A 61,193-nucleotide genomic window follows, 5' to 3' on the forward strand; every position below is an offset into this window, starting at 1 on the left:
TTAACTTTCTGTCTCATTGATCTGTCTAATGTTGACAGTGGAGTGTTAAAGTCTCCCATTATTATTGTGTGGGAGTCTAAGTCTCTTTGTAGGTCACTCAGGACTTGCTTTATGAATCTGGGTGCTCCTGTATTGGGTGCATATATATTTAGGATAGTTAGCTCTTCTTGTTGAATTGATCCCTTTACCATTATGTAATGGCCTTCTTTGTCTCTTTTGATCTTTGTTGGTTTAAAGTCTGTTTGATCAGAGACTAGGATTGCAACCCCTGCCTTTTTTTGTTTTCCATTTGCTTGGTAGATCTTCCTCCATCCTTTTATTTTGAGCCTGTGTGTGTCTCTGCACGTGAGATGGGTTTCCTGAATACAGCACACTGATGTGTCTTGACTCTTTATCCAATCTGCCAGTCTGTGTCCTTTAATTGGAGCATTTAGTCCATTTACATTTAAAGTTAATATTGTTAAGTGAACTTGATCCTGTCATTATGATATTAGCTGGTTATTTTGCTCATTAGTTGATGCAGTTTCTTCGTAGTCTCGATGGTCTTTACATTTTGGCATGATTTTGCAGTGGCTGGTACCAGTTGTGCCTTTCCATGTTTAGCGCTTCCTTCAGGAGCTCTTTTAGGGCAGGCCTGGTGGTGACAAAAACTCTCAGCATTTGCTTGTCTGTAAAGTATTTTATTTCTCCTTCACTTATGAAGCTTAGTTTGGCTGGATATGAAATTCTGGGTTGAAAATTCTTTTCTTTAAGAATGTTGAATATTGGCCCCCACTCTCTTCTGGCTTGTAGAGTTTCTGCCGAGAGATCCGCTGTTAGTCTGATGGGCTTCCCTTTGTGGGTAACCCGACCTTTCTCTCTGGCTGCCCTTAACATTTTTTCCTTCATTTCAACTTTGGTGAATCTGACAATTATGTGTCTTGGAGTTGCTCTTCTCAAGGAGCATCTTTGTGGCGTTCTCTGTATTTCCTGAATCTGAATGTTGGCCTGCCTTGCTAGATTGGGGAAGTTCTCCTGGATAATATCCTGCAGAGTGTTTTCCAACTTGGTTGCATTCTCCCCGTCACTTTCAGGTACACCAATCAGACGCAGATTTGGTCTTTTCACCTAGTCCCATATTTCCTGGAGGCTTTGTTCATTTCTTTTTTCTCTAAACTTCCCTTCTTGCTTCATTTCATTCATTTCATCTTCCATCACTGATACCCTTTCTTCCAGTTGGTCACATCGGCTCCTGAGGCTTCTGCATTCTTCACGTAGTTCTCGAGCCTTGGCTTTCAGCTCCATCAGCTCCTTTAAGCACTTCTCTGTATTGGTTATTCTAGTTATACATTTGTCTAAAGATTTTTCAAAGTTTTCAACTTCTTTGCCTTTGGTTTGAATTTCCTCCTGTAGCTCAGAGTAGTTTGATCGTCTGAAGCCTTCTTCTCTCAACTCGTCATAGTCATTCTCTGTCCAGCTTTGTTCCGTTGCTGGTGAGGAACTGCATTCCTTTGGAGGAGGAGAGGTGCTCTGCTTTTTAGAGTTTCCAGTTTTTCTGCTCTGTTTTTTCCCCATCTTTGTGGTTTTATCTACTTTTGGTCTTTGATGATGGTGTTGTACAGATGGGTTTTTGGTGTGGATGTCCTTTGTGTTTGTTAGTTTTCCTTCTAACAGACAGGACCCTCAGCTGCAGATCTGGTTGGAGTTTGCTAGAGGTCCACTCCAGACCCTGTTTTCCTGGGTATCAGCAGCAGTGGCTGCAGAACCATGGATTTTCGTGATCTGCGAATGCTGCTGTCTGATTGTTCCTCTGGAGGTTTTGTCTCAGAGGAGTACCCGGCCGTGTGAGGTGTCAGTCTGCCCCTACCGGGGGGTGCCTCCCAGTTAGGCTGCTCAGTGGTTAGGGGTCAGGGACCCACTTGAGGAGGCAGTCTGCCCATTCTCAGATCTCCAGCTGCGTGCTGGGAGAACCACTGCTCTCCTCAAAGCTGTCATACAGGGACATTTAAGTCTGCAGAGTTTACTGCTGTCTTTTTGTTTGTCTGTGCCCTGCCCCCAGAGGTGGAGCCTACAGAGGCAGGCAGGCCTCCTTGAGCTGTGGTGGGCTCCACCCAGTTCGAGCTTCCCAGCTGCTTTGTTTACCTAAGCGAGCCTGGGCAATGGCGGGCGCCCCTCCCCTAGCCTTGCTGCCGCCTTGCAGTTTGATCTCAGACTGCTGTGCTAGCAATCAGGGAGACTCTGTGGGCGTAGGACCCTCCGAGCCAGGTGCGGGATATAATCTCCTGGTGCGCTGTTTCCTAAGCCTGTCTGAAAAGCGCAGTATTCGGGTGGGAGTGGCCTGATTTTCCAGGTACCATCTGTCATCCCTTTCCTTGACCAGGAAAGGGAACCCCCGACCCCTTGCACTTCCCGAGTGAGGTAATGCCTCGCCCTGCTTCGGCTGGCGCACGGTGCACTGCACCCACTGTCCTGCGCCCACTGTCTGGCACTCCCTAGTGAGATGAACCTGGCACCTCAGATGGAAATGCAGAAATCACCCGTCTTCTGCGTGGCTCATGCTGGGAGCTATAGACCGGAGCTATTCCTATTCGGCCATCTTGGCTCCTCCTCTATTTTTTTTTTTTTTTTTTTTTGAGACGGAGTCTCGCTCTATCGCCCAGGCTGGAGTGCAGTGGCACAATCTCGGCTCACTGCAAGCTCCGCTTCCCGGGTTCACGCCATTCTCCTGCCTCAGCCTCCTGAGTGTCTGGGACTACAGGTGCCCGCCACTGTGCCTGGCTAATTTTTTGTATTTTTAGTAGAGATGGGGTTTCACCGTGTTAGCCAGGATGGTCTCTATCTCCTGAACTCGTGATCCGCCCGCCTCGGCCTCCCAAAGTGCTGGGATTACAGGCATGAGCCACCGTGCCTGGCGAAAATAATTTTTAAAATAATAGTAATTCATTCCCTTTTTCTTAGAAAAAATGGAGGCACTCAGATGCAGGATTTTTTTTTTCTTCTTTTTTTGAGACGGAGTCTCACTCTGTCACCCAGGCTGGAGTGCAGTGGCACAATCTCGGCTTATTGCAAACTTCGCCTCCTGGGTTCAAGTGATTCTCCTGCCTCAGTCTCCTTAGTACCTGGGATTACAGGCATGCACCACCCGGCTAATTTTTGTATTTTTAGTGGGGACGGGATTTCACCATGTTGGCCAGGCTGGTCTCGAACTCCTGACCTCAGATGATTCGCCCGCCTTGGCCTCCCAAAGTGCTGGGATTACAGGTGTGAGCCACCATGCCCAGGCTTGGATACAGGATTTTTGAACAACCTTTTATATGAGGTGGTCACATCTCCTTTACCTGAGTATATTATTGGGATAGATATTATGTCTGACTGGGGATTTTTTCCCCTACCTAATATTTGTTTTTTTCTTTTGTTTTGCTTTGAAATAGGGTCTAGCTCTGTCACCCAGGCTGGAGTACAGTGGCACAATCATGGCTCACTGCAGCCTCGACCTCCTGGGCTCAAGTCATGGATCACCTCAGCCTCCTGAGTAGCTGGGACCACAAGCGTGTGCCACCACACCTGGCTAATTTTTTTTTTTTTTTTTTTTTTGTAGAGACAAAGGTCTCCCTATGTTACCCAGGCTAGTCTTGAGCTCCTGGCCTCAAGTGATCATCCCATCTTGGCCTCCCAATGTTCTGGGATTACAGGAGTGAACCACAGCACCCAGCCTCTACCTAATATTATAAAAACAGAACGCATGTAAGTCATACCGACAGGAGGCAGCCAAATGCCTAGGCAGATGGGGTGGGTCCCCAGTGAAACCCAACCTCCAAACTGAAGACAGTCTAAAACCTGAAAGCCAAGCTACAAGTTAAATCTATGAACTGTATTGAGAACTTGTTTTTCCATTTGGTGCACTTTCCTCTGATTAATCCTCACCCTTCACCTATTTTACATATACCTGCCCTTTCCTAATTGGCTTTCCACACTGTCATGCCCACCTTTGAGTGGTGTCTTCGCTTTAATCTTTTTTCCACACTCATAAACCAATCAGCACGCCTTCCCCCTTCTGAGTCCATAAAAGGCCCCAGACCCAGCCGCATGGGGAGAAAAACCACCTGACTGTGGGGGTGGGGGACTGCCCCCTTCCCCCACATCCCCGCTCCACTGAGAGCTGTTCCATCACTCAATAAAACTCCCCGCCTTGCTCACTCTTCGATTGTCAGTGCATCCTCATTCTTCTTGGCATGGGACATGAACTCAGGAACTGGTGCACAAGCCAGACTCGGCCAAGGTGGGACAAGTAGGCTGGCCATCTCCTGCAGCAGGTAGTGTAGCCAAGTGAGGCCCGAGTAGCTTGCAAAGTGACCGAGAAAAAATCCTGTGTCATAAGTCAACCTTCAGGCCAGTCTCGATTAGGCATGCTAAATGGGAACCACTGAAACTGCCTGAACCCACACCAGTGGTTAATTTAAAACAATATAGGCCGGGTGCGGTGGCTCATGCCTGTAATCCCAGCACTTTGGGAGGCCGAGGTGGGTGGATCACGAGGTCAGGAGATCGAGACCATCCTAGCTAACACAGTGAAACCCTGTCTCTACTAAAAATACAAAAAATTAGCTGGGCGCAGTGGCAGGCACCTGTACTCCCAGCTACTTGGGAGGCTGAGGCAGGAGAATGGCGTGAAAACCTGGGAGGCGGAGCTTGCAGTGAGCTGAGATTGCACCTTTGCACTCCAGCCTGGGCAACAGAGCAAGACTCCGTCTCAAAAAATATATGTATATATACACGTGTATATATACGTATATATATACGTGTATATACGTATATATACACGTATATATATATGTGTATATATATATATAGAATAGCTGCTGGGCAGAAAGAGATTACTCTATAATCAATGACATGCTAGAAGATTATACCAACAAACTCTGTATGGTAGCCCTGCAAGGCCCATGAAAATGGTGGATGGTTCATGGAGACTAACAGTAGGCTATCCAGGCTTAAACAAAGTTGTACCACCCATCGACTCAGCAGTCCTGGACATAATTTTGACCATACAGAAAATACAACAGGCTAAAGGAGAACAGCACTCAGAGGTTGATCTTGCGAATGTCCTTCTTCTCTATCTCAATTTCAGAAAAGAGACAACTGCAGTTTGCCTTCATGTAGGAAGGATCAGTTTATATTTACTGTGCTCCCACAGGGTTACCTGAATTCACCAACTTACTCTCATAATTTCATCAGGAGGGATTTGGACTTGATGTTGGTCTCAAGTGTAATAATACACTATATTGAGGATGCTATGATAATATCAGAAAATGAAGAGCAGTCTAGGACTGGTTTGAATGCAATGGTGGCTCACATGACCAACCAAGGCTGGTTAATAAATCCAGCAAAGATTTAAGGGCCTTCCCAAACTGTAAAATTCTTAGGAATAACCTGAACAGGAGCTATCCAGGATATTCCACAAGTAACTAAAAATAAGTTGATGTTGCTCCCCACCCCTAGGACGAAACAAGAAGCCTGGCATTTGGTTGATTTGCTTGGATTTTGGAGAATGCATATACAACATCTGGTAATATTGCCAGCTCCTATCTATAAGACCATCTGAAGGAAAGCCCTGTTTGAATCGGGACCTGAACAAGAGCAGGTCATGACTAAATGACAAAAAGCAGTAGCCCTCTCAGCACTTTGGGGCCCATATAATCCTCACTGAGATATGATTTTGCAAGTGTCTGCCATCCACACTCATGTGGACTAGAGCTTGTGGCAAAAGCCCATGAACGCCCCTCAGCCTCAACCATTGGGATTTTGGACCAGAAAATTTCCAGATGCTCCCACCAGGTACATACATATCTTTTGAGAAACAAGTACTAGCTTATTATTGGGCATTTATTAAGAGTGCCTCAATGACTGAAGGACATGATCATGAAAACTAATACCTGTAATGTTTTGGGTGATAAGAGAGACATTCAAATAAGGAAGGCAGTGCCCAGAAGAGTTCCATAATAAAATGGAAATGGTTTATATTGGAGCATGCAACCAGAGAAATGCAAGGAAGCCCCCACAGTATCCGTGAGCTGGTAGCCTCTTTTCTTTTAGGACCGACTTTAGAACCAACTGAGGAGCTACTGGAACCAATTGCCCTATGGGCAGTGCCCTATGAACAGCTCTCAATTGACCAACAAGGAGCTGCTTGGTTTACAGATGGCAGTTCCCAGGGGAATGGAAACTGCCTTGTTTGGAAAGCTGCTGCATTAAAACCAGGACATGGAAAGATGGATTGAAGAAGGTAAGAATAAATCAGCTCAATGGGCTGAGTTGCATGCTGTTTTCCTATCAGTTAGCAGTGATAAAAGCCACTGTGTTTGAGCTGGGTGCAGTGGCTCATGCCTGTATTCCCAGAACTTTGGAAGGCCGAGGTGGGAGGATTGCTTGAGCCCGTGAGTTTGAGGCTGCAGTGAGCTATGATCACACCACTGCACACCAACCTGGGCAACAGGGTGAGACCCTGTCTCTAAAAAATAAACATTAAAATAGCCACTGTATTCAGGTTTTTACTATTTATGGGTAGTAGCCAATAGCCTGGTATTATGGTCAGTTAGACGGACAATGGAGAACTGGACTATTAAAGGAATGTCTGTATGGGGCACAGCCCACTAGGAAATCACTCTAGGAATTTAAGGGGCACATTAAAGTAGGACGTGTCAATGCCTATCAGAAGAACCCTCTTCCAGGCTCAGAAGGTGATTAGAACTATAAAGTGGACTTTTTGGTGAGCTCCTTTGAGGTGGCCACCTGGGTCCATGAAATGAGTGAACCTTTAAGTCAGAATTCCTAAGGGCCTGATAGGGTGGGTTGTACTTTCACCCCATACGGCAAAGTTAAGGCTAACAGTATGTGCCATTATGTTACCCAGTGGTTGAGGTAGCCCACTAGTTCTGTACCTATGTAATCCTACCTTATGTGAATGGGAATAGACTGAGTTAGATTGATATTGCTGCCAGCAATCTGGACCAGCACAGTGGCCAAACCTAATGTCCCTTCCAAAGGTAAAAAAGTTTGGGTAAAAATAAATGCAAATGGATCTCAGCACTTTGGGAGGCCAGGCGGGAGGATCGCTTGAGACCAGGAGTTCTAGACCAATCTGGGCAACATTGCAAAGACCCCATCTCTACCAAAAGAAAGAATTTTTTTTAATTACTCGGGCATGGTGGTGCATGCCTGTAGTCCTAGCTACTCGGGAGGCTGAAGCAGGAGGATCACTTGAGCTGAGGAGTTCAAGGCTACAGTGAACTATGATCACACCACTGCACTCTAGCCTAGATGACAAAGCAAGACCCTGTCTCTAAAAAAACTTTTTTTTAAATGACAAATGGAGAGAAGGAGAAATAATACCTGAGGGTAGAAGAATGAGTAAGTAGATTATGCAATGAGGGAAATCCAATACTGTATTAATACATCAAGAGAGGCTCAGAGCAAGAGAATAATGTTATCTCTTAGCACAACAATTACCAGATGCCCAGAAATGTGAAGCTATATGTTTTCCAAGACCACTCCTGCTTTTGGAAACTGACCAGGTTGAATGGCAACCTGCAAACTTGAGTGACAGTTTCCTGGGGATGTTCTGGGAGATGTTGATTAACTGGACCAAATGTTAATGACTAAATGAAACACTTGTAATGTGCTGGCATCTTTTGAATTCTACTTTTCAGGCAACCCCTTCTACAAAGAATATAATTTGAGAATGAATTTCCAAGAACTGTTTTCCTACTTCAAACTGTGTGGTGTATGTACGCCTTCCAGCAGACTGGTCACTGTGTACCTGTAAACCTTGATGATTGAATGCTTACAAAGGCCCTTGATTAAAAAGGACAAAGTGTAGTGTAGCCCAACATGTCACAATGTGCTGTGGACAAGCACAAATTGCCCTTGTTCTTGTGGATGGAAAGCTATTAAGCATAACAGGAACAAACAGTGGGTTCCTGATGGCATTAAAGCAGTGAGCATCATTTGGCGGATCCAGAGTCCCTCAGGGAATGGGCCCACCCTGAGACAAAGGAGGATTTGTGAGGCCTTACGGCACACTCAAACTAAATTACATCTAGGTGTGGTCACCACTCTTGTAACCCTAGTATGGGGACCCAATTTTTTTGGGTGCAAAACATGTATCCCAACTGTACTCAGGCCATTAGTACACAGTGGCAAAAACTTGCATGGTGGATTAAACAACACTGGCCCACCAGACAGAAAAGGGGCAAAGGGGAGATAGGTGCAGGTCCGGGAATCCTGGAACAAGCTGAGTTTGCTTTCAATGAGGAACAATGTTCAGAGGACAAAGATTTATTAACTAGAATAGGCAAGTTAGACAGAATTCTCTTCTAGGAGGAAGGCCAAGGATGGGAGTTAGCCTGGAAAGATGATAAGGCTTTAGCAAAATGGGTCAGGCAAACTCAACAAATGATGCTGTATGATGCTAAAACCCAGTGTAGGGGAAAGGGCCTGCACCCGGACCCAACAGGGCCTCTTGACAATTTTAATACAAATAGAGGCTAAAGTGTCCATGAGGCAGTGGCCCTCTGTCCTGGCTGCTCAGGCTCGAGGGGCACACCTGTGGGAATTTTATGGCCCTCCAAACTCACCGAAGTTCTGTGGGGCACTTGTACTTTACATCGATGTAATATGACTGCCCTCTCCCTCAGAACAGGCCAAAATAAAACATATGCTATGGTACAGTAAGTAGGAATATGAGCTATTCTAAATACCACATATGTCCTCCCTGTAGGAGGGAGGTGGGCCCTGCTATATAATAACACACAGTGGGCCAGGCAAGGTGGTTCATGCCTATAATCCCAGTACTTTGGGAGGCTGAGGTGGGAGGATCACTTGAGCCCAGGAGTTCCAGACTAGCCTGGGCAACATAGCAAGACCCCATCTCTACATTACAAAAAATAGCAGGGCATGGTGGCATGTGCCTATAGTCCCACCTACTTGGGGGTCTAAGGCAGGAGGATTGCTTGAGCCTGGGAGATTGAGGCTGCAGTGAGCCATGATTGTGCTACTGCACTCCAGCCTAGGAGACAGAGTGAGACCCTGTCTTAAAAAATAAAAACAACACACAGTGGAAACCAGTCAAGACTGTGAGATGAGACACGGTGATTGGCTTTGTCCCCATCTAACTTGGAATTCAGAAGTAACCAAGTCATGGTCCGTTATAACAACACCTGTCCTTAATAATATGTGGTATATGGACAAGGGTAGATTCTATTGGGAAGACAAAGCAAATACCTCCATAATTCTTACTGATCTCTTCTGTAATGAAACTGAATCATACCATGATCATATTGCAATATGATGAAATACTGGTGTTGTTGGTAAGATTCAACTCCCTCATGTATGTAAATAAGTCTTTTTTTTTTTTTTTTTTTTGAGACAGGTTCTCACTCTGTCTCTCAGATTGGAGTGCAGCCTTGACCTCTGGGCTGAAGCGATACTCCCACCTCAGCCTCCCAAGCGGCTGAGACTACAGGTGCATACCACCACTCTCAGTTAATTTTTAAAATGTTTATTATTTATTTGAGCAGGTGTGGTGGCTCACGCCTGTAATCCCAACACTTTGGGAAGCTCAGGTGGGTGGATCACTTGAGGTCAGGAGTTTGAGACCAGCCTGGCCAACATGCTGAAATCCCATGTCTACTAAAAATACAAAAATTAGTCAGGTGCGGGGGCGCACGCCTATGGTCCCAGCTACTCAGGAGGCTGAGGCAGGGGAATTGCTTTAACCCAGAAGGCGGAGGTTGCAGTGAGCTGAGATTGCGCCACTGCACTCGAGCCTGGGCGACAGAACAAGACTCTGTTAAAAAAAAAGAAAAAAAAAGGGAAGGTTGTTATTTCCTAAGTGATTAGAGCAATAAAAATATCTTGTGTTAAAGTATTTGGCCTTTTGTCTTTGGTTACTGAAGTAGCACCTGAGCTTAAAAGTGAAAGACAATCTTTTGTTATTTGCAGCAAGCCCTTCAAACACACCTGGGTTTATGTTAATGAGGTAATTTTTGGGAAGCCTTTGGATACCATAGGATGGGGTGGGGGGGTTGGTTGCCAGGAAAACCAGCCAGATGCTCAGAGCGTTGGAACTTTCAGTCTCAACCCCCAACATTCGGGGAGGGCAGAGGGGCTAAAGGTTAAGTTGATGCCAATGGCTAGCGGTTTAATCAATCATGCCTATGTCATGAAGCTTCTATAAAAATCCAAAAGGGACACGGTTCAGAGAACTTGCAGATAGACGAACACTTTGGGGCACCCCAACTCCAAGGGGACAGAAGCTCCTGCACTCAGGATCCTTCCAGACTTTGCCCTATGTATCTCTTCATCTGGCTGTTTATTTGTGTCTTTTAAAATATCCTTTGTAGTAAACTGGTAAACGTAAGTAAATGTTTCCCTGAGTTCTGTGAGCCACTCTCGCAAATTAATCAAACCCAAGGAGTGGAGGCTGCGATTTATAGCCAGTTGATCAGAAGCACAGGTAAAATAACCCGGGGACTCAGTTTTGTGGGATTGCATCCTCATCCTGTGTGATCTGATGCTAGCTCCAGGTAGATACTGTCAGAATGGAATTGAATTAGAGAACACCCAGCTGGTGTCCACTGCAAAATTGATTGCTTGCTTGCTGGCGAGAGAAATCCCCATACGTCTGGCATCAGGAGCATGCTGTGAGAGTGTGGTGGGAGAAACTGAGTTTGTTTTTCCTACTCAATTATGGACAGTATTATGCCTGTAAATTTGACAACTTAGATGAAATGCACATATTCTTTGAAATATGTTATCTACCAAAGCTCACTCAAAAAGAAAGAAAGAATCTGAACGGATGTATAGCAATTAAATAAATTGAATTTGTATTTAAAACCCTCCCATAATGAAAACTTTAGTCCAGTTGGATTCACTAATGAATTCTACCAAATATTTAAGGAAAAAAAATATCATTTCTACATAATCCCTTTGGGAAAACTGACAAGGAAAGAACATTGCAAAGCCCATTCTATGAGGCCAGAAGTAAACCAATAACAAAATTGGAAAAAGAATTTACAAGTAAAGAAAGCTATAAACCAATAGACCAATATCTCCCATGAACATATACACAAAAAGTTTTAATGATGATTTAGCAACTAAAATTCAAAAACATATAACTAGATCCTTTAAAAACAAGTGAAGTTTTACCCCAGGAGTGTAAGTTTGGTTTACTATTTCAAAATCAACATAAATTCACCATAGTAGCAGAATTAAAAAAGACAACCTATATGACCACGTCAATAGAGGCAGAAAACCACTTGAAAAAAATTAAATGCCATTTATGCTGAAAACTCACCAAATTAGGTGAATAAAATTTTCTCAATCTGATAATGAGCATCTATGAACAACCTACAGCTAACACTCATTGGGGGAAAGACTGAGTGCTGCTTCTTTTAAAATAAGCAACAAGGCAAGGATGTCTGATCTCTCCGCCCACTTCTATTCAACATTATACTGGAGGTTCTAGCCCTTGAAATATGGTAAGAAAATGAAATGAAATGTACTCAGATTGTAAAGGAAGAAGTAAAGTTGTCTTTTTCACATATGACATTATTGTCTATAGAAAATCCTAAGAAATGGCCGGGCATGATGGCTCACACCTGTAATCCCAGCACTTTGGGAGGCTGAGGCAGTTGGATCACGAAGTCAAGAGATGGAGACCATCCTGGCCAACATGGTGAAACCCCATCTCTACTAAAAATACAAAAATTGGCTGGGCATGGTGGCACACGCCTGTAGTCCCAGCTACTAGGGAGGCTGAGGCAGGAGAATTGCTTGAACCCGGGAGGCAGAGGTTGCAGTGACCTGAAATCACGCCACTGCACTCCAGCCTGAGCGACAGAATGAGACTCCATTTGAAAAAAAAGAAAAAAAATCCTAAGAAATCTACAAAAGAATCTATCAAATGAGTGTAGCAAGGTTGCAAGATAAAAGGTCAACATACAAAATCAACTGTATTATTATATACTGGCAATTAATGATCAGAATTTGAAATTTAAAATACTATTTACAACAGCATCACGATATATAAAATAGTTAGAGATAAATTTGACAAAAGATGTGCAAGACCTGTATACTGAAAATTATAAAGCATTGTTGAGAGCAGTTAAAGAAAATATCCTAGCCAGACGTGGTGGCTCATGCCTGTAATCTCAACACTTTGGGAGGCCAAGGTGGGCGCATCACTTGATGTCAAGAGTTTGAGACCAGCCTGGCCAACGTGGTGGAACTCTATCACTACTAAAAACACAAAAATTAGCCAGGTGTAGTGGCATATGCCTGTAGTCCCAGCTACTCTGGAGGCTGAAGCACAAAAATCACCTGAACCTGGGAGGAGGAGGTTGCAGTGAGCCAAGATTGTGCCACTGCACTCCAGCCTGGGCAGCAGAGTGAGGCTCCATCAAAGAGAGAAAAAGAGAAAGAGAGAAAGAAAGAAAGAAAGAGAGAGAGAGAGAAAGAGAGAAAGAGAGAGAGAAAGAGAGAAAGAGAGAGAGAGAGAAAGAAAGAAAGAAAAAGAAAGAAAGAAAGAAAGAAAGAAAGAAAGAAAGAAAGAGGAGGGAGGGAGGGAGGGAAGGAAGGAAGGAAAGAAGGAAGGAAGGAAGATCCTATATTCACAGAACAGAAGAGTCAATATTGTGAAGATTCATAAGTGACAAGCTGATTCTAAAATTTATATGGAAATAAGAAGGACCTAGAACCAAAACAATTTTGAAAAAGAACAAAGTTAGAGACTTACACTACCCAATTTTTATCTACAGTAATCAACATGGTGAGATGTTGGTGTAAAGATGAATGAAAAAGAAGAGAGTCAAGAAATAGGCCTACACATATATGATCAGTTGATTTTCAACAAAGGTTTAAATGCCACTCAATGGGGGAAAGAATGTTTTCAATAAATGGTGCTGGAACAATTGAATAGCCATATTAAAAAAAGATTTAACTTTGACAGTTACCCAGTTACCTCACAACATATACAAAAATTACTGCAAGATGAATCATAGACCTAAATGCAAAACCTAAAACTATGAAAAAAAATTACTGAAGAAAACATAGGAGGAAATCTTATTCACCTTCAGTCTGGCAAAGATTTCCTAAGGGGGATACAAAAGCATGGATATAAAAGAAACATTAGCCAGGCTCATGCCTGTAATCCCAGCGCTTTAGGAGACTGAGATGGGAGGGTTGCTTGAGGCCAGGAGTTCCAGACCAGCCTGAGCAACATAGCAAGACCCTGTCTCTACAAAATAAAAATTAAAAAATTAGCTGATCATGGTGATGCATCCCTGTGGTCCCAGGTACTCAGGAAGCTAAGGTGGGAGGATCTCTTGAGCCCAAGAATTTGAGGCTGCAGTGAGCTATAATCATGCCACTGTACTCCAGCCTGAGCAATAGAGCGAGACTCTGTCACAAAAAAATAATGGTAAAGGCCGGGCGTGGTGGCTCATGCCTGTAATCCCAGAACTTTAGGAGGCCGAGGCAGGCAGATCACGAGGTCAGGAGTTCGAGACCAGCCTGACCAACAGGATGAAACCCCGTCTCTACCAAAAATATGTAAAAAATTAGCCAGGTGTGGTGGCACGCACCTGTAATCCCAGCTACTCAGGAGGCTGAGGTAGGAGAATTGCTTGAACCTGGGAGTTGGAGGTTGCAGTGAGCCGAGGTCACACCACTGCACTCCAGCCTGGGCAACAGAGCGAGACTCCATCTCAAATAATAATGATAATAATAACAGGAAAAAAAGAATAAGAATATGGCCTGAGCAACCAAAAGAATGGAGTAACCAACATGATAGAGAAAGACTGTGGGAGGAGTGAGCTTTAGGGGTAAGGCTGGAGTTCAGTTTTGGAAGTGCAGATTTGAAAATGCCTATGAGACATACAAGTGGGGATGTTGCGTAGAAAGCTGGACATGAGAGCCTGGAGATCAGGAGAGAGAACTGGGCTGGAGACACAAATTTGGGAGCCTGACTCCAAGACTTTCACTCAACCCCCAATATTTATCACTCCTGAATGTTACTGTGGTTTCCTTACAGGTCTCCATGCCTCCTGTTTTTACCCCTCCAGTTCATCTTCCCTGCTTTCCCTGCTGGAGAGATCCTTCTGAACTGTAAAATAAGTCACATGATGCTTTAAAAATAAAAAGAAGGAAGAGGAGGGAAACAATCTCAGTAGTGCCCCAATCTCTTAAGCGATAAAGTCCCATCTTCTTAATCCAGTACCTTAGAATTTTTTTGACATATCCTTTGTCTCACCAACCTACCCTGCAACCTCAATTCTCCCCTCCACCTCGAAATGCAGCTCTCTCTGATCCAGTCTTCCCAAAATGCTAGCAGTTCCTCATGTTCTTCCTCTGTCTGGAATCTCTCTCTCCCTCACCCATATCCTCCTAGAGATATCCTATCTTCTCATCCTTTAAAACTGAGCCCATGACTCCACATGTATAACTCTCATGGTGAACTTATTTTGCAACTTTCTGCCTCATCTGTCTGTCTCACCTGTGGGACTATGATCTTCAGGTTACTTTTTCCTTCTTTTGCAAGTTATGTATGTAGGACTCAGGCTCCCAACAATGCCAGTGATAATGGATACAAAATTGTGGTAAAGTCAGACAACAGAATGCTCTTCAACAAGAACAGTGAACTACCTGTTCAGTCAACAGAGTGGATCTCACAAACATAAAATTAATCAAAAGAAGTATATACTTTTAGTTTTCCATTCATATAAAGTACAAACCCAGGCAAAACTAAACCATGCCCTTAGAAGTCAGAAAAATGGCTACCCTGGACAGCGACTGGGAGGGGACACAGGTGGGCCTTCCGGTCAGGATGGGTTTCTTTACTTGGTCAGGATCTGTTTCTTTACTTGGATATGTTCAGTTTGTGAAAATTCAAGTTTTCCATAATTTTAGTGCACTTTCATGTGTGTGTGTTATACTCGAATAAAGGCAAAAGTAAACTAAGTTGGTAGACCATCAAAAGAAGCAAGCAAGGAAATAAATACCATATGATTCAGGATGATGGTTACCTCTGGAGGAGAGAGAGAGAGATATGATTGACAGAAGTCAGTAGGGTACTGACAATGTTCCATTTTTTAACCTGTTTAGTGGTTATACAGGTGTTTGATTTATATGTTCATATTATTTAAAAGTGAATATATGGTTTATATACTTTTATATATGTATGTTATATTTTACCATAAAAATCTTTTTATGGCCAGGTGCAGTGGCTCACGCCTGTAATCCCAGCACTTTGGGAGGCCGAGGCGGGCGGATCACGAGGTCAGGAGATAGAGACCATCCTGCCCAACATGGTGAAACCCCATCTCTACTAAAAATACAAAAATCAGCTGGTTGTGGTGGCGCACGCCTGTAGTCCCAGCTACTCGGGAGGCTGAGGCAGGAGAATTACTTGAACCCGGGGGGCAGAGGTTGTAGTGAGCCAAGATCGTGCCACTGCACTCCAGCCTGGGTGACAGAGAGAGACTCTGTCTCAAAAAAAACAAAAAATCAAAAATCTTTTTATAAAGATTTTTGCATGCATTTCCAGGATACAGTTGTAAAGCAAATAGTGCAAAAGAAAAAGCAAAGTGCGATAGAATATCTCAGTATACTGTCTTGTGTGAAAGAAAGAGAACCGAGAAATATATATTGTTCATTTGTGCAAAAACCAAACAAACAAACAAAAAACAAGAAGAGTATACCAGAAACTAGTGAGATTTATTACCTACAGGGGTTGTGTAGGAATGAGGTGAAAAGGATGAGAGGAGGGCCAGATGTAGTGGTTCACGCCTGTAATCCCAGCACTTTGGGAGGCTGAGGCAGGTGGATCATGAGGTCAGGAGTTTGAGACCAGCCTGGCCAATATGGTGAAATCCCCTCTCTACTAAAAATACAAAAATTAGCCGAGTGTGGTGGCACGCACCTGTAGTCCCAGCTACTCAGGAGGCTGAGGCAGGAGAATCGCTTGAACCCTGGAGGCAGAGGTTGCAGTGAGCCAAGATCGCACCATTGACTCCAGCCTGGGTGACAGAGCAAGACTCTGTCTAAAAGAAAAAGAGAGAGAGAGAGAGAGGGAGAGAGAGAGAGAGAGAGAAAGAAGAAAGGAAGGAAGGAAGGAAGAGAAAGAAAGAAAAAGAAAGAAAAGAAGGATGAGAGGATAGAATGGGGTACAGGGGATGGGAAGTGACACTTCTCTGGGTATAATTTTTTGCATAGTCTTGACTTTAAAAGTCACATTAACGTTTCACATCGTCAATCAATTAACAATGATGGTGGTGGAGGATGGAATACAAACAGCAACAGATGAGCCTATTTCAGTGGAATAAAGTGACTATACTAAAAGGGGGAAAACAAAAAGAATTGTAAACTAATATTAAACCTTAATCAGTAGCTTTATTTTTCACAGTGCGGGTTGACAATTCTGAAACTACTGAATGTGTATCCTAGGATTGAACAAACAAGTAAATATTGTGAATGATGGGAAGTGAGGTTCTCACTGTTAGATAAGGGAGTTAGAAATATGGAAAGTAGAAAGGCTGGAATGAACTCTGTGGCCTGGGATTGGGGTTAGAGTATCAGTATGAGCTTATGGTTTTTTTGAGACAGCATCTCACTCTGTTCCCCAGGCTGGAGGGCAGTGACACGATCATGGCTCACTGTAGCCTTGAACTCCTGGGCTCAAGTGATTTTTCCCACCTCAGCCTCCTGAGTAGCTGAGACCACAGGCATACTCCACCACGCCCAGCTAATTTAAAAAAAATTTTTTATAGAGACAAGGTCTCACTCTGTTGCCCAGGCTGGTCTCAAACTCCTGAGCTAAAGCAATCCTCCCACCTTGGCCTCCCAAGATGCTGGAATTACAGGCATGAGCCACCATGCCTGGCCTGCTCCTGGTTTTTAAGATGATACAGAGATTAGATAGATAGATTAGATTAGATTAAATTAGACAGACAAATGATAGATAGATAGATAGATAGATAATAGAGATAAATAGATTAGATAGGTAGATGATAGATAGATAGATAGATGATAGATAGATAGATAGATAGATAGATAGATAGATAGATAGATAGATAGATAGATGTATTCCTACACATATGTATACATATGTATCCTAGCTCTGTCCACTAAGGTGGCCTAGAAACAATGATCCCCTAGTAGCAAGAACACACCTTATGCCCATAACTTGTTATCTCTATCAAAAGGAATGAAGCCTGGATTCTTGGAGAGCTGGTTCCAGGGCTGTGTCAGGAAAAGTACCAGATGAGCCGGGAGCATCTTGCTCTTCCAGGAAGTGAGGAAATCCTCAAAGAATGATGGAGCATGAGAAGGACACAGAAACAAGGATACAAATCAAAATGACACAAAAAACAAGCTTAAAAAGGCTCCCCTGTCAAATTCTGGAACAATTTGGGCATCAAAATTAATAATAAATGTAGCAGTTTATAACCCATTGAATAAACTGAGAATCCGCAAAGCCATGATAAAACTAGCTAACTGAATGAATAAATAAATGGAGGCAAAAGTAAATTTTTCCTTATTGTAGAATGTGAACCAATAAATGTAGAATGAATAGTGGAATTAGAAAATCACCATCTGGCAACCACCAAGGTAATAATTGTTTCAAGCAAGTGCAGTGAGATTGGGTGAGGGCGAGGGAAAATCATGGCTTTTTCTTCCATACACTCCTGTGTTGTTCAAGCATCTCACGATGTGCATGTTCTCATGCATTACTTTTGTAATTAAAAATATGTATATTCTTTTGACATGCCGAGGGACAAGTGCTTGTCACTGCCAGTGCTCTCTGCAAGATAGTGGAGATAAATAAGTTGTACTGAAGAGGCACCCGGGAGCACTGTCTTCTGAGAGACAGAGATAAGAGCAGCAGCCCTAATTAACTGTAATACTGAAAAATACACTGGAACATGGTGATAAGCAGGATCACTCTTGCCTGACTACCTCAGTACAGTGCTGGGAACATAATAAGGACTCAATAGATGCTTGCAGAAGGTGTAAAACAGTGAATCCAGTCTGCCACCTTTGCATGAGAAAGAAGGGAAAAAGCAAAGTGTAAGTATCATACATAAGTACATATAGATGTATATATATAAGTATTATATATAGATACTTGTATTTGCAAAAAGGAACACTAGAAGGATAAACTAAAAATTAATAAAAAAAGAGTAACCTACAAGGGAGGGGGTGTAACAGGGTATAGGGACATGATGGAAGTGAGATTTCTCTGAATAAGCCTTGTTACAGAGTTAAGACTTTGGAAACATAAAAACATTTTACATATTCAAAATGAAAATTCAATTAAAAATTTAAAAATCAATCTTTAAAAATAGAAAACAAACTGGAATGAATAAACCTAACTATATCACATTGGTAACATAGCTTCCAAAGATAATATACTATTTCCAGCAACTTTAGAACACAGTTTTTGAATGCATATCCTTACTGGAATATATTCCAAGAACAAATAGAACTACTAAGAAATCCTAGACTTCTTTCAGGAGTCTAATTGATTGTAGAAATATTGGTTTGATTAGTTTAATGCAGGGACGCAAATATATACATGTTGTTAGGAGCCAAGATTTTCAGTATAAAAATGCCATCTATGAAGTATAAACTTTATTTATTTATTTATTTATTTATTTATTTATTTATTATTTATTTTTGAGATGGAGTTTCGCTTGTCGCCCAGGCTAGAGTGCAATGGCGTGATCTCGACTCACTGCAACCTCCACCTCCCGGGTTCAAGTGATTCTCCTACCTCAACCTCCCGAGTAGCTGGGATTACAGGCATGTGCCACCATCCCAGCTAATTTTGTATTTTTAGTAGAGACGGGGGTTTCTCCATGTTGGTCAGGCTGGTCTTGAACTCCCGACCTCAGGTGATCCGCCCACCTCGGCCTCCCAAAGTGCTGGAATTACAGGAATGAGCCACCATGCCTGGCCTGAAGTATAAACTTTTTAAAAAGTACATAAACACCTTGGAATATTAACTTTGAACTGGAAATATCAATATGATACAACGACATTTTTGCTTCTTTCAAAAAAATTTTTTCCAACAAGCAATGGGGAAAGGATTCCCTATTTAATAAACGGAGCTGGGAAAACTGGCTAGCCATATGTAGAAAGCTGAAACTGGATCCCTTCCTTACACCTTATACAAAAATTAATTCAAGATGGATTAAAGACTTAAATGTTAGACCTAAAACCGTACAAACCCTAGAAGAAAACCTAGGCAATACCATTCAGGACATAGGCATGGGCAAGGACTTCATGTCTAAAACACCAAAAGCAATGGCAACAAAAGCCAAAATTGACAAATGGGATCTAATTAAACTCAAGAGCTTCTGCACAGCAAAAGAAACTACCATCAGAGTGAACAGGCAACCTACAGAATGGGAGAAAATTTTCGCAACCTACTCATCTGACAAAGGGCTAATATCCAGAATCTACAATGAACTCAAACAAATTTACAAGAAAAAAACAAACAACCCCATCAAAAAGTGGGCAAAGGATATGAACAGACACTTCTGAAAAGAAGACATTTATGCAGCCAAAAAACACATGAAAAAATGCTCATCATCACTGGCCATCAGAGAAATGCAAATCAAAACCACAATGAGATACCATCTCACACCAGTTAGAATGGCGATCATTAAAAAGTCAGGAAACAACAGGTGCTGGAGAGGATGTGGAGAAGTAGGAACACTTTTACACTGTTGGTGGGACTGGAAACTAGTTCAACCATTGTGGAAGTCGGTGTGGTGATTCCTCAGGGATCTAGAACTAGAAATACCATTTGACCCAGCCATCCCATTAGTGGGTATATACCCAAAGGATTATAAATCATGCTGCTATAAAGACACATGTACACGTATGTTTATTGTGGCACTATTCACAATAGCAAAGACTTGGAACCAACCTAAATGTCCAACAATGATAGACTGTATTAAGAAAATGTGGCACATATACACCATGGAATACTATGCAGCCATAAAAAATGATGAGTTCACGTCCTTTGTAGGGACATGGATGAAACTGGAAACCATCATTCTCAGCAAACTATGGCAAGGACAAAAAACCAAACACCGCATGTTCTCACTCATAGATGGGAACTGAACAATGAGAACACATGGACACAGGAAGGGGAACATCACACACCGGGGACTGTTGTGGGGTGGGGGGCGCGGGGAGGGATAGCATTAGGAGATATACCTAATGCTAAATGACGAGTTAATGGGTGCAGCACACCAACATGGCACATGTATACATATGTAACAAACCTGCACGTTGTGCATATGTACCCTAAAACCTAAAGTATAATGATAATAAAATTTTTTTTAAAAAAGAGTATAAAATTGCAGTTATAAGATGAACAATTCTGGGCGTCTAATGTACAATCTGGTGATGGATGCATTAATTAATTTGATTGTGGTAATCATTACATAATATATACACAAGTCATGTTGTACACCTTGAATATTTAATTTTTATCAATTAAATAATTAAAAATAAGAAATAAAATTAGTATCATTTACCTATTAAAAATTAAAAAAAAATTTTCCCTGCCTTGTTCATTGGAAATACCCAGAAGCAGTGACACCTGGTATCAATGAACATGCCTAGCACCTGTATCTTGGTATCTGAATACATCCCAACTAAAAGGAACCAGGGCTCCTTGGAGAAATGGCTGATTTCAGGTCTGGAGCAGGAAATGTCCAACATGAGCCTGAGACATCTTTTCCTACCAGAAACCAAGAAAACTATCAAAGACTACTAGTGTCATGTTAAAAAGGCACAGAAACAAACTTGAAAGGGCTCCCATTGGCCAAATATGGGGTAATTTGAACATCAAACAGAATGATAATTGCAGTGGATTGAAACACACTGAATATTTTTTAAAATGAGTTCATAATGGCACTAAAAACAAGCAGCAAAAACAAAAAACATAAAAACCTCATTTGAACCATTGGAAATAACTAGGACATCAAGTCCTTCCTCTGAAAACTGGCATTTATAATGACAAAATTATATATTTATTTTGTCTTTCCTATGTAAATTCTATCTTGGGGTAACTCCAATGGCCCAAGTTGATGAAGGGAAGTTTTTGTTTTTGTATTTTTCTGAGACAGAATCTCCTTCTGTTGCTTGAGCTAGAATGCAGTGGTACGATCATAACTCATTGCAGCCTCAAATTCCTGGGCTCACGCCATCCTCCAACTTCACCCTTCCAAGTAGCTGGGATTATAGGCACATGCCACTGGGCCCCCTTAATGTTTTAATGTTTGTAGAGATAGGGTGTCACTATTTTGCCCAGGCTGGTCTCAAATTCCTGGCTTCAAGCGATCCTACCTCTTTGGTTTACCAAAGTGTTTAGATTACAGGCATGAGCCACCATGCCTGGCCAGAAATATTTTACTTATAGAAGAAGGCTGGTTAATAAATGTAGAAAAATGACAGAATTAGAAAGATCACCACTTGCAAGTCCTAATAAAACAACTGATTCAGGCAACAATCATCAATAGATGAAACCATTAGATGAAAGGTTGATGGGGAAATTTACCGTGGAGAGATGAGGCTTTTACCACCTTAACCCACTGATAAATCTTAACATCACTAACAGCAGGACCACCAGACATTATATGCCACTTGATGTGTTGAAATAGAAATCTCACAGCACCACCTCTAAAGTGTTGCAAATAATAATAATAGTAATAGTTATAGTAATAATAATAATAAATAATAATGATAAATAACCTGAAAGCAACAGAGTCTTAAGAGCTAACTTCCAACTCCAGGAAAAAATAGAGTCAGTGGGGGGCAGATAAAGAACATGTTAAATGACACCACAAGGGAGCAAACAGAGAAATCCAAAAGATAGGTCCTTCTACAGGACAACTGCAACAAGTCAGTGGCATGAAATGAAAAGTGGGAAGGCAGGACCTGCTCTAGGATTAAGGGACCCTCAAGAGACATGTCAAATCATTCAGTGTGTTCTGGTTTGAACAAGCTGGGTGTAAAATGACATTTGATTATGAAGACAATTGGGTAACTGTGGGCTTGCTATTATGACACATCACCAAGGAATTGTTACTATCCTTCAGTGTAATAATGGTATAGTGGTTTTAAGATATTCCTGTTTTTTAGAATTGCATACTGAAGTATATAGGGATGTGATACAATGTCTGAGATTTGATTTGAAATACTTCAACAAAAGAAAAAATAGAGTAGATGAAATAAATACAGTAGAATCTTATTCATTGTCCAATCTGAGTAGTGCGTGTATGTGTATTCATGGTAGTATCCTCTGCATGTTTGAAATGTTCATAATTTTAGAAATTAAAGTTTTTTGAGACAATGAAAGGGGATCTTGACTCTAAGAAAATGTTCACAGTAAGTTGCAAAGGAGCATTTTTATTCAAGGCTTGTTTAGATTCAGTAACTAGGCCAGTTTAAATGGGTGAGAAATGAATCAAACCATTCCCAGCTATTTATACACTATGTAAAAAAAATTCCTTATGATAGGAATGTGTTTTTATTTTTTAAAATAAAATAATCATTAATGCTGGAGGCTTCTGGATACCATTAATGTTCTATTTCTTGAGCTGAGCAGTGGTTAAGTGAGTGTTCATTTTATAACTACTTCTTCATCTACAAGACTTATGCACATTTCTATATGTTGTATTTCACAACTTAAAAAGTTGAATTTTTGAAAAGTATAATTGAAATAGTAGAACACGACACTTTTTCTCCCAATTCAGTGTAGCCTCACTGACTGGTTAAGGAGACCGTCGCAGCCCCATGAAGGTGCTTTCACCCACCAGATGGTGGAGTACTGTCATTTTAGAGATAGAAACAAGAGCAAATATGGAAGGAGTTCTTAAATCTTCCAAAACCTACTTATCTCCCTGCCTGCTCAGTGTGATAAACAGAGGGGCACAGGCAGAAAGGAATCAGGTCTCTTCCATTCCTGCAGTGTTGGAGTTGATTCAAAATGGGGGACTGTGGGCCGGGCGCAGTGGCTCACGCCTTTAATCCCAGCACTTTGGGAGGCCGAGATGGGCGGATCACCTGAGGTCAGGAGTTCGAGATCAGCCTGGCCAACATGGCGAAACCCCGTCTCTACTAAAAATACAAAAATTAGCTGGGTGTGGTGGCAGGAGCCTGTAATCGCAGCTACTCGGGAGGCTGAGGCAGGAGAATCGCTCGAACCCAGGAGGCGGAGTTTGCAGTGAGCCAAGATCACGCCACTGCACTCCAGCCCAGGTGACAGAGTGAGATTCTGTCTCAAAAAAAGAAAAGCAGGGGGACTGTGGCTACAAGTGCATGACTCAGTTTCCCCGTTCCCCCGTCTTCTCTCCCTACAACTCTGCCTGATGATTTCTGTGTGCTCATCTCATAAAGACAGGTCTTTCTGGAGAACCCTCTCCTCCCACTGCAAAGGGAGGAAAGCTGCTTCAGAGTGGATAGTGAGTGCGTGGGGGGTGGGGGGCGTTCAGTCCAGCTGGCCCCTCCCACCCTCCTTCACAAGGCATTCCTTCCCCATCACTGTTCCTCACCATCGCCAACAACAGAACAATCCTTTCTCTTGACGGCCTTGGAAGGTCATGAGTGAAGGCTAACTGAGGGCAAACTAAGATAGCAGGAGTCCAGGTCAAGATCCCTGTCTTGAGATAAAGTCTGAGATCCTTAGGCTAGCATTCAGGGTCTCATCCCTGCCTCCTGAGCATCCCTCATCAGGCCACACCAAATTGCTTCCAGCATGCCCCAAACACACTACCCTCTGGGACCCCCCCAAGCCTTTGTACAGGCTGTTTCACTCACCTAGTCACCTTTTTAAATGGAATTAAGAGGTACATGGTACTGATTATGTCTTGACGCTGTTCTGAACACTTTACAGATATTACCTCATTTATCCTCACAACCCTATTGTAAGCACTATTATCACCCCATTTAACAGATAAGGAACTTGAGGCACAAGGAGGGTAAGAGGGATGGATTCAAACCCAAGCAGTCTGGTGCCCGAGTCAGTGCTCTTAGCCACTGCACTATGCTGCCTCTTAAACTTCTGACTCACTTCCACTTCTTCCACACTGACCTTGGGTGTCAACACTTCTCCCCACCCCGCCCCTGACATTTTCGAGCTCCCACAGCTCTCAGTTCCCACCTTCGCTTCACACTGTAATGAAACAATCTGATTGCCTCTTTTACTTTTTCATTTTTAAAAACTTTGTATTGAAGTAGTATAACACATAAAGTACTCATTCTCTCTCTCCTGTCACCATGTGAAGAAGGTCCTTGCTTCCCCTTCATCTTCCGCCACGCTTATAAGTTTCCTGAGGCCTCCCCAGCCATGCAGAACTTTACAGGGCTTTGACACCTGGGTACACGTATCTCATCTAAAGAAGGCACTGACTCCTGCCAGTATCTGACACCAAACTCAAGCTAACCAAAGCCTCATCTTTAGGCCCGGGCAAAGTTTATATCTTCCAGGTTACAGCAGTTCCATGTAAAGATGATGATCTTGCAAGGATTCCAGCCAATTCTTGTCTTGGAATCGGACTCACCTGCTGATGCACCCTGGGGACCCTTAGACCAGGCAGCTGGAGATTTCCAATCCCTGGACAGGCAAGGCCAGCACCCTTAAATTGGCAAGAAGAAGACACAGATGACTGGCCTCCTCCCTAATCAACCCTTAAGAATAAGGGATGGAAATCTCTGAAGGGTGAATGAATTAGGAAGAGCACTGGGTGATTACAGGAGGATGAAAAAACTCAAACAACAGCTAAAACAAGAACTAGGCAAAGAAACCATGGGATAACAGAAAATCCAAAATAAGGGAGAGAAAATGGCCAGAATCCCAGCCAGGATGGGTCCATGACTCTTCTGGGAAAATCCAAATAAGGGAGAAACTGGGTGGTAACCAGAGTGGGGGAGCTGAAATCCCCTCCTTTTCTAGAACATCTAATGATTATTCCACCCCCTAATTAAAGAAACACCCATAAAATTAGAAACCCAAACTCCCTTCTGTGCAACTCGTTCTCACAAACACGCCCGCACTTCTCTCTCTTAAGTGTTTACTTTCGCCTTGCAATAAAAGCTTCTTGCCTTTCCCTTCAAAAAAGAAGAGAAAAGTACTTGAAGTTGGGTGCAGTGGCTCATGCCTGTAATCCCAACACTTTGGGAGGCAGGAGGACTGCTTGAGCCCAGGAGTTCAAGACCAGCCTGAGCAACACAGTGGGTCTCTGTCTCAATAAAAAGAAACAAAATAAAAGAAAAGCACTCGAGACATATAAATGCACACTCCCGATGAACTGTTACTAAGCCACCTGGGTAATCAGCTCCAAAATCAAGAACCAGAACATTCCCAGCACCCTAAAAAGTCTCTTTGGCCTGGCGCGGTGGCTCATGCCTGTAATCCCAGCACTTTGGAAGGCAGAGGCGGGCAGATCACCCAAGATCAGGAGTTTGAATCCAGCCTGGCCAACATGGTGAAACTCCGCCTCTACTAAAAATACAAAAATTAGCCAGGCGTGGTGGTGGCCACCTGTAATCCCAGCTATTCGGGAGGCTGAGGCAGGAGAATTGCTTGAATCCGGGAAACAGAGGTTGCAGTGAGCCCAGATCGTGCCTCTGCACTCCACCCTGGGTGACAGAGTGAGACTCTATCTCAAAAAAAAAATAATAAAAATAAAGAAAAGAAAAAAGAAAGAAAGAAATTCTCTTTGGGCCTCCTACTCAGACCCCAATGGTAATCACTATTCTGACTTCTATCACAATACATTGGTTTTGCCTGGTTTTGAGCTTTATATGTATGGAATCATACAGTATTCTTTTGTCTGGTTTATTCTGCTCAGTGTAATGTTTGTGGGATTCATCCATATTGTAGTTGTGAGTCATTTCTTCTCATTGATGTATACTATTCCAATGTGCAAATATACCACAATTTATTTTTCATTCTCCTATTGATGGTATTTGGGTTGTTTCCAGTTTTACAAATAGTGCTTTTATGAACATTATCACACATGTCTTTTGGTAAACATATATATGCATTTTGGATGGGCACATACCTAAAAGTAGAACTGCCGGGTTATGAAGTGTGCATGTGGTCACCTTAGTAGATATTGCTAAACAGTTTCCAAAGTGGCTACATCAATTTATACTCTCATCAATACTGTATGAGAGCTCTTATCACTCCACATTTTCACCAATATTCGGTATTGTCTTTTTCTTTTTAGTCAGTCTAGTGAGCATGGTTTCATTTTGTATTTTCTTGACTACCAATGAGGTTGAGCACATTTTCCTAAGTTTTTGGCCAGTTGGCTATCCTCTTTTGCAAGGTCCCTGTTCAAGTATCTTGTCTGTTATTCTTTTGGGTTATCTGTCTTTTTCTTATTGGTTGGTAAAAGTTATTTGTATATTCTGGATATGAGCCTTTTACTGGATATATACTTTGCAAATATTTTATCTAATTCTATGACTTATCTTTTCACTATTTTAATGGTATCTTTTGATAACCAGAAGTTTGAATGCTGTTCAATGTATCACTCCTTTCCTTTATGGTAATTACTTCTTGTCTTGTTCAATTCCTTCCTTACCTCAACGTTATAAAGATATTCTCTTACATCATATTTTAGAAGCCTTATTGTTTTGCCTTTTTTTTTTTTTTTTTTTTTTTTTGAGACAGAGTCTTGCTCTGTCGCCCAGGCTGGAGTGGAGTGGTACGATCTCAGCTCACTGCAGCCTCAACCTCCCGGGCTTAAGCAATCCTCCTACCTCAGCCTCTGGAGTAGCTGGGACCACAGGTGCGCACCACCACGCCCTGCCAATTTTTGTATTTTTAGTAGAGACGGGGTTTTGTCATGTTGGCCAGGCTTTTCTCAAACTCCTGAGCTCAAGCAATCTGCCTGCCTTGGCCTCACAAAGTTCTGGCGTTACAGGCGTGAGCCCGTGCCCAGCCTGTTTTGCCTTTTTTTGCTTGTTTGTTTTTTGAGACGGAGTCTTGCTCTGTTACCCAAGCTGGAGTGCAGTGGTGAGAACACAGCTCACTGCAGCATCCTGGGCTCAAGTGATCCTCCCACCTCAGCCTCCCAAGTAACTGGGACTACAGGCGCACACCACCATGTCCAGATAATGTTTAAATTTTTTATAAAGATGGGGTCTCAATATGTTGTCCCGGGTGGTCTCAAACTCCTGAACTCAAGCAATCCTCCTGCCTTGGCCTCCCAAAGTGCTGGGATTACAGGTGTGATCCACTACACCCGGCCTCCAAAACATTTTCTAATTTTCCGTGGATTTTTCTCCCTCCCCAAAGCATGCGGGCATAAAAATGACCACCGGAGGGCCTTGTCAAAATGCAGGTTTTGAAGCCCCATCTGAAAACCTTCTAGATTAGTATTTCTGGGAGGTAGGCTTGGGTATCTACACTTTACAAGTTCTCCAGGGGATTCAGACGCAAGTGGGTTCCAGGTCCACAGTCTGGTAGCAGAGCCTGCATTTCCTAAGGGCAGAGAGCACAGGTCTGAGTCACCGGGTACCATTAGTGCCCAGCACTGGGCCTAACATAAAGCCATTTGTCATAAATGAAGGAACGAATGGATGAAGGAAGAAAGGAAATAAAACACAATTTCTTATATCAAGATAATTTGAATTCTTGAACGCTGTAACTTAGGGGAACCACTGAAGCATCATTTGGTCCCAATTTAACCATATTTGAAACAAATATTTTTTTCCTTGTCTTCATATCTCTGCCTACCAAGCGTTCTCCTCACCTCTCCTATTCTGCTGTCCTGGGGCATGGCTTTAAGTATGGGTTCTGCCTGTCTGCTGGCCCCGAGAAAGTGGGGATGGCACAGGAGATATCCTGAGAGGGGCTGTTCAGAGTTGGGCAGCGCTCCTTTCCCACCCCCACCCCCCAGCCAACCTCCAGGCCTTGCAGGGAAAATGCCCATAGAACCCCATTCTAAATCAGTTTATGAATCCCACCTCTCCGGGCCCTAAGCATGCCTCCCAGCCCAAAGCTTTCGAGAAACTTTCGCCGGACCTTTGTCCCGACCCAGATCCTAGCGTCCCCTACGCCCTGCCTCCTCTGCACTTGTAGCCCATGTGAGTTGCTCTCTCAGCAGCCTCTTGGCCATCTCTCCCCACCTCCACTCATGCCTCTCTCGAGCATCTCAGAAAGGCCCGAGCCTGACTTCCCCAGCCAGCTATTGTCCTGGCAGCACAGCCGCCACGCCAGCGTCCCCACCCAGTCAGCCAGCCAGCCGGCTGCTCCCTGGCCTCGCCAGCCCCCCCAACCCCCCCCCTCCGGCTCCCCGCCCCGCCCCAGGGAGGACCAGGCTGGCAGCTGGGAGTCTCCCTGCCTGCTCAGCCTTCCTCCTTCCCTCCCTCTCCCTCCCTGCCTCCCTCCTCCTCCGCCCGCCCCTGAGGCAGGGACCGTGCAAATCGAGGAGAGGGGGGACGGACAGGCCTGATGGGGTCCAACTTAGGGCCCCGGACTCCCCACTGATGCTCTATCCAGGCTGGGTGTCCCCAGCATCGTGGGACCTGGATTTGTGTGCACCGGGGTGGTTCCCAGGCCAGGAGGATCCCTCTGGCAGGCCCTTGGTGCCCTCATTTTGCATGAGGACCCCCCTCGGATGCTCTGAGCCACCCTCCTCAACCCGGATCTAAAACCCGGGACACAGCTATCAGGCCAGCCTCTCTCTCCACCCCACCCCCTCTTTCTGGCGTCCATCCCCTCCCCAACACCACCTCTGCTGCTGCCTCTGGCTGTGGACCTGCACCTCTTCCCCATCCCCGCCAGGCCCGGGGAGCGGAGTGAGCCTGGATGAGAGCCCCCCCAACCTGGGGCTCTCCCAGGCCATGGCCCGTGTGCTCCCAGGGAGGAGCCCCGGACCCTGAGCATCTGCTGGAGGCTTGGCAGAGGCCCCGCGGGGACTGTGTCTTCTGAGGACAAAAGGCGGCGGCCAGCAGGCAGACGGAGGGGGGGTGGGGGGTGGGGGGGGGTAGGGGGACCGGCAGCCAGGCAGGCAGACGGGTAGCAGGGGCCAGCACTGGCCCCCCTCCCAGCTTGGCAGTGGCATGAAGATGGGAGTGGGAGTGTATAGTGCAGGAAGCACCTGCCGGGACCCCCACCTGCCAGCTAGTTGGACACCCCAAGGCTGTGTGCTGCCCACCTGGTGTTCCCCAACACCCCCAGCCCTACCCAGTGCACCCCTCCGGTGCCTGCTTTCCCTGATGCCTGCGATTTAGACCAGCCCGGCTGTATCCACGGCAACAGAAGCAGGAGTGTCACTGGCCGCCAGATCACTGAGGGTCCCACAATGTGGCCCGGGCTGTGATTTACCTGGGTGAGACAGCTTGAGCCCCCATCGTGGATTCCATGACATCCCTGCTGAGAAAGCCAAGGTAAGCAGTCAGCATCCCTCCACCAAGGATGGGGGGCTGGGACTTCTGTTCTGTCTCCCCACACATACTTCAGAGTCTCCATCACTGCCATGCTCTCTGTCTCTGTCTGACTCTGTTAGTCTCTGTCTGCTCCATCACAGGGGCTCCTTGGCACCCAAGCCTGGGGACTCCTCATCTTCCCCCCATCTTCCCCAATCCCAAATGTCCCATGAGAAAGGGAACCACCACCTGTTTCCCCTCACAGGGTCTGTTTTTATCATCATGGTTGCGTTTGGGCATGAGGCTGTGTTAATCTTTCCTTGTGTGCTGGCTGTGGAAGGGATGCCTGGGAGCCCGGCCGTGTTCCCTTCACAATGCCTGCACCCTGGGCAGGCTCAGCCTCTTGCGGCTGCTCCTCTCCCTCTCCCTCCTCCTCCACTCTCCTCCAGGATCCCTGGCCTGCTGGCCGGGTGTGTGTGTGTGTGTGTGTGTGTGTATGTGTGTGCACCTGGGTAGCAAGCAGGTGGGTAGACATGACAGAGAAGCTGCTCCCAGCCCAGACCACCCCCCACTCCTTCTTTCCTCCTTTCCTTCCTTCCTTCCACCACCACCCGCCTCCCCATCTCTCCCTACAGGTAGCAGAGTTTTGCTCACTCACCACTGAAGATGTTGCCGATTCCCAGCTAGGGGGAGGAAGCCACTGTAGGGCTAAAGGACGGTGAAGTGGTGGTGGGGAGCACTTCCAGGCCCTAGGCTGCCTGATGGTTCTGTGGGGGCAAAGACCAATCCCATGACAACCTGCAGGGACCGGGAACAACATGGTTGTCCCTACAGTGTGGGACCCAGCCTCCACCACAAGGCTCTCTGTCTCTGTTTCAGATGTCCATGTTGTGTCTGAGACCCCCCGGATCTTGTGGCCTTGTGCCCAGTAGCCAGAGGTCCATATATCTGGAAGGGCAGGAAAGCCTGGTACATGGAGAACATGGATCCTCCCAGGGACACTTCCCCCAACTACTAGCTCTGCAACTTTAGTGGAAGCATGCCACTTACTGAACCTCAGTTTTCCCATCTGTCAAAGAGACTGGTAACCCTTCCCTGATGGGTGTGTGTAGGGATTGAATGAGTTGGTGCATGTAAGTAAGAGATGTGCATCGAGGTGGCACTGAAGCAATGTCAGCAAAGCTCACAGTCAATATTGTTGCTGATTATTCATGATTAATAGTGTTATTGATTACTTGGAGGAGGGACAGGTCCTTCTTCTCCAGGGTCTCAGCAAAGATCTGGGGAGGGCAGCAAGTGGGCAAATGGAGGGGAGTGGAAGGGAGGCAGGAGAAGCCCTGTGTTAATACTTCTCATTTGTAGAGAATGATAAGTGGTTATGGGCAGAGCCTCCCTCCCCCACCCCACTCCAGGCTTCTTTCCCTGCACTTGTCCCTGTTTGTGCACACACACACACGCACACACACACAGAAGCTTGAGCCCCCATGAGCCAGCAGAGGCCTGGCTTGCAGCCTGCAGCCTTCCTGGCCCTGGTGATGTATGTGTCTCCCTGTTGAGGGGAGACTTGGCAAGAGTTTGGCCTGTGGTCAGTGGTTGGCAGGGCCTGGAGATGAGGCTGAAGCTCCTGAGATCACGGGGCTTCGGGTAGAGCTGGGGTGTGGCCCATGCAGCAGCCAGACCTGTGAGGGACGCGTCCCGGGGAGCTGCTCACCTAGAGCCTGGGGTGGGGGAAGAATGGGGTCTGCTGGCTGATTTCGGGGCATGGAGATGTGATAGGACACAGCGTGTGGGGTCGGTGGCCAAGGGAAGAGGAGGAATGGGGAAAGACTGAGGCCCAGAAGACCATCTCTGTGGGGGCAGGGAGGGGGGCTTTGAGGCATAAAGTAGACTTTTCTGAAGAAGGATTTGGTGTGGGAGAGGACCTGGTCTGTGGTCTGGAGGCCTGTGGGCCCGAGCGTGGGTGTATATATGCTACTGAGAATGTGTGGCTGAGTGTGTAGTTTGTGTGTGCATGTCTGTTCATGGGCAGTGTGGCTGTGTATGAACCTGTGTGTGTGAGCAGGCCATGTGATGGCATGCGTGTGAGTGTGTGGGTATCTGGGTAGGCTTGTGTGTGTACTGTAGGGTGGGCATGACTTTGCATGTCTGTCTGAGTGATCAGATGGACATGTTTGATTTTGAGCCTGAGTGTGGGTGTGTTTTCTCTGAGCCATCAGGCCTGTTGAATGTCTGGTTGTATATGTGTGTGGCATCAGTTTTTCTTTGAGTGTACGTGTCTGGTTGTATGTGTATGAGTGTGTGGGTTTCAGAATGCCTGGGTGTGCGTGCCCAATTAGATGAATGCCTAGTTGTATCTGATTGTGCATATTGGTGTGTGCTCATGAGTGTAGGTGCATCTAAAGGGTGTGCTTGTGAGTGTTAAGGGCATATATGTGCATGTCCATGCATGTATGAGAGGGTGTATATGTGTGTGTGTATATATGAGTGTGTCTGTCCTGCATTTGTGTAAGTAGGCTTTTGACTTTCTGTGAATGTCTGTATGTGGGTTCTCCAGCATTTTAAATTATGTAGATGTCCGTGTGTGCATGTTCCAGTGTATATCACCTGTAGACAAACCTTTTGGTCCACATCCGATTAGAGAAATGTTGGTATAGGTGGGCACACTAATATAAGGAGAACTAATTTTATGGGTAGGGGAGAGTGTGTGAATGAAAATTTATTTTGTGGGTATGCCTATGTGTGCACATTTGATTATGTATGTGAGTATGGCTGTGTGTGGGGGTGTATGCCTGTCTGCACACAAACACACACACGCATGCAAAATGCTGCGTGCATAGGTGAAATGTTGCATTGTCTATATGTCTAATTGTGTTTGTGTGTACACTGTTATGTGTGAGTACATGTCTGTGGCATGCATGAGTAGGTACTTGGGTGTGCATGTCTCATTATGTGTTTTGTCTGCATTTCTGAGTATGTGAGTGTGAATGTGTATTTGAATATGCCTGTGAGTGATTGTGAGTGTATATGTGGGTGCATATGCTAGTATATGTGAACATCTGGCTGTGTGTGTTTCATTGAACATGCCTGTATATGCCTGCCTGTCCATACACATCTATGTGTGTGTGTGTGTGTGTGTGTGTGAATATGCCTGTGTGTATGCCTGTACATTCAGACAGGCATGCACAGAGGTATATTCATATGTGTGAATGTGCCAGTTTGTACAGTTCTAATTATTTGCATGTATGTGTTTGTGTTTATGCATCTTTGTTCTGGAGCATATGTTGTAGAACACAATGTAAGGTAACGTCCATGCATGTCACTCTCAGCCTACAAGTGTGTTTAAGTGTGTGTGTGTGTGTGAGAGGATGTGTGTGAGGATGTGTGTGTCTGTGATGAGTGTGGATCAGTCCTTCTTGTGTGGATGTACAGTTGTGTGTATGTGAGTGTACTTCCATGTGTGCATGTGTGTCAATATAGGATGTGTGTGGATGTGTGTGTCTGTGATGAGTGTGGATCAGTCCTTCTTGTGTGGATGTACAGTTGTGTGTATGTGAGTGTACTTCCATGTGTGCATGTGTGTGAATATACCTTCGTGTCCAAGTCCATCTGTGAGAATGTAGGTGTAAATGATTCCTCTTTATTGTGCAGCTTCTCATATGGGTGTATGAACTTGTAGGAATGTACATGGTGTACATATCTGGCTGTGATAGTGTGGGCATGTTTTGTGAGTACATTTGTATTTCCATGTCTGAGTGTATGCATATGGGAATGAATTAATGAACAAGTCTATGTGCATGTGAACATGCCCAGTTGTGTGTACAAGTCTGTGTTATGAATGTCTGCATATCTATACTTCATGTCATTTACAAGCATGTGCATATCTAGGTGTTTATGCGTGTGAGTGTGTAAATATATGTGGTCATGTCTGGGTGTGTGTGTGCACACATTTGGGAGCTTGCCTCTCTGTGTCCATGTTTGTTCATCATCTCTTTGGGTGTGATACAAAGTCTGTCTGTCTGTGGACATGTGAAGGTATGCCTGTATGTACCCCTGTGTTTGTGAGTGAATGTACGTCATTCATGGGCATTATGTCATGTGAATGTATGTCATGCATGCATGCCTGTGTTTAAGAGTAAATGGATGTACATGTGTGACTAAGTACAGTGTGAGTGTGTCCATGTGTAAGGATGAGTGTAGGTATTTGTGCATGTGTCTGTCATTTGATGTGAGAGAGAGATACTCGGCCTTGGGCCTGTGTGGATTGGGCCTTATTGGCAAGGGGATGGAAAGGGAGAATACTTACAAGTCTGTGTACCTCAGTATGTATTTATGTGTATGACTGAGAGTCAGTGGTGACCTGCGAGACTATTTCTGTCTGTAAGTGTGTAGACATCCTGCAGATTGGCAAGCTATGACACCTGATGCCTATGACCCCCATTCTGGGGCTTCTCTGGCCTTGACCATGTACTGGGCTTTTGTGGGGGTCTCAGGATAATTCCTGTCATTATTCACACTCAAGAAGTGGGCACCAATCATGGCTGATGTCCTACTGGGGAAAAGAGGCCTATTTAGAAAAAGATTCCTTGAAACACAAAGACCTCCCTTCTCATCCCCCCAGCCATCAAAGGCCCAGAGTAGAGTGGCATTGTATGATATCTAGGGTTGGTAAATAGTTTTCACTGACAGGACCCAAATTATGCCATCCAGGCAGAAATCTAGATGTGAATGTGTATATATAAAAGTGAAAGTATCTTAGTAGAGTGTGTGTGTATGTGTGTGTGTGTATAGACTGGTATATCTGGTGAGAGAGAAAGGATGTGGTCTGCATGTGTGTAAGAGAGAGCATGGGCCGGGTGCGGTGGTGGCTCATGCCTGTAATCCCAGCACTTTGGGAGGCCAAGGCAGGTGGATCTCCTAAGGTCAGGAGTTTGAGACCAGCCTGACCAATATGGTGAAACCCCATCTCTACTAAAAATACAACTGGGCGTGGTGGTGCATGCCTGTAGTCCCAGCTACTTGGGAGGCTGAGACAGGAGAATTGCTTGAACCCAGGAGGTGGAGGTTGCAGTGAGCCAAGATCATGCCACTGCACTCCAGCCTGGGTAACAGAGCAAGACTCCATCTAAAAAAAAAGAGAGCGAGAGAGAGCACATGGGTGTATGGGTGTTTCTGGGTAGGGTGTGCGTGTGAGGCATTTGGGTGTGTTGGGAGTGGGGGATGAGTGTGGTTGTGTGTAAAGTGGCCTGTGTGGGTGGAGGATGGTATGAGTGAGAGTTGGGTTGGGGATATGTGTGAGGATGTGTGTATTTGAGGGGTGTGTGAGTATGGGTTTATCTGGATGGGGAGATAGGGTGGGGGATACCTAGGTGGCGTATGTGTTTGCTGGTGTGGCTGTATCTGTATTGTGTGTGTAAGAGAGTGTAGGTGTTTCCTGGGTGGAGTATGTATATGAGGGAGTATGGGTATATTGGGGTCAGGGAGATCCAAGTGTGGTTATATGTGGATGATATGTCAGTAGGTGAGAGCACAAGTGTATCTAGACAATGGAAGTGTGTGATAGGGTGTACTGTGATGGTGTGCATGAGAAAGAGAATTTGGGCACATCTGGGTGAGGGTGGGGGTGTATATAATTGGGGGTGTCTATGGAGTGTGTGTATGGGTGGTGTGTGTGAGACAGTATGGATGTATCTGCATTGTGTGTGTGCAGTGTGAGTAGATCTGGATGATGGTGATTAAGAGAGAATTGGGGGTCGAGATTGTATTTGTGTGTAAGAGAGAGTAGGGGTGTTTCTGAGTGTGATAGGGGTGTGAGCACACATGTCTCCTGTGGGAAGAGCATGTATGTGTATCTGGATGAGGTGTGAGAGTTTGGGTTTAACTGGGTTGGAGGCGAGTGTGGATGTAGGGGGGTGTATCAGAATATAGGTGCATGTGAGATGAGGATGTATCCTGATGGTGTGTGAAAGAAAAAGTGTGTAGGTACATTTGGGCTGTGTGTGAGACAGTGTGTGGATGTATTGGGGGTGGAGTGGGTTTGAATGTGGGTGTATCCGGATGGTAGGCGAGTGAGAGCACAGGTATATTTGGGTGATGGAGTTTGTAGTAAGGTATGTCTGGATGGCGTGTGGTGAGAGCTTTGGTTGTATCTGGGTGGAGAGTGTGGGCGTATATGTACTTGGGTGTGGGTGTGAATGTGAATAACTGGATGGGTTGTGTAAAAGAGAGTTGGGGGCACAGCTGAGTGGGAAGTGTGTGTATGGAGTGTGGGTGCTTGTGGGTGGTGTGGAGGAGATGAGAGCATGGGCGGATCTGGGGAGTGGGGTGTGTGCAGAGGTGCACTGGATGGCATGTGTGAGAGTTGGATATGTCCAGGTGGGTTGTGTGTGTGGATGTAGTTATACTTGGGTGGTGCATGTGGCTTTGAGTGGATCTCCATGGTCTATATGGGATGAATCTGGATGATGATGTATGAGAGGGTGGATGTGTCTGGATGGGGCTGTGAGAGTGGGGCTGTATTTGGAGTGTGTGTGTGTGTGTGTGTGTGTGTATGGGTATGAGAATGATGTGTGTGTCTGTGTGTGTGGATGTATTTGGCTTGGGAATTTGTGAGTGTGAGTACTTGGATGGGGTGTGGGTAAGTGTAGTGCTTTTGGAAGGTATGTGTGTCATCGTGGGTGTGTCTTAATACTGTGTGAGAGAGAGAGAGATTGTAGGTGCACCTGGTTCGGGTATGAGGGCTCTGAGTTGGGGTGGGGTACAAGTTTGAGTGTATCTGTGTGATGTATGTGAGAGTGTGGGTGTACTGAATTGGGAGTTTGCATAAGTGTGGAGGGCCTGTGCGTGTAAGTGCATTTGAGATGTGTGTATATGAGAACGGGTGTATTTAGATGGGATTTGTGTGAGAGGGTGTGGGTGTATCAGCGTTGGGTATATGTTTGAAAGTAGGTGTATTTGAGGAGAATGTGGGCACATCTGAGTTGGAGCATGTGAAAGTGTGGGGTATATCTAAGACCGCGACCTATAGGATGTGAGCAGGGCTCGGCCTATGTCTGAACGTCTACATGGCTATGAATCAGGATGTGTATATCTAAATAGGATGTGTCATCTCCGGGTGATGTGAGAGTGTGTGGGTGTGTGTGTGAGTGTGAGTGAATCTGGGGGGTGTGCATGTGGCTGCATCTGGCCACATGTGTGAGTATGTGGCCAGCATGTGAGTATGAGGATAGCATGTGTGAGTATTTGGGTGAGGAATATATCTGAGAATGTGAGTGTATCTGTGTGTGAGTGTGTAGGTGGTATATCTGGAGGTTTTGTGTGTGTTCAATAATGTGGGTATGTCTGTGTAGGGTGTGTGATTGTGGGCATGTGTATGAATGTGTATATATTTCCCAGGGCATATATATCTCTGCTGGAATGTCTGTAAATGTGAACATGTCTATGTTTGTTTATGTATGTGACTAGGTATGTGTGGCCATTTATACCTGAGTGTATCAGCTGGATTGGGTGTGCACGTGCTTGTACTAAAGTGGTATGTATCTGTACTTGTGCATGAGGTGAGTGTATTTCTACATGTAAGTTGGATCTGCAAGGTCTCTGGAGGCAGCCTTTGTGTTCGAATCCTAGTTCTGCCATTTATTAGCTGTATGGCTTTGGGCAAGTCACCTAAGCTCAACAAAGCCCCATTGTCTCATCTGTAAAAGTGGGAGTACTATTACCTATCTCATAGGATGAGGATTGGGTGAGTTATATGAAAAGCACTTACAGGCTGGACGCGTTGGCTCACGCCTGTAATCCCAGCACTTTGGGAGGCTGAGGCAGGCAGATCACTTGAGGTCAGGAGTTCGAGACCAGCCTGGCCAATGTGGTGAAACCCTGTCTCTACTAAAAATACAAAAATTAACCGGGCATGGTGGCACACGCCTGTAATCCCAGCTACTCGGGAGGCTGAGGCAGGAGAATCACTTGAACCCGGGAGGTGGAGTTTGCAGTGAGCTGAGATCACGCCATTGCACTCCAGCCTAGGCGACAAGAGTGAAACTCCATCTCAAAAAAAAAAAAAAAAAAAGAAAAAAAAGAAAGAAAAGGAAAAACAGTGGCTAGGCACGGTGGCTCACGCCTGTAATCCCAGCACTTTGGGAGGCTGAGGCAGGCAGATCACTTGAGGTCAGGAGTTCGAGACCAGCCTGGCCAATGTGGTGAAACCCTGTCTCTACTAAAAATACAAAAATTAACCGGGCGTGGTGGCACACGCCTGTAATCCCAGCTACTCGGGAGGCTGAGGCAGGAGAATCACTTGAACCCGGGAGGTGGAGTTTGCAGTGAGCTGAGATCACGCCATTGCACTCCAGCCTAGGCGACAAGAGTGAAACTCCATCTCAAAAAAAAAAAAAAAGAAAAGAAAGAAAGAAAGAAAAAGAAAAAAAGTGGCTAGGCACGGTGGCTCACGCCTGTAATCCCAGCACTTTGGGAGGCCGAGGTGGGCAGATCACCTGAGGTCGGGAGTTGAAGACCAGCCTGACCAACATGGAGAAACCCCGTCTCTACTAAAAAAAAAAACCACACACACAAAATTAGCCAGGCGTGGTGGCGCATGCCTGTAATACCAGCTACTCGGGAAGCTGAGGTAGGAGTATCACTTGAACCCGGGAGGTGGAGGTTGCAGTGAGCCAAGATCGCGCCATTGCACTCCAGCCTGGGCAACAAGAGTGAAACTCCGTCTCAAAAAAGAAAAAAAAAAAAGAAAAGAAAAAGAAGGAAAAGAAAGAAAAAAGAAAAGAAAAGCACTTCAAACAGTGCCTGGCATGTAATGAGTCCTCTGCACCATATAAGCCATTACGTACTACCATAATTATTAGCCATGCCAGTGTGTAATAGTAGGTGTCCATCTGCAAGTGTGAATGGGGTTTCTATGTACATATTTGCCCTGTTATCTGTATCTATATGTCTCTGTGACAGAATGAGAATATCCTGTGTATATCTGTGTTTGTACATGAAAGTGGGTTTGTACTTCTGTGTATCCCAGTGTGCATATAAAACCCCGAGCATGTGAGAAAGGAAGCATGTGTCCCGGGCGTGAATGGAGGGGTTTGGCCCCATGTGTATATTTCTCAGTGCACACACATCTGGGTGTATGAGTGCACATGCCTGTATTTGTGGTAGTGTAGTGTCTGTGAGTGTGGATGTGACCTGCACTGCTGGTGTGTCTGCACATGTGAGCATGCTTTTATCTGTGTGTGTGCATGCCAGTGTGTTTTTATCTACCTATGTAAACAGGTTTGTAGGGGTCAATATGTAAATGTATGTATGTGAATCTCTGTTGTGAGTGCCTATAAATGTCAGAAGGTTGGTATCCAGGTTTATATGTGATGATCCAGGTGCGTGTGTGTGTGTGTGTGTGTGTGTATGTAAAGGGCTAGTGTGCATCTGAGGGTCTCTCTGTATTTATAAACCTCAGTAGCTATGTGGGTGTGTATGATTGAGTCTGCATTGCTTTACATGCCTGCTTGCCTTTGTGTGTGTGTAGCAGTGAGGCTGAGCCATGTGCTTGTATGCGTGAGCAGGTCTGTACTATGTGTATATGGATGTGTTCCAGGGCAGATTTGTGAGAGTGGCTTTGTATAATAATAGAGTGGGTTTTAATCTCTTAGTGTAAGAACCAGTGGGGTGGGGCACGGGAGGGCCTGGATCTATAGGATGTGAGCAGGACTTGACCTATGTCTTCTTATGTCTGCGCATGTAACACTGTATCTATAAGTGTGTAGGTTCATGTAGTTTGATTCATATGTATGTATGTCTGTAAGTGCCTATGTAAATGGTGAATGCATTTTGCCTAGACCTGTATTCCTTTTTTTTTTTTTTTTTCGTAGAAGAAAGACTATTAAGAAGGCTTTGAAGTTAAAAAATAAAACTCTTGGCTGAGCACGGTGGCTGACGCCTGTAATCCCAGCACTTTGGGAGGCCGAGGCGGGCGGATCACAAGGTCAGGAGATCAAGACCATCCTGGCTAACACGGTGAAACCCCGTCTCTACTAAAAATACAACAAATTAGCCGGGCGTGGTGGCGGGCGCCTGTAGTCCCAGCTACTCGGGAGGCTGAGGCAGGAGAATGGTGTGAACCTGGGAGGCAGAGCTTGCAGTGAGCTGAGATCGTGCAACTGCACTCCAGCCTGGGCAACAGAGCAAGACTCCATCTCAAAAAATAAAAAATAAAAAATAAAATAAAATAAAATAAAAATAAAACTCTCAGTACAATTTTTGTGTGTGACACAGGGTCTCACTCTGTCACCCAGGCTGGAGTGCAGTGGCCCGATATCGGCTCACTGCAACTTCCACCTCCATGCCGGGCTAATTTTTGTTAAATACAATTTCTTAACCTTAAATCAGCTCAACAAATATATAATCAGTAATTTAGCTGTATAAGATTAAAGATCCATTACTTTATTTTAAATAAAATATGTTTTAGGCTAGGTGTGGTGACTCACACCAGTAATCCTAGCACTTTGGGAGGTCAAGATGGGCGGATTGCTTGAGCCCAGGAGTTTGAGACCAGCCTGAGCAACATGGTGAAATCCCACCTCTACAAAAAATATAACAATTAGCCAGGTGTAGTGGTGTGCACCTATAGTCCCAGCTACTCGGGAGGCTGAGGTGGGAGGATCACTTGAGCCCAGGAGTTCAAGGCTGCAGTGAGCCATGATCATGCCACTATACTCCAGCCTGGGTGACAGAGTGAGACCATGTTTCAAAACAAAAAAACCCAGAACCTGTCTCTACAAAAAATAGAAAAATTAGCCGGGCATGGTGGCACATGCCTGTAGTCCCAGCGACTTGGGAGGCTGAGGTGAGAGGATCCCTTCATCCCAGGAGTTCAAGGCTGCAGTGAACCAAGATCTCGCCATCGCACTCCAGCCTGGGCGACAGAGCGAGACCCTGTCTCCAAAAAAAAACAAACAAAGTGTATATATATATATACACATATACACACACGCACACACACATATATATATAGTTCTTAAAATTTATTCCATGAAGTACACATTTCCCTGTAAACTCTACATATACACAAGAGGTAAAAAGTGAAACAAAAAAATTTTTTGAGACACAGCCTTGCTCTTGTCGCCCAGGCTGGAGTGCAGCAGCACGATCTTACCCCACTGCAACCTCTGCCTCCCAGGTTCAAGCGATTCTCGTGCCTCAACCAAAAAAAAAATTTAATTAAAAAAATGACAGCCGGTCGCGGTGGCTCATGCCTGTAATCCCAGCACTTTGGGAGGCCGAGGCAGGTGAATCACCTGAGGCCAGGAGTTCGAGATCAGCCTGGCCAACATGGAGAAATCCCGTCTCTACTAAAAGTACAAAAATTAGCCAGGCATGGTGGCGGGTGCCTGTAATCCCAGCTACTCGGGAGGCTGAGGTAGGAGAATTGCTTGAACCCGGGAGGCAGAGGATGCAGTGAGCCAAGGTCGCACCATTGCACTCCAGCCTGAGCAACAAGAGCGAGACTCCGTCTCAAAAAAAAAAAAAAAAGACAACAGAAACCACAGTGGGAAGGGGATTAATTATTCACAAAAAGTTAGAAATTTCTTGTGGGGGCACCCCTACAGCCCTTCACCCCTGCCCCACACCCCTTACCCGTCTCTGGCTGTGCATAGCTGATGTACAAAATGGTATACAGTTAGCCTCAAAAAGGGAGTAAAAATGTCACCATCCTCCTCTGCAAGTGTCTGTACAGTCTGAGACTGTAGGCCTGTATTTCTATAGAAAGGCAGTTATACAGGCCTGTATTTCTATAGAAAGGCAGTTATACAGGCCTGTATTTCTATAGAAAGGCAGTTGTACAGGCCTACAGTCTCAGACTGTTACAGACACTTCCAGAGGAGGATGGTGACATTTTTACTCCCTTTTTGAGGCTAACCGTATACCATTTTGTACATCAGGTCAAGAGATCGAGACCATCCTGGCTAACATGGTGAAACCCCGTCTCTACTAAAAAACACAACAAAAATTAGCCGGGCATGGTGGCGGGTGCCTGTAGTCCCAGCTACTGGGGAGGCTGAAGCAGGAGAATGGCATGAACCCAGGAGGCAGAGCTTGTAGTGAGCCGAGATCGCGCCACTGCACTCCAGCCTGGGAGACAGAGTGAGACTTCATCTCAAAAAAAAAAAAAAAAAAAAAAAAGAAAAGAAAGAAAGAAAGAAAGGCAGTTATATAGTTATATCTGTGTATTGTATGCGTGTGTACCTTTGAGCTATTTGCTGGTGTGTGGGTATCTACATGCATGCCTAGCTGCTTCTGCGCAGTTGACGGGGGATGTTTGTGTGTCTGTATATGAGTGTCCCATTGTGCTTATCGGCTGGTCTGAATGTGAGTGCAAATTTGAATTTCCATGTACACATGTCCCCGTGTGCACATATCTGTCTGTATGTGCTAGTGTTTCTATGTAATGTGACTAGATGTAAATGTGTTAGGGCATTCACAACCTGGGACACAGAGAAAGTGAAATATTTTATGGCACACTGGAGTAAACTGAAGAGGGTTAGGGGTACTAGAGTTGAGTGAAAAGGAATTTCTTACATTTTCCTCATATTATACAATTATGGGAAGAAAATTAAAATGCAGAATTTTAGGGGAGTTATTAAATATTGAATTTGTGTACAACTTTCAAATGAAATCTTTTCAGTTTTTATGACACACTTGAGCTCACTTCTAGAAACATGTCTTAGTCTGTTTTGTGCTGCTCTAACAGAATACTTGAGACTGGGTAATTTTTAACAAGCAGAGATTTCTTTCTTACAGTTCTGGAGGCTAGGAAGTCCAAGGTTGAGGGGCATGCATCTAGCAAGGGCCTCCTTCCTGCATCATCCCATAGTGAAGGGCAGAAAGGCAAGAGAACACGCTTTTGCATGAGAGAGAGAAAGAGAGAGAAGGGAAGAGAAGAGAAGAGAAGAGAAGAGAAGGGAGCCGAACTCATCTATTTATCAGGAACCCTTCCTATGATAGAAACCCACTCCCATGAAAACAGGATTAATCTGTTTATGAGGGCAGAGTCCTCATTACCTCATCACTTCTTAAAGTTCTCACTTCTCAGTACTGCTGCATTGGGGATTAGGTTTCCAACACATGAACTTCAGAGGACACATTCAAGCCATAGCATTCTTCCTTGACTCCCAAAATCCATGTCCTTCTCACGTCTAAAATAGATTCATTCCATCCCAATAGCCCCAAAGTCTTGACTCGTTCCAGCACCAACTCAAAATTCCAAAGTCCAGAGTCCCATTTGAATCAGACAGGAGAGACTCCAGGTGCAATTCATCCTGAGGCAAATTTCTCTCCAGATGTTAGCCTATGAAAATAGCAAATTACGTTCTTCCAAAATACAATGGTGGGACAGGCATAGGATAGACATTCCCATTCCAAAAGGGAGAAATAGGCAAGAAGAAAGGGGTAACTGGTCCCAAGTAAGTCCAAAATCCAACAGGAAAAAAAAAAATTTGTCTTCTTTTTTTTTTTTTGAGTTAAGGTCTCCCTCTCTGTCACCCAGGCTGGAGTACAGTGATGTGATCATAGTGTCACAGCTCACTGCAGCCTCAACCTCCTGGGCTCAAGCAATCCTTTCACCTCAACCTCCTGGGCTCAAGCAATCCTTTCACCTCAGCCCCCCGAGTTTTTGTAGAGATGGGATTTGGCCATGTTGCCCAGGCTGGTCTTGAACTCCTGGGCTCAAGCGATCCACCCACCGCAGCCTCTCAAACTGCTGGGATTACCGTGCCCAGCCAACATTAAGTCTTAAAGCTGGAGAATGATCTTTGACTCTGCGTCCTGCATCTTGGGCACACTAGAGCTGGGCTGGGCCCCCAAGGTCTTGAGCAGCCCTGCCCCCTATGGCTTTGCTGGGCTCAGTCCACCCAGCAGCTCTCATGGGTTGAAGTCTCATGCCTCCAGCCTTCCCAGGCTGGAGTTGCACATTCGTGGTCCTGTAGTTCTGTGGTCTTGGGACAGCCCCACTCCCACAGTTCCACTAAGTGTTGCCTTAGTGGGGGCCCTCTGCAGTGGCTCCATCCCTGTGACAACTCTCTGCCTGGTTCCCCAGGTTGTCCATGAAATTCTTTGAAATCTAGACAAAGGAAGCCATGGTTCCACAACTCATGCATTCTGTGTGACCACAGAATTAGCACCATGTGGACACCACCAAGGTTTACAGGTTATACTTTCTGGAGCAGCAAGTCGAGCTGCACTTGGGCCTGCTTGAGCCACAGCAGGGGCAGCCAAGGGGTACTGCTCCAGAATTGAAGGAGCAGAGTCCCAAGGTGGCACAGGGCAGCAAATGCTCAAGTCCTAGGGGTATCTCTCTAGAAACCTTGCCCTCAAGATCCTAGCTTGCCTCAAAGGCCTCTGAATAGAATCTGGCTTCCTTCTACCCATATTAGTCTGTTTAGCAGTCTCTTGGTCACACCCTTAGTATTCTCTCCCCAACATGCTTTTGTATTTTTTACACGGTCAGGCTGAGAGTTTTCTAAATCTTTCTGTTCTGCTTCTCTTTCAATTATAAATTCTGTCTTTAAATCATTTTTCTCTCATTTTGCTGTACATAGCCAAAAGTAGTCATGCAGCATCTCAAACATTTTGCTGCTTAGATATTTTTTCTGCTATATATGCTAGTCTATGACTCTTAAATTCTGCCTTCCACAAAGTCCTAGGACATGAACACGACTCTGCCAAATCTTTGCACACATATAACAAAGGTGGCTTTTATTCCAGTTTCCAATACCTTATTTCTCATTTCCATCGGAGACCTCATCAAAATGGCCTTTACCATCCATATTTCTGATCATGGGATTAGAAATAAAGCTAAGGAGCCTAAATCTCCTTAGGGATTACTTAAGTGGTCATGATCAGAACCACTTGGCGATTACATTTTTAACACATGAAATCAGAACTGATCATGGCCACTTAAGTAATCCCTAAGGAGGTTTAGGCTCTCCCTATAGCACTTGTCTTCTTCTGAGGCCTCGCCCAAAATCACCCTTAACCCTCTATTAATGGCATTACAGGCTTTTTCTAGCCTGCTCCTCCATATTCTTTCAACCTCTACCCATTACCCAGTTCCAAAGCCACTTCCACATTTTCAGGCATTATAGCAACAACCCCATTCTTGGCACCAATCTTCTTAGTCCATTTTGCGCTACTATAACAGAATATTTGAGACTGGGTAATTTGTAAAGAACAGAGATTTTAGGCCAGGCGCAGTGGCTCACACACGTAATCCCAGCGCTTTGGTAGGCCAAGGCGGGAGGATTGCTTGAGGTCAAGAGTTCAAGACTAGCCTGGCCAACATGGTGAAACTGCATCTCTACTAAAAATACAAAAATTAGCCAGGCATCCTGGTGGCAGGCCCCTGTAGTCCCAGCTACTTGGGAGGCTGAGGCACAAAAATCACTTGAACCCGGGAGGCAGAGGTTGCAGCAAGCCTAGATCACGCCACTGCACTCCAGCCTGGGTGACAGAGCGAGACTCTGTCTCAAAAAAAAAAAAAAAAGGAACAGAGATTTTATTTTATTTCTTATCATTCTGGAGGCTGGGCTGTCCAAGATCATGTGGCTACATCTGGTGAGAGCCTTCTTGCTGCATCATCCCATGGTGGAAGGCAAAAGGGCAAGAGAGCATGTGCACGTGACAAAGAGAGAAGGGAAGTGGGTAGAACTCATCCTTTTATCAGGAACCCGTTTCTGTGATAACCAACCCACTCCTGTGATAACAGCATTAATCCATTTATGAGGGAAGAGTCCTCATAACCTCATTACCTCTTAAAGGTCCCACCTGTCAACACTGTTGCATTGGGGATTAAGTTTTTAACACATGAACTTTAGGGGACACATTCAAACCATAGCAGACCATAACTTTTAAATTCACTAATGTGAATTTGTAGTGGTCAACATCCATGCCCACTTCTGATCAAGTCATAAGTGGTTTGATTTATTTTATGGTCCTTTGATTCATTTGTGGTCATTTTAATCTTGACTTGGCAAATCCACTGGTGCTGAGCATAGATCTTCTACATCAAGTTATTGTGTTTCTTGGTGAAAGCTCAAACAAAGGAAATGAAGTAAGTAACAATTGGTAGTTTTGACACAGATATAAACTTCTATTGTGGCCTGCCACTTTTTGATCTTGGAAAGCATGTTGTTGAAGGTAAGACACATTCCATGGAGATTGCTCAGGCACAACCCGATGTTTGACCTAATGCCCTCAGTAATTAGCTTGAATGTATGAAATGTAGCTGCATGATTCTACAGGTCAGCAGAGCTGACCTCAAAAACACAAGCTTTGGGGTCATCAGATAACATTTTGGTTTCTCAGAAGCATCAGGTGCAGTTTCTAGTGTTGAGTATGGCTGGTGCTTTCACACCATACCCACCTTTCTTAAGAAATGGAACAACTGCTTATTCGTGCCTTCCTTTTCCACCTCCCTTTTATAATTCTCTTGTTCTTGTCATGGCCAGGCAGAGACTAAGGTTTTGTGCTTGAAATACCTGCATGATCTTTTCTATCTTTTGGTAGTCACCATCAACAGGAAATTGCTAGCCTAAGTAAGTTGCAGCAAATGGTCAAAGAGTATTTTTTTAGTGGGTTAAAACTCGTTTCTCGACAAATATTCAGAATTTGGATAATTTGTAGTGTTTGAATTTTGTTCTTCAAAGGGAGGATTCTTTTTTAAATATAGCATCTCTTTCTTTTCTTCCAATCAAATATGAAATTTCTTGTAACAAATGCAGGCCAGGTGCGGTGGCTCATGCCTGTAATCCCAGCACTTTGGGAAGCTAAGGTGGGAGGATTGCTTGAGCCCAGGAGTTTGAGACCAACCTGGGCAACGTGACAAAACCCTGTCTCTACCAAAAATACAAAAATTAGCCGGGCACGGTGGCGCGTGCCTGTGATCCCAGCTACTCAGGAGGCTGAGGTGGGAGGATTGCTTGAGCCTGGGAGGTTGAGGCTGCAGTGAGCCATGATCACCTCACTGCACTCCAGCCTGGGTGACAGAGTGAGACCCTGTTTCCAAAATAAATAAATAAATAAATGCTCACAAATTGAATGCAACAGAAAATTTTCATTTTGTGTCTCTTAAAATAATGATGAAGCTTTTCCCCTAAGTGAATGCAGACATTGCTCTACTTACCCTAATAAGTCTTCTTTAGTATTCAAATTGCAACACCAAGTAAACATCACCCAGGGAACCATACTTGACTTCACATCTCCTAAGTTGAAGTTTTGCTTCGAATCCATAAACTCTGTCAGTACTCTCCACTCTATTCTTTAGTGTCTTTAACATTTTTTATGTAACTTTATTCGTGTGCAAAAAAAGCCATTTGTTGAAGCCAGTAAACATAAAATCTGTGCCTGAGCTCAGGAGTTCGAAACCAGCCTGGGTAACATGGTAAAACCCCGTCTCTACTAAAAATACAAAAAAAAATTAGCTGGGCATGGCAGTGTGTGCCTGTAGTCCCAACTACTCGGGAGGCAGAGGCAGGAGAATTGCTTGAACCCGGGAGGCGGAGGTTGCAGTGAGCCGAGATTGCACTACTGCACTCCAGCCTGGGCAACAGCAAGACTCAAAAAAAAAAAAAAAATCTGAAAACTGAGAAGCATTCACAAAGAAATGTTGCCATGTTTCTTTTACCTCATAATTATGATTATTATTATTATTTTTACCAAATCTCTACACACTTAGGTTTAAAACAACACGGAAGGGTGTACTGATCCCAATTCCTTACAGAAAGCTGAAAGGCAGGTGGGAAATGTCTTGGATTTAATTACATTCATCTGGCATAATTTACTGTGGAAATGAGACCTACAGACAAACTTACACGTGAGGGCTCCTCAGTAAATAAATCTCAGAGTTTTCCGAACAAACTGCTGTTGTAAACAGCAGCATCTGTCCACAGACTTATGCAGTTTCCACAGTATTTCAAAATATTCATGTATCACTTTGAATATTTCAACCTTAGTTTATGTTGGTGCTTCTTGTACTTCTCTTCAAGTTTCTAACTAGTACTGTAAACTATGCAATGTCAACACCCATAGATGCATGGGTAGAAAATGAAAAACTTTCTGATTGAACATCTAAGTTAGTGTCATCTCAATGCCCTTTGACCTGTCACCAGTGTATCTCCTAACAGCAATAATTAAACATGGCCCCTTTCCTATTCCCTTTACCTCATTGGTCTTAAAAATAGCGTAGACAATTTCCCTGCACACTGCTAACCTGTGAGATTCTACTGGGAGGGGCATCTTAGCTTTACTTGTTAATCATGCAACCCTGTCACTAGCTGGTTGAGCTCCAACTAAAAATATTCTAACCCATCTCATAAAAGATCCCAGTTTCTCAATTTGCACTGCCAGATGCTTTAAAAATTCCAAATCTTTCTATTGAAGGGTTCAGCAGACCTCTGTGAGTTCTGAAAACTGATTTTTCTCTGCATTCGTAAGAAAGCAACACTCTGGCCGGGCGCGGTGGCTCATGCCTGTAATCCCAGCACTTTGGGAGGTAGAGGCGGGCGGATCACGAGGTCAGGAGATCAAGACCATCCTGGCTAACACGGTGAAACCCCATCTCTACTAAAATACAAAAAATTAGCCAGGCATGGTGGCAGGTGCCTGTAGTCCCAGCTACTCGGGAGGCTGAGGCAGGAGAACGGCGTGAACCTGGGAGGCAGAGCTTGCAGTGAGCCGAGATCGCGCCACTGCACTCCAGCCTGGGCGACAGAGCGAGACTCCATCTCAAAAAAAAAAAAAAAAAAGAAAGAAAGCAGCACTCTGAAACAAAGTCATAAAGCAACTCAATTAAACTATTGTTGGGCTTCATTCATTTATTGACAAATATTTTTATGTAAAAACAAAAGATAGTAAGTATGAAATCCCACCAAGAATCAGATTTGGTTAATTTTTAGTATCAAATACCAATCACAAGTAAATCAATCAATAAACCAAGAAATGATAAAAATGATATTGTCGTAATATTTTTAAAAGAGTCCTGACCTTTTAGGAGTAGATACTGAGATACTTAAGGATGAAATGATATAATAGATATGCTTCAGAATACTGGGAGTGAGGGAAGTGGGTAGGGTTATAGGCAGAATGAGACTAGCTATGAGTTGGTAATTGGTGAGTCTGGGCAATGGATCCACTGAGGTTCATTACAGTATTCTCTTTACTTTTTAATGTTTGAAATGCTCTATAATAAAACTTTTTAATAAAGAAGTAACAATCAGAAAAATAAAATAATACTGTTCTCTTTAGAAACACCTAATACTATGTATAATAGTCCACATAGCAACAATCATACAACGCTTGTATTTTTTCTCTGTTTCTTGGTGATAAGACAGCCCTCCTATTTTTGTAGAAGAAAAAAACTTGAGGAAAAATAAGAAGAAAATCAAATTAAAAGAAAAACAGGCGGGGTGCAATGGTTCATGCCTGTAATCCCGAGACTTTGGGAGGCTGAGGCAGGAGGACTTCTTGAGCCCAAGAATTTGAGACTAGCCTGGGCAACATAATGAGACTGCATCTCTACAAAAAAAAAAAAAAAAAAAAACCTTAAAAAATTAGCCAGGCATGGTGGCACATCCCTGTAATCCCAGCTACTCTGAAGGCTGAGGTAGGAGGATTGCTTGAGCCTAGGAGGTTGAGGTTCATGCCACTGCACTCCAGCCTGGGTGACAGAGCGAGACCCTGTATAAATAAATAAATAAATAAATAAATAAATAAATAAATAAATAAATATTTTTCAAAAATGAAGGCTAGGCGTGATGGCTCAGGCTTGTAATCCCAGCATCTTCGGGGCCTGAGGCAGAAGGATTGTTCGAGCCCAGGAGTTTGAGGCTGCAGTGAGCTATGATTACACCACCGCACTCCAGCCTGGGTGACTGAGCGAGACCTTGTCTCTTTTTTTTTTTTTTTTTTTTTTTTGAGACAGAGTCTCACTCTGTCACCCAAGCTGGAGTGCAGTGGCATGATCTCAGCTCACTCACTGCAATCTCCACCTCTCAGGTTCAAGCGATTCTCCTGCCTCAGTCTCTGGAGTAGCTGGGATTACAGGCATGCACCACTACGCCCAGCTAATTTTTGTATTTTTACTAGAGACAGGGTTTCACCATGTTAGCCGGGCTGGTCTCCAACTCCTGGCCTCAAGTGATCCTCCCGCCTCAGCCTCCCACAGTGTTAGGATTACAGGCGTGAGCCACCGCGCCCAGCCGACCTTGTGTCTTAAAAAAAAAATAAAACACAAAAGAAAACAAAAACAAACATTGTCCACATAGGTATAGGCCAAACCCCAAAACCTCACTGATGATAAACAACTAGCAAAGTAATAATCATACTATCTGGAATGTTTCAACGGGAAGTGATGAAAACAGTTACCACCTCTCTTTGCACATGGTTGCTCTGGAGCCATTCTTGCTCTAGCCCTCTGCTGTGGTAGGAGCCTACCAGCTGGGCAGCTCTGCTCATTTGTCCACTTACAAGTGCAAGAGTTAGCTGGTCTCTGCACATGAGCAGGTTTGGCTCCAGGGGTATACCTGTTGCAGGATGTGTATGTCAGTTAAGTGTATCTGTGTGTGAGCAAGTTTATATGTGTACACGTTTGCCCATGTGTACTTGTCTTTGTGTGTGTCTGTATATGTACAATATGCAATTTTTATCTTTGTGTTTGTTTGCATATTGCTAAAGTGTATGAGTGTGCCTCTGTGTGTGTGTGTTGGAGCTGTTATAAGTCTGTTCATAGGTGGGAGTGTATATGTGAATGGGTGTGTGTATGTACATATACCAGGATATACATATTTGTGTTGGTGAGCACACCTAATCTATGTGAGAGAGTTTGAATCTGTCTCTTTGTGTTACAGCATGTGTGTGTATATGTGAGCAGTTTTTTACTTACCTTTTTTCTCGGTGCATATATATCTATAGGTCTCTGAGGGGGATTCTATGTACTATACCTGTGTGTGTATGTGTGTGTGTATACACACACGTGGTAGGGTTCAAGTGCGTGTCAGCCTGCTGGCATAAGTAACTTTGAATCTGAGTGTTAATATTGTGACAGTGTTTATATATGTGACAATATTAATATACGACTTTGTGTATATCTGTGTTGTGTCTGAATATGTGGGAGGATTTGAATAATCAGCTATATTGGGTCAATGAGTATATATATGTCTGTGTGAATGAAAGTATATGTGGGTAAGTTTGCTTGTGTGTACCTATCTGTCAGTGTTTGAGATCTCGTTCATCCATGTGTGTGTTAGGGGAGTTACAAAGGTGGTTTCGTGGACCATTGCATGTGTGTGTGTGTGTGAATGAGTGTGTATCTGAGTGTGTCTGTGTATGTGAACAATTCTCAGCCCTCTCATACCCAGTGCCCTCTTCTACGTAACAGATATTTTGTAACACCCCTTTACTATCTGGAAATGAAGTTCTTAGGTAATATAATCTCTCTGCATATGTAATTTTTTTTTTGAGATGGAGTTTCACTCATTACCCAGGCTGGAGTACAATGGCACTATCTTGGCTCACTGCAACCTCCGCCTCCTGGGTTCAAGTGATTCTCCTGCCTCAGCCTCCCGAGTAGCTGGGATTACAGGTGCGTGCCACCATGCCCAGCTAATTTTGTATTTTTAGTAGAGATGGAGTTTCACCATGTTGGCCAGGCTGGTCTCGAACTCCTGACCTCAGGCAATCCGCCCACCTCAGTCTCCCAAAGTGCTGGGATTACTGGTGTGAGCCACCACGCCTGGCCCTCTGCACATGTAATTTAAAAAGAAAATCCATATTTTATACAATATCCATTTTGTATTAACTATAATACCAATAAGAAATAAAAGAAAAATTATTTATAAGAAAACGATTTGTATTTCAATATGTAAATGCTTGGGCATGACACTCCCCAGGAGATTCAAGGAAGTAATTAGAGGCTCCCAGTGTCTTTTTTTTTTTTTTTTTTTTTTTAAGATGGAGTTTCGCTCTTGTTGTCCAGGCTGGAGTGCAGTGGCGCAATCTCAGCTCACCACAACCTCCACCTCCCGGGTTCAAGTGATTCTCCTGCCTCAGCCTCCCCAGTAGCTGGGATTACAGGCATGCGCCACCACGCCCTGTTAATTTTGTATTTTTTTATTTTTAGTAGAGACGGGGTTTCTCCATGTTGGTCAGGCTGGTCTCGAACTCCCTGCCTCAGGTGATCCGCCCACCTCCGCTTCCGAAAGTGCTGGGATTACAGGCGTGAGCCACCGTTCCCGGCCCCCAATGTCTTACACTGGGTAACTGTGGATTTAGGAGAAGGGGAAACATCAGGGGCAGGACGTGCAGGAAAATGACAGGCACAGGCCTTGGAGGTGAGATTTTCTAAAATAGTCAACAACTCTAAGGAAAGCTCATCCCAAACCAAAGTGCAGCCTCCTCTTTACTTACATGACAGCCACGTTCCTGGATAATTCAGGGTATGTTAAAATCAAGAGAAAAAAATGGTGTTTATCTGTGAAATAGATTGTAGGTTCACTTACTTAAAAGTCCAAAGTCCTAGAGGATGCGGGACATGTTGGTTGCGTGGGACTGTCCCCCATATTACTGGATGGCCAACATCCTCCCCGACTCCTGTCAGAAGGACACCCTACACCCCAGCACTGTGGCCATCAAAAATGCTCCTACACAAATTTCCAAAATGTCCCCTAGAGGGCAGTAACGCCTTTGTTGAGGACGAAGCGCTGGCGCTCGGAGAGGGTACACTGTGTACCTGTGTGAACGCGGCAGAGTACAAGATGTACCTCTGCCTCCGTGTGCGTGTGTGCGTATGTATGTGAGTGCGTGTGCGTATGTGTGAGTGTGTGTGTGTATGTGTGTTGCATGCGTGCGCACGCGTTCCTCATGCAAGAGCGGGTTGCTGTCTGAGGGTGTCCACAGCAGTAGACCGTTTATGGGGGGAGGGGGTGTGCACGTGTCTGGGCTCGAGCAGGTGTGCGTGTGTTCTGTGTTTGCACGCGTCTTGAGCCTCAGCTGGGCCCAGGCTGCGGCTGCCAGTCTGCGGAGGAAAACCCTCTCCTCACTTGTTTGTAAAATGTCCCGAGCTTTCCCAGGGTTTCGTTTGTTTGCTGCTATTGTTTGCGGGGGGGTTGTGGGGGGTTTTGTTTTATCTTTAGCTTTTGTTTTCACTGAGACTCAGGGCTACGCATTATCCACCTTCTCGGTCTTAGCGTGGCTCTCCGTGTCTCCCTCTCTATCTCCATCTTTATTTCTGTCTCTCTCTCTATCTCTCTCCAGCTCCCCTCTCTTATCTCTGCCCCACCCCACCCCGTCTCTATTTTTCTTTCTTTCCTGGCGTTAGCCCTCTCCCTCTCCCTGCTCTTCTTTTCTCTCTCTTGCTCTGTCTCTCGCTCTCTCTCTATTTCTCTCCCTTCTCTGTCTGGCATGCTGGTTTCTGTGTGTGTCTCTGTCTCTTTTTTCTCACTCTCATTTTCACCCTTCTTCCCCTTTCTGTCTCTCTTCCTCTCTGTATGTAAGGATCTCTCCCCTTTCTCTGTTTCTCTCTCTGTCTCTTTCTCCCTCCTATGTCTCCGTCTGTCTCTGTCACACACACCTCTCTCTCCTTCTCTCTCTCTGTGTCTCTCTGGCCTCTCTCTTACATTCAGTCTCTGTCTGTCTCTATCCCTTTCCCTCTGCCTCCCCTCAACGTAAAGGAGAGAGAAAGAGAGAGAGAAAGAGAGTGTGTTTACATTCACCCAGCTGCGGGCTGTTCCACAGTCTGAGGGGGCTGTCAGGCCTTGAAGGGCTGAAAGGGAGCCCACCAACCCCATTTCTGCTCAGCCCCTGCCCTGGTACTTTCTAAGTGCTAGTTTGGCCTCCTGTCATGGGCTCTGAGATCAAAAAGCCTGGCTCGGGCGCAGTGGCTCATGCCTGTAATCCCAACAATTTGGGAGGCCAAGGCGGGCGAATCATTTGAGGTTACAAGTTGGAGACCAGCCTGGCCAACATGACAAAACTGTGTCTCTACTAAAAATACAAAAATTAGCCGGGCGTGGTGGTGCGTGTGCTTGTAATTCCGGCTACTCGGGAGGCTGAGGCACGAGAATCACTTGAATCTGGGAGGCGGAGGTTGCAGTGAACTGAGATTGTGCCACTGCACTCCAGCCTGGGCAACAGAGGGAGACTCTGTCTAAAAAAAAAAAAAGGCCCGGCACCAGGTGGCTGTGGCAGGCCAGGCTGGATTGAGCTGGAAAACCATGCAGAGGGGAGACTTTTCCTGGGAGGGAAGGAGTAGGAAAACATCCACTCAAGTTCCACCCCCTAATCCCAGCCCAGCCCCAACAATCATCCTGAGTTTCCCCAGTTTCTGCCCAATTGCCTCACTGCCTTCCCTCTGGGACCTGTGCTGTTACCTGGTCACATCCCCACACTCCCGGAGCTCTCCTCTTTCCTGCAGCTTTGCTGCGCTGCTCTCACCGCCAGATGTACCCCCCAGGCTGCTGTTGTAGCTAATCCTGCCTGGATGTCTCCAGGGCGCCCTCTCTGACCCACAGCCCCAGCCCATTTAATCCCTCAATCAATTCATTTGATATATTGTCACTGAGAGCCTACCATGATGTGCTACGTAGTGTTCTTTCAGAGGAGAGTCAGTGAGTCTTTAACTCCTGCCTTTGTGGAGCTTTCATTCTGATAGGACAAGGCAGGCAATAAACTAAAATTTAAAAGTAAATTATATATATAAAATTATACATATATAAAAAATTTTATATCTATATGAATATATAGTGTGTTAGAAGAGAGAAATTCTAGGAAGCAAAATAGGGAGAGTGGCATGGAGGGGGCATTATCTGTCACCTGGATTGCTGCAGGGGCCTCTGAGTAGTCTCCCTACTTTTATCTGCACCCCACATGACCCCTGCTCTTCACAACGGCAAGCGGGATTCTGTTCCATCCTAGATCATACCACATCTGGCCTCTGCTCAGAACCCTCCCATGACTCCCATCTCATTCAGAGGAAAAAGTTCTTGCCACGGCCTCCCTGATCTGACCTCACCACCTTTCTGACCCCGCCTGCCACCGCATTCCCCTGACTCACTGTGTTCCACCCACAGTGGCTTCCTTGCTCTTCCTCAAATATGCCATGTAGAGTCCCACCTCAGGGCCTTTGCTCTGGCCGTTCCCCCTGCCTGGACTTCTCTTCCCCGAGATATCCGCATGACTCACTCTCTCACCTCCCTTAGGTCTGTGCTCAGATGACACCTCCTCCGTGAAGCCTCCCCGTCCACCTCATCTAAAACTGCAGCATCTTCCCCACCCCTAGCACTTCCTATCTTCCTTCCCTCCTTTATGTTTATTCTTGGGAACTTGTCATCATCTGACATACTATACTTCACCCGTGTCTCTTCTTTGTTATCTAGAACGTCGGTTCCACAAGGGCCGGGATCTTTATCTGTGTAGTTCACAGCTGTATCCCCAATACCTAGAACAGTGCCTGGCACACAGATGCTTGATAAATATTTTTTCAGTGTATGAATGAATATGCACAGGCATACCTACATGTTTATATTCACACATACTCGCCTCCTCACCTAAAATAAAAACCAAAGTCCTCATCGTGGCCCACAACCCTACACAATCTGGCCCCAAGGCACCTTTGCGACTTCATCTTCCACCACTGTCTCCCTTGCTCTCACCGTTCCTGCCTCACTCGTCTTCCTGCTGTTCCTCAAGCATACTAAACACATTCTTCATCATGAATAAAGAAATCTATTAAGTGAGTGGTGCCAGCATTTTAAGAATACATGAAAGAGAATAAAAATGAATGGGGTACATTGCATACAGATTCAGTACTGTTTTGTGAAACTTTTGGTTCAGCTGTGTGTGTGCGTGCATGTATGTGTAGCGGGTTGTGATGTAAAATGTATTTTTTTACTATGGGTGGCAGTAAAAAAAAGTCTGAACACAACCTTAGAGCTTTGCAAAGGGGGAGAAGAGCTGCACCAACATCCCTGCCCCACAGATCCACCAGTGGAGGAAACAGGTAACCAAAGACATCCAAAGAAATGCAGCATCCTCACCTGACAAGGAGCGGGTAGGAGCAGGAGTGGCCCAGGGGCAGGGCCTGGCACCAGCCAGGGCATAATTGGGGAGGGCTCGTAGACACACTAACCCTGCCCTTTCTGTTTCTTCCTCATCTTTCCTTTCCATCTGTTTCTCACGGTCTCCTGTCTGTCTGTCTCTCTCTCCCCTCTTTCTCTCTCCTCGCTCTTTCTCATCCCCTCCATTTCTGTGTCAATCTCAATCCATTTATATCGGTGGCCACTTTTCTATCTCTTTGTTCCATCTCTCTCTCTCTCTTTCCCACTTTGTCTCTGCACGCCTGTTGTGTTTTTCCCCCTCTCTGTCTCTCTCTTGCCCTCATCTCTCTGTCTCTGTCTGTGTCTCCCCCGCTCATTCCCATTTGCAGGTGCAATGTAGCAGGACAACTCATGGAGCCCCCCAGGGCCCATCGAGTACCGAACTGGCTGACCCCCTAGGGTTGGCAGTAGCCCCTGACCCTCAGTATGGCCAACACCACCGGAGAGCCTGAGGAGGTGAGCGGCGCTCTGTCCCCACCGTCCGCATCGGCTTATGTGAAGCTTGTACTGCTGGGACTGATTATGTGCGTGAGCCTGGCGGGTAACGCCATCTTGTCCCTGCTGGTGCTCAAGGAGCGTGCCCTGCACAAGGCTCCTTACTACTTCCTGCTGGACCTGTGCCTGGCCGATGGCATACGCTCTGCCGTCTGCTTCCCCTTTGTGCTGGCTTCTGTGCGCCACGGCTCTTCATGGACCTTCAGTGCACTCAGCTGCAAGATTGTGGCCTTTATGGCCGTGCTCTTTTGCTTCCATGCGGCCTTCATGCTGTTCTGCATCAGCGTCACCCGCTACATGGCCATCGCCCACCACCGCTTCTACGCCAAGCGCATGACACTCTGGACATGCGCGGCTGTCATCTGCATGGCCTGGACCCTGTCTGTGGCCATGGCCTTCCCACCTGTCTTTGACGTGGGCACCTACAAGTTTATTCGGGAGGAGGACCAGTGCATCTTTGAGCATCGCTACTTCAAGGCCAATGACACGCTGGGCTTCATGCTTATGTTGGCTGTGCTCATGGCAGCTACCCATGCTGTCTATGGCAAGCTGCTCCTCTTCGAGTATCGTCACCGCAAGATGAAGCCAGTGCAGATGGTGCCAGCCATCAGCCAGAACTGGACATTCCATGGTCCCGGGGCCACCGGCCAGGCTGCTGCCAACTGGATCGCTGGCTTTGGCCGTGGGCCCATGCCACCAACCCTGCTGGGTATCCGGCAGAATGGGCATGCAGCCAGCCGGCGGCTACTGGGCATGGACGAGGTCAAGGGTGAAAAGCAGCTGGGCCGCATGTTCTACGCGATCACACTGCTCTTTCTGCTCCTCTGGTCACCCTACATTGTGGCCTGCTACTGGCGAGTGTTTGTGAAAGCTTGTGCTGTGCCCCACCGCTACCTGGCCACTGCCGTTTGGATGAGCTTCGCCCAGGCTGCCGTCAACCCGATTGTCTGCTTCCTGCTCAACAAGGACCTCAAGAAGTGCCTGAGGACTCACGCCCCCTGCTGGGGCACAGGAGGTGCCCCGGCTCCCAGAGAACCCTACTGTGTCATGTGAAGCAGGCTGGTAGGCAGACAGGCAGAGAGAAGGTCATGGCCACCGTGATGGGGCTAACAGCAAGGGAGGGGTGGGGGCCCATACAGGAGTCCTCCTTTCTGAGCTCCAGCCCCAGACCCTCGAACCACCTGTAATCTAGGCACCTTTGCCAACACCTCCCAAGGATGGAGGACTGGGTGAGGGACTGGGAAAGAGGCATATTTAGTTTTGTGGGGCCTGTCTCCGCTGCCTCCTTCTCCACTTCTACAATCTCATTCTCTCTTTCTCTCTCTCTCTCTCTCTCAGAAGTGACAATTCAGAAAAAGAAAAGAACACTGAGAATGCAGGTTTTTCTACTAACAGCTGAGGAGACAGGCTTTCTTACTTTAATGTCTCTCCTTCTGACACTGTCCAGAAGGGGGAAATTTGTCATGTAAAATAGACTTCCAGAGCTCTTTTGCCCCCTCTGCTCCCATGCACTCTCCCCTTCCAAGTACTTTAGCAAGGCCTGGGTGTTTAGGGAGAAAGTGGTCCAAGGCTGCTGACAAGAGGGACCAAAGGGGGTGCTGGGTTCCCAGGGAGCAGGGATGTTTAATTACTATGTCGTGTGCAATGTTGTTTTAGGCCAACCCTTGCCCCAAGCCCAGTCTCTTCTCCCTCCCCACCATGTCCAGATCTCCCAAATGGTTCTTGTGCATCTATTGGAGAAGTCAAGGGAGTAGGGAGAAGGGCCCCAAGGATGGGCTCAGGTTAGGTGAAGAGTAGGATGTGAGCTGAACTCCTCGAACTGAAGAGACCCACACTTGGTCACATTCTCTCACGTCGCCTTCAGGATCCCCAGCCCCTAACTCTTCTTTCTGAGGATGGAAATCCACTTCAGCCCCACTAGGACTGATGTGGGTGCCATACAGGCAGGAGCAGCCCACCAGGAAAGTGTAGGGAGGGAGCTTAACTCCCCAGAGTAGTTGGACCACAGAGACTTGGGTCAGAGCCGATTTCAACCCCAGAATTGTCTCTTGGGTTCACCCTACTCTTCTAAAGATGAAAATTTGTTTGGGGCCTTGGTAACCGATAGTGGTACAAACTCCAAGGCACTGCGGACTTGAGTCCGTTCCTATCTGACCTCTTTTTGTCCCCCTCAAGCCTCAGGGGCCTCAAGCCCCTCCTTAGTAGCCCTTGGCTGACTGGGCCCTGAGCCCCAAACATCCTTCTTCCCAACAACCCTCCTTCCCCTTCCTTCCCCCACCCTTACCTACACCCAAAGTGGAGCAGACTGCAGTCAGATTCTCCAGGTGGGAGATCCAAGCCTCCCTCCCAGGGGTGGAATCCACTCTGGGCTTACTTCGAGGCCTGTTCTGTGGATTGGTGAGCCAAGCTGGCACTCCTTGCCCTGGTCTTACCCAGGCTCTCTGTCCCCCTCTCACTTCCTGTGGGGCCGGAATCTGTATTTATCCATCCCCCTTTCCCTTCTTTATAGAAGTCCCTGTCCTAAACTCCCTCCCTAGCCCAAGAGAGCCCCAGAACTGGGGAAGCCTGACCCATACAGAATGGGTAGGGCACTCTAGGCAGGAGAGACATTAATGAGCCTGGCTGTGGAGTGGCCCTGGAAAGGCAGGCCAGAGTGGCTGAGAGGCCGGGAGTGGGGGAGCCTGTTCTCTCAGCAATAGTGATGGGGGTGCCTTTCCGAGGGGGTGGGGTGGGAAGACCAAGGGGGTGGGGGGTAGATAGGGTACATTCAGGAGGGTTTTCCTCCATTTCTTTTTTCTAACTGCCTGGATTCACCATTGGATTTTGTAAATGGAAAAACTGAAATGAACAATGCTATATTGGATGTTTTCTCTTTCTGACTGTGTGTGTGTGTGTGTGTGTGTGTGTGTGTATGTGCCCTGTCTGACCACATGTGGAGAGACATGATTCAGTGATAGTGTGTGTCTGTGTGACTTTGTGTGGGGAGGCACTCCTGAGGAAAACTTGCCCAGTGCACACACATAAGCAAATGCCTGTATATGGGGACAGATACAGCACGTGCATGCATACACACACACACACACACACACACACACCACAGTTGAGAGGAGACAAACTAGAGTATGTGCCCATGGTAGGAAGTAGAGTGGTCAAGAGATGGATCTTGGAAACTACATAGGTAGGTAGCAAGAGGATAGACTCCCATCTCACAAGATGGGCCTCCCTTGGCCTAGGCCCTGAGCACGGGAGGGCTGGAGCCGCCAGGGTACTTGAGAACCTCATCTCCTCACAAAGCCTGTAGCCCCATTTCAACCCCGCCTCAGTCTCCTTCCCAAACTCAAACAAGGTGTTCCTAAAACTGGACCACCATGGAGAATGGGGACTGGGAATTGAGGATCAAATGTGAGGGAAACTGATGGGGTTAGAAAATGCCCCCCACAAAGTAATGGCTTCTGGAGGGACTGCTCAGTCTGGGATGGGAGCCCTTCCTAGGGGCCACTGTATGCAGCTGGGACTTTGGTCAGCTTTGACCAAATTTAGAGGGAGGGATGTCATGGGGAAAAAAAAACCCAAGCCCAGGAGTCTACCCAGCCACCCTGCTCCCTAGACAGTTAATTTACTATCTAGTTATTCTCTCAGGTGCACAGAATTGAGTTGACCATACTCCTCAGTTCTTGGCACGCTATATCATCATTGGTCCATGTGAGGCCCTTTTATTTTTCTTCTTCAGTTTTGTCCCCTTCATCACCCATTCCTGATCCCATCCTCCCCGCCCCCTACATAGGCACCCACTCTCGTGTATTTAACGTACGTCCTTCCAATCCACCGTTCATGTGTTTATTTACATATATGTGTATCTGTGAAAAATGTATGGTATTGCTGTGTTTTAATTTACATAAACAGTATTGTACTATAAATCTTGTTCTGTTTCTTTTTTCACTCAACATTCTGTCTTTGAGAGATCCAGCCATGTTGCCGTATACAGATCTAATTCGTTCTAGTGGTCCATCTAAAACATGTATCACATTTTTCTTATCCACTCCCCTGATGATGGATTCCTAGGTCTCCTCTCTGCTCCGCGACAAGGCTGCAATGGGCAGTTACCTACACCTCTCTTTAGGGATGTCTAATTTAGGGGAGAGAAAACTGAAGCTCAGAGAGAGGCAGTGATTTGGTTAAGGTTACAAAATGAGGGGCACACCCATGATGTGAATCCCAGCACCAAAGCCAGCCCTCCACCACTATGCCTCACAAAAGACCATCCATCTATGGTTTAAAAAGAAAAATCTTAAATACAGCATACACTGGGGAAAGGGAGAGGAAAGGATGGAAAGGGGGAGAAATGAAGAGACAAAGTGCTAGAAAATTCTAGCAAATGAGCTGAATCACAATCATTTTTATGACGCAGAGGAAGTTACTTTTTTGTGTGTGTGATTATTATTTGTGGAGCCATTTTGCGGAGATGGAAAACACCACGTCAAAACCTGGCCCCCAAACCAAACACCCTGGGTGCCTAAATTGCAGGCGCAGGCAGTAGGGCAGCCCGAGCCCCCAAGGAGCTACAGCAGAGTTCACCCAGGGGGCAAACGTGGGGGGTGGGGGAAGGGGCAGAAGTGGAAGGTAGGGAAAGAGGCGGGGGGCGGGGTTGTGTGAGGGAAGGTGCAGAAGTTGGGGGATGGGGGATGGGGGAAGGGCAGAAGCAGAAGCGGAGGGTGGGAGGGTGAGGGAAGGGACAGAAGTGGCGGTGGAGGGGGTGAGGGAAGGGACAGAAGTTGGGGGATAGGGGAAGGCGCAGAAGTGGAGGATGGGAGGGTGAGGGAAGGGGCAGAAGTGGGGGGTGGGGGGTTGGGGGAAGGGGCAGAAGTGGGGGTGAGGGAAGGGACAGGGTTGGGGGATGGGGGTCAGAAGTAGGGAATGCGGGAAGGGGCAGAAGCGGGGGGTGAAGGGGCAGAAGCGGGGGATGGGGGAAGGTGCAGAAATGGGGGGTGGGGGAAGGGACAGAAACGGGGAGTGGAGGAAGGGGCAGAAGCGGGGATGGAAAAAAGGGCAGCAGTGGGGGATGGGAGAAGGGGCAGAAGCGGGGGTGGGAGAAGGGGGCAGGAGCTGGGATGGGGGAAGGGGCAG

The 61,193-nt window shown here is 45.6% G+C and overlaps 1 protein-coding gene across 2 annotated transcripts; it reads left to right on the top strand.

Annotated features, from left to right (window-relative positions):
- Positions 1-28,512: 28,512 nt before the first annotated feature.
- Positions 28,513-59,986, top strand: GPR173 (G protein-coupled receptor 173). 2 transcript variants are annotated; one of them, XM_054472447.2, is made up of 2 exons: positions 28,513-29,457; positions 55,904-59,986. In XM_054472447.2, the coding sequence occupies exon 2, from the start codon at positions 56,001-56,003 to the stop codon at positions 57,120-57,122; it is 1,122 nt and encodes a 373-aa protein (XP_054328422.1). In that variant the 5' UTR covers positions 28,513-29,457; positions 55,904-56,000; the 3' UTR covers positions 57,123-59,986. The 2 variants fall into 2 exon arrangements, with proteins under 2 accessions (XP_054328422.1, XP_063516809.1); XM_063660739.1 differs by having other exon boundaries at positions 29,056-29,457; positions 52,735-59,986.
- The last annotated feature ends 1,207 nt before the right edge of the window (positions 59,987-61,193 follow it).

This window comes from Pongo pygmaeus, chromosome X (genome assembly GCF_028885625.2).
Source record: "Pongo pygmaeus isolate AG05252 chromosome X, NHGRI_mPonPyg2-v2.0_pri, whole genome shotgun sequence".
Taxonomy (NCBI): domain Eukaryota; kingdom Metazoa; phylum Chordata; class Mammalia; order Primates; family Hominidae; genus Pongo; species Pongo pygmaeus.

What these genes read in the sequence shown, in the direction of transcription:
- GPR173 (XM_054472447.2), top strand. Translation starts at nt 56,001, where the DNA reads ATGGCCAACACCACCGGAGAGCCTGAGGAGGTGAGCGGCGCTCTGTCC.